This window comes from Zea mays, chromosome 9 (assembly GCF_902167145.1).
Source record: "Zea mays cultivar B73 chromosome 9, Zm-B73-REFERENCE-NAM-5.0, whole genome shotgun sequence".
Classification (NCBI taxonomy): Eukaryota; Viridiplantae; Streptophyta; class Magnoliopsida; order Poales; family Poaceae; genus Zea; species Zea mays.
The window spans coordinates 140,259,394-140,330,495 of record NC_050104.1 but is presented as its reverse complement, the minus strand read 5'-3'; the positions used below and the strand labels follow the sequence as shown (position 1 = coordinate 140,330,495).

The following is a 71,102-nucleotide window of genomic DNA, read 5'->3' as shown; positions in this document are numbered from 1 at the left end:
TCGACGAGATTATCCGCCATTTTAATTGCACTCTCATTATCACATAGCAAAGGGACTTTAGTTAATTTGTAACCGTAGTCCCGCAGGGTTTGCCTCATCCAAAGCAATTGCGCGCAACAATGGCCTGCGACAATGTACTCGGCTTCGGCGGTAGAAAGAGCGACCGAATTTTGCTTCTTTGAAGCCCAAGACACCAAGGACCTTCCCAAGAACTGGCAAGTCCCTGATGTGCTCTTTCTATTAATCTTACACCCTGCCCAATCGGCATCCGAATAACCAATCAAATCAAATGTGGATCCCCGAGGGTACATAGGCTAATAATATGCGAATTGACTCAAGCCTAGCTACGGGTGCATAGGTTTCACCGAAATCCAAACCTTCGACTTGGGAGTATCCCTTGGCCACAAGTCGAGCTTTGTTCCTTGTCACCACACCATGCTCGTCTTGCTTGTTGCGGAAGACCCATTTGGTTCCTACAACATTTTGATTAGGACGTGGAACTAAATGCCATACCTCATTCCTAGTGAAATTGTTGAGCTCCTCTTGCATCGCCACCACCCAATCCGAATCTTGAAGTGCTTCCTCTACCCTGTGTGGCTCAATAGAGGAAACAAAAGAGTAATGCTCACAAAAATGTGCAACACGAGATCTAGTAGTTACCCCCTTATGAATGTCGCCGAGGATGGTGTCGACGGGGTGATCTCGTTGGATTGCTTGGTGGACTCTTGGGTGTGGTGGCCTTTGTTCTTCATCCTCCTTGTCTTGATCATTTGCATCTCCCCCTTGATCATTGTCGTTATCTTGAGGTGGCTCATTTGCTTGATCTTCTATTTCATCAACTTGAGCTTCATCCTCATTTTGAGTCGGTGGAGATGCTTGCATGGAGGAGGATGGTTGATCTTGTGCATTTGGAGGCTCTTCGGATTCCTTAGGACACACATCCCCAATGGATATGTTCCTTAGCGCGATGCATGGAGCCTTTTCATTACCTATCTCATCAAGATCAACTTGCTCTACTTGAGAGCCGTTAGTCTCATCAAACACAACGTCACAAGAAACTTCAACTTGTCCAGTGGATTTGTTAAAGACTCTATATGCCCTTGTGTTTGAATCATATCCTAGTAAAGAGCCTTCTACAGTCTTAGGAGCAAATTTAGATTTTCTACCTCTTTTAACAAGAATAAAACATTTGCTACCAAAGACTCTAAAATATGAAATATTGGGCTTTTTACCGGCTAGGAGTTCATAAGATGTCTTCTTGAGGATTCGGTGTAGATATAACCGGTTGATGGCGTAGCAGGCGGTGTTGACCGCCTCGGCCCAAAACCGATCCGAAGTCTTGTACTCATCAAGCATGGTCCTTGCCATGTCCAGTAGAGTTCGATTCTTCCTCTCCACTACACCATTTTGTTGTGGTGTGTAGAGAGAAGAGAACTCATGCTTGATGCCCTGCTCCTCAAGGAAGCCTTCGATTTGAGAGTTCTTGAACTCCGTCCCGTTGTCGCTTCTTATTTTCTTGATCCTTAAGCCGAACTCATTTTGAGCCCGTCTCAAGAATCCCTTTAAGGTCTCTTGGGTTTGAGATTTTTCCTGCAAAAAGAATACCCAAGTGAAGCGAGAATAATCATCCACTATTACAAGACAATACTTACTCCCGTCGATGCTTATGTAAGCAATCGGGCCAAATAGATCCATGTGGAGTAGCTCAAGCGGCCTATCGGTCGTCATGATGTTCTTGTGTGGATGATGGGCACCAACTTGCTTTCCTGCTTGGCATGCGCTACAAACCCTGTCTTTCTCAAAATGAACATTGGTTAGTCCTAAAATGTGCTCTCCCTTTAGAAGCTTATGAAGATTCTTCATCCCAACATGGGCTAGTCGGCGGTGCCAGAGCCAACCCATGTTAGTCTTAGCAATTAAGCATGTGTCGAGTTCAGCTCTATCGAAATCTACTAAGTATAGCTGACCCTCTAACACACCCTTAAATGCGATTGAATCATCACTTCTTCTAAAAACAGTGACACCTACATCAGTAAAGAGACAGTTGTAGCCCATTTTGCATAATTGAGATATAGAAAGCAAGTTGTAATCTAATGAATCTACAAGAAAAACATTGGAAATGGAATGGTCAGGGGATATAGCTATTTTACCCAAACCTTTGACCAAACCTTGATTTCCATCCCCGAATGTGATAGCTCGTTGGGGATCCTGGTTTTTCTTGTAGGAGGAGAACATCTTCTTCTCCCTTGTCATATGGTTTGTGCACCCGCTGTCGAGTATCCAACTTGAGCCCCCGGATGCATAAACCTACAAAATAATTTTAGTTCTTGATTTTAGGTACCCAAACGGTTTTGGGTCCTTTGGCATTAGAAACAAGAACTTTGGGTACCCAAACACAAGTCTTGGAGCTCTTGTGCTTGCCCCCAACAAACTTGGCAACTACTTTGCCGGATTTGTTAGTCAAAACATAAGATGCATCAAAAGTCTTAAATGAAATGTCATGATCATTTGATGCATTAGGAGTTCTCTTCTTAGGCAACTTAGCACGGGTTGGTTGCCTAGAACTAGATGTCTCACCCTTATACATAAAAGCATGATTTGGGCCAGAGTGAGACTTCCTAGAGTGAATTCTCCTAATCTTGCTCTCAGAATAACCGGCAGGGTACAAAATGTAACCCTCGTTGTCCTGAGGCATGGGAGCCTTGCCCTTGACAAAATTTGTCAATCTTTTAGGAGGGGCACTAAGTTTGACATTGTCTCCCCTTTGGAAGCCAATGCCATCCTTGATGCCAGGGCGTCTCCCATTATAGAGCATACTTCTAGCAAATTTAAATTTTTCATTTTCTAAGTTATGCTCGGCAATTTTAGCATCTAATTTTGCTATATGATCATTTTGTTGTTTAATTAAGGACATGTGATCATGAATAACATTAATATCTACATCTCTACATCTAGTACAAATAGATACATGCTCAACAATAGATGTAGGGGGTTTGCAAGATTTTAATTCTACAACCTTAGCATGCAAAATATCATTCTTAGTTCTAAGGTCGGAAATAGTAGCATTGCAAATATCAAAATCTTTAGCCCTAGCAGTTAATTTCTCATTTTCAATCCTAAGGCTAGCAAGAGAAATGTTCAATTCTTCAATCCTAGCAAGTAAATCATCATTATCATCTCTAGAATTGGAAGTTGAAACATTACAAACATGAGAATCAACCTTAGCTAACAAATTATCATTTTCATTTCTAAGGTTGGCAATAGTGTCATGGCATGTGCTTAGCTCACTAGTTAATTTTTCACATTTTTCTACCTCAAGAGCATAAGCATTTTTAACCTTAACATGTTTCTTATTTTCCTTAATTAGGAAGTCCTCTTGGGAATCCAAAAGGTCATCCTTTTCATGGATAGCACTAATTAATTCATTTAATTTTTCCTTTTGTTCCATGTTAAGGTTGGCAAAAAGGGTACGCAAATTATCTTCCTCATCACTAGCATTATCATCACTAGAGGACTCGTATCTAGTGGAGGATTTAGATTTAACCTTCTTCCTTTTGTCGTCTTTTGCCATGAGGCACTTGTGGCCGACGTTGGGGAAGAGAAGTCCCTTGGTGACGTCGATGTTGGTGGCGTCCTCGTCGTCGGAGGAGTCGCTAGAGCTTTCGTCGGAGTCCCACTCTCGACAAACATGGGCATCGCCACCCTTCTTCTTGTAGTATCTCTTCTTCTCCTTTCTTCTCCCCTTCTTGTCATCGCCCCTGTCACTGTCACTAGAAATAAAACATTTAGCTATAAAGTGACCGGGCTTACCACACTTGTAGCAAACCTTCTTGGATCGGGGCTTGTAATCCTTTCCCCTCCTTTGCTTGAGGATTTGCCGAAAGCTTTTGATGACAAGCGCCATCTCCTCGTTGTCGAGCTTTGAGGCATCGATTGGTTGTCTACTCGATGTAGACTCCTCCTTCTTCTCCTCCGTCGCCTTAAATGCGACCGGTTGTGCCGCGGATGTGGAGGGATCATCTAGCTCGTTGATCTTCTTCGAGCCCTTGATCATATACTTAAAGCTCACAAAATTGCCGATTACTTCCTTGGGAGTCATTAGTGTGTATCTAGGATTACCACGAATTAATTGAACTTGAGTGGGGTTAAGGAAGATGAGTGATCTAAGAATAACCTTAACCACCTCGTGGTCATCCCATTTCTTGCTCCCGAGGTTGCGCACTTGGTTTACCAAGGTTTTGAGCCGGTTGTACAAATCTTGTGGCTCCTCCCCTTGGCGAAGACGGAAGCGACCGAGCTCCCCCTCGATCGTTTCCCGCTTGGTGATCTTGGTGAGTTCATCACCCTCGTGCGCGGTCTTGAGTAGATCCCAAATCTCCTTTGCATTCTTCAACCCTTGCACCTTGTTATATTCCTCTCTACTTAGAGAGGCGAGGAGTATGGTTGTGGCTTGGGAGTTGAAGTGCTCGATTTGGGCTACTTCATCCTCATCATAGTTTTCATCCCCTACGGATGGTACATGTGCACCAAACTCAACAACATCCCATATACTTTTGTGGAGCGAGGTTAGATGAAATCGCATTAAATCACTCCACCTAGCGTAATCTTCACCATCAAAAGTTGGTGGTTTGCCTAATGGGACGGAAAGTAAAGGTGTATGTTTAGAAATGCGAGGGTAGCATAGGGGAATCTTACTATACTTCTTACGCTCTTGGCGCTTATAAGTGACAGACGCCGCGTCGGAGCCGGAGGTGGATGCCGATGAAGAATCGGTCTCGCAGTAGACCACTTTCCTCATCCTCTTTTTCTTGTCCTCACTCCGATGCGGCTTGTGAGAAGAGGATTTCTCCTTCTTCTCTTTGTGGTGTGAAGAAGATCTCTTCTCCTTCCCTTTGGAGGAGTCCTTCTTCTTCTCCTTCCTCTTGGTGCGGGACTTTTCCGATGAAGTGCTCCCGTGGCTTGTAGTGGGCTTTTCGCCGGTCTCCATCTCCTTCTTGGCGTGATCTCCCGACATCACTTCGAGCGGTTAGGCTCTAATGAAGCACCAGGTTCTGATACCAACTGATAGTCGCCTAGAGGGGGGGTGAATAGGGCGAAACTGAAATTTACAAAATTAATCACAACTACAAGTTGGGTTAGCGTTAGAAATAATAACGAGTCCGAGAGAGAGGGCGCAAAACAAATCGCAAGCAAATGAAGAGTGTGACACGCGGATTTGTTTTACCGAGGTTCGGTTCTTGCAAACCTACTCCCCGTTGAGGTGGTCACAAAGACCGGGTCTCTTTCAACCCTTTCCCTCTCTCAAACGGTCCTTCCGACCGAGTGAGCTTCTCTTCTCAAATCAAAACCGGGAACAAAACTTCCCCGCAAGGGCCACCACACAATTGGTGCCTCTTGCCTTGATTACAATGGAGTTTTGACCACAAGAACAAGTGAGAAAGAAAAGAAGCAATCCAAGCGCAAGAGCTCAAAAGAACACGACAAATCTCTCTCTCTAATCACTAAAGCCTTGTGTGGAATTGGAGAGGATTTGATCTCTTTGGTGTGTCTAGAATTGAATGCCTAGCTCTTGTAAGTGGTTGAGAAGTGGAAAACTTGGATGCAATGAATGGTGGGTGGTTGGGGGTATTTATAGCCCCAACCACCAAACTAGCCGTTTGGTGGGGTTGTCTGTCGCATGGTGCACCGGACAGTCCGGTGCACACTGGACATGTCCGGTGCGCCAGCCACGTCACCAAAGCCGTTGGGTTCTGACCGTTGTAGTTCTGACTTCTGGGCCCGCCTGGATGTCCGGTGGCGCACCGGACATGTACTGTAGAGTGTCCGGTGCGCCAGTATGGGCGTGCCTGACTTCTGCGCGCGCTGGCGCGCATTTAATGCGTTGCAGGTAGCCGTTGGCGCTGAAATATCCGTTGCTCCGTTGTCACACCGGACAGTCCGGTGCACACCGGACATGTCCGGTGAATTATAGCGGACTAGCCGTTGCGAATTCCCGAAGCTAGCGAGTTCCTGAGGCCGCTCTTCCTTGGAGCACCGGACAGTCCGGTGAATTATAGCGGAGCGCCTTTGGATTTTCCCGAAGGTGACGAGTTTGACTTGGAGTCCTCTGGTGCACCAGACACTGTCCGGTGGTGCACCGGACAGTCCGGTGGTGCACCGGACAGTCCGGTGCGCCAGACCAGAGGTGCCTTCGGTTGTCCCTTTGCTCTTTTGTTGAACCCAATACTTGGTCTTTTTATTGGCTAAGTGTGAACCTTTGGCACCTGTATAACTTATACACTAGAGCAAACTAGTTAGTCCAATTATTTGTGTTGGGCAATTCAACCACCAAAATTCATTTAGGAAATAGGTGTAAGCCTAATTCCCTTTCAGTCAGGATAAGGTGTCAGGCCACCTTTGCATTAAATGCTCCTGCGATTCGGTCGGTCGGCGTGGCGACTTGGCCAAGGTTGCTTCTTGGTGAAGACTGGGCCTCGGGCGAGCCGAAGGTGTGTCCGTTGCTGGAGGGGGTCCTCAGGCGAGACGTAAATCCTCCGGGGTCGGCTGCCCTTGCCCGAGGCTGGGCTCGGGCGAGGCGAGATCGTGTCCCTTGAGTGGACCGATCCTTGACTTAATCGCACCCATCAGGCCTTTGCAGCTTTGTGCTGATGGGGGTTACCAGCTGAGATTAGGAGTCTTGAGGGTACCCCTAATTATGGTCCCTGACAGAGCTGAAGCACCCTGGTGCACCGGACACTGTCCGGTGGCACACCGGACAGTCCGGTGCGCCAGACCAGGACAGCCTTCGGTTCCCTTTTTGCTCCTTTCTTTTGAGACCTAACTTGTTCTTTTGATTCGTTTGTGTTGAACCTTTGGCACCTGTAGAATTTATAGGCTAGAGCAAACTAGTTAGTCCAATTATTTGTGTTGGGCAATTCAACCACCAAAATCAATTAGGAAAAAGGTTTGACCCTATTTCCCTTTCAATCCCCCCCCCTTTTTGGTGATTGATGCCAACACAAACCAAAGCAAATATATAAGTGCATAATTGAACTAGTTTGCATAATATATGTGCAAAGGTTGCTTGGAATTAAACCAATCCATTATTTCATAAGATTTGCATGAATGCATTGATTGTTTCTTTATATTTAACATTTTTGGATCACGCTTGCACCACTTGTTTTGTTTTTGCAAATTCTTTTGTAAATCCTTTTTAAAGTCCTTTTGCAAATAGTCAAAGGTAAATGAATAAGATTTTGCGAAGCATTTTCAAGATTTGAAATTTTTCTCCCCCTATTTCAAATGCTTTTCCTTTGACTTACGAAGCATTTTCAAGATTTGAAATTTTTCTCCCCCTATTTCAAATGCTTTTCCTTTGACTTAAACAAAACTCCCCCTTAATAAAATCCTCCTCTTAGTGTTCAAGAGGGTTTTAAGATATCACTTTTTGAAAATACTACTTTCTCCCTTTTGAACATAATAAGATACCAATTTGAAATTTACCAATTGAAATCATTAGTTTTAAAAACTAGGTGGTGGTGCGGTCCTTTTGCTTTGGGCTCATACTTTCTCCCCCTTTGGCATGAATCGCCAAAAATGGAAACTTTGAGTGAGATATAAGCCCTTATTCTTTCTCTCCCCCTTTGGCAAATGAAATATGAGTGAAGATCATACCGAATATGGAGGGCTGTTGGAATACCGGCAAGGAAGGATAATACCATTGGAGTTGAGTGGAAGCGATGTCTTTGTCGAATACTCCATTTCCCTTTCAATCTAAGACTTAATACATGAGATGCTCATGAAAACATATTAGTCTTAGCCTTGACATAGGTAGAGGTAAGAAATACGCAAATGTACCAAAGGAAAGAGACATGATTAAAAGAATATGTCAATTAAGCTTAAGCAATTCTATATAATATAGATTGCTCTCCCTAAATATGTGCTTTGAGAGGAATACAAATTTTTGGTCTTAAATGCCAAGTGCACATAATTAGGTTAATGAGATCACGTCTATATCATAGAGATTGTGAAGTGCATTGTGTCATAGTATAAGGGTGATGCTCATGACAATTTATGCACTTATGAAAGCATGTTATCTTAAGCATTTACCCTTAAGGATTTCAAAGAGGCTTAAGGACCATCCACCTTTGGAACAAAGACAGCTTATCCTCGTTACAAGGTTAAGCTTTAAGCTCTTTGACAATAAAATTACTTCACCCAGTTTAAACAAAGATGTAAGAATGAATGTTTGAGAAGTTAAACTAGGTATGAAGCAGGGTTAATGTATGATCATGCTTTCTCTTCCTTTTATACACGGTATGCAAGGAATGTAGGAAGATTTAGGTACATGTATGAATGAGATTGAGGAGTTTTACCCTTTTTGTACCTTTACTTAGTGATGCTCTCTTCATTGTGTTTGTCCTTAGTCTTATGAGTTTGCCTAAGACCTGTACTCAAGACAATGTATGGAAATATTTTGCACAAGAGAGAGAGTTCTACAACTAGTGATCCTTTTCTAAGTCATTGTTTTTAGATATCAAGTAGATCACAAATTGCATAAATGTTTCATGAATTCTCCTTAGTGCATATCAAGATAGATTTCGATTGAAATTACAGTTGAAATCAAATTGAAATTACATGAGGCACTAAGAAACATAAGTGGTAATTGAAGTTATTCAATGATCAAACAACAGATGCGATCAAAAGAACAACATAGGCATTAGATTTTCAATCAAGCTCAAAAATAGGAGAATCCAATAAATATGCTACTTTAACATAGAAAGCTACAATCCTTGATAAAGGTGACATTATTTTACCAAGTTGGATTGAAATGTAGTAGCATGCCTTATGAGAACCTTGTTCTCATACAAGAGACTATATGAGATTACTAATATATCGTGCTAGTCTCAATATAATCAAGATATAGAAATAGGCTCCCCCTAACGATATGCGTTAAGAATGAAAGAAATGCACTCATTTTTAAAGGCAAATAGGGAGAAGCACTATTAATCTTGGATCAAGGCTTATAAGATTTGTAATGAACAATTTATGCCTGGTATTTTCACAATGAAAAAGATTTAGAATGCTCACAACCACATCATTGATGTTTTGAAGATCTCGTTATCCAAGTAGATGTTGTTGTACTTGATGTCTTTCTCTTTCATGTGAGTGTCCTCCCTTTGTAGTCGTTTCTTTTTCCTTCCAAACTTATTGAAAATACTCAAGAAAGATATTAATAGCACAATGGAGTATATGATGAATGATGATTTCTATTAAAAAAATAAAAACAATTCATCATCCATAAGTCATATAGACATGAAGTAAACTTCTTAACATTAGTGCACATCAAAAGAGATATGCACTCTCTAAACATTTTGATCAATCACAGGAAATTTACTTCTTCATATTGAATTTGTTGATCATTATTTAGAAGCAAATCAATATGAGAGCAAATATAGCAAAGGCATGAAATGGATTCTAATGGACAAATGTATTTTATTAGAATGAGATTGAATGCACATCTATCTGACTTTGGTCCAATAAAGAATCTATTCATTACATATGTAGAATATGATATATTAGAGTAAACAACCATTGATGGGAACTATATTGATTAAGAAGATGAGTTCCCATACCTTTGCTTTTACCTTTCTTCCTTTGGGTGAAGATCAATCCTTAAAGGATTGTGGCATTAAACTTGCGCTTACTTTCTTGTAGATTTTCATAAGTAAACTCAAGAGAAATGTTAGTAGCAACACAAGCACTAGTTTCCCTTTTTGTAATCATTTTTTATAAGGAATGAAAAGTGGATTACTAAAGCATGGAAATTTTATAATATGAACTAGATTATTCCTAGAAGTATGCTCAGTTTTATCTTATGGAACAAGCATAGTTAGTTCTTTTAAGAATATGGGAATAAATCTAATTCATAACATGGAGAGCGATAGATGTAGAAGAATCATATCCAATATAAGTAAGAAGCAAAACAACATAAATCATTGGATTGACTCTTCCTTTTATGTTAAATTACGCATCTCCAAAGAGAAACATATTCTCTAATTGTGAGACTACATGAGTTACTTAGATAAAAGCATTAGTCTCACTTTTCTAGTTATAGAGAGAATCTTCCTTTTGTAGGTGTCGTAGGGATTTGAATTCCTTACATGACACCCTATTCTTTTAGAAACATGGAATACCTCTCTACATCTAGAATCATGGCAATAATAAGATAATAAGTGTAAAACATGCCATGAGTTGCTTAATAATTTAAAACATGTAGATTGCCATAGTATAGGAATGATGAATATACAATCTACCATATGGGAGGAATATCTTCAAAGAATGGTGACATAATTTTTAAGAACATTTTAAGTTCTTCCTTTTCCATGTAACTACACAAGACACATAAGAAATGATAATTTAAGATATTTGCACTTAAAAGCATAATTGTTACCATCCTTTGGCTTTCCTCCATGTTGTAGGTCTTGACTCTTCGGCATGGGATTAATTCTTTATTTCCTACAACATAAATATCTTCCCGAGATGATATGAGTTTTAGACATAATAATTTGAAATAACCTTGGGTCAATCTTGGATATCTAGATCATTGTAGATTGATAGCTTGAGTTAATAAAAATTGAATTGACTCTCTCAAGCACCCCAAGGCTTCATACCATCTCTTTTTCCTGCAAAGCTTGTCAAGCATATTTTGGTACCCATCTCTTGATGGGTTCATCAAGGTTAGTCAACAAAGATCTAGGAACCCAAGAGTCCTTTGTGTTAGCACTAGGTAAACTCATTACCTTTCTAGCACAAGTTGCAATTTTGGGTTGCCTAGTTACATGAGAATTAATTGACAAGCTAGGAGTGGGATTGTTACCAATGGGACAATCTTTGCATTGATGTCCCTTCTTTCGGCATATGTAGCAAAGGCGATCTTCAAGTCTTGAAGATTTCTTTCTTCCTCGTTTTTTGCTTGCTACATAGTTAGTAAATATTTTCTTTTCTAGCCCTATGCCCTTTTGTTTCAAATGGGGACAAGATTTAATAAAGTGTCCCTTCTTTGAACATTTAAAACAAAGTTTATCATCCTTGTTAATAATCAAGCCATTTTTAATATAGGGACATGATCTAATCAAGTGCCCCTTTTCAAAGCATTCACTACACTTCTTATTTCTATTTGTATGAAGTGTGACTTGATTGTTACCTTGAATGTTACCTTTTATGGAGGCATGGTTGAGGCTTTTGGAAGAGGTATTGATTTTCTTCTTTTGTTTCCTACTCTTGGCAATCCTCAAGTCCTTGACATTTTCTTCAAGGGATTTAGTACATGCCACGGTTGTTCCCGTCTCAAGCTTCTTCACCATGTGATCACGATTATCTTGAGAAGGTTGAGCAATGCATTTCCCTTTTAGTTGTGTCAAGCTCATTTTTAGCTTCTCATTTTCTTCTTTGAGCTTTTGATATGTATCATCGTTTGCTCCTGCAGATTCTAGCTCAAAGGAAGATTTGCTTGTCGACGGACAACAAGCATTAGCACATGGTAATATAGTTTCAATTTGAATACATGTGCAAAAGTGAGGTTGTTGGGATTTTAAGTTTTCTATCACAACCTCATGAGCAATATCTAATATGATATGATCATCCATAAGATTTTCATGAGAGCATAGGAGCATATCATATTTTTCTTGAAAAGCTAGATTTTCAACTTTTAGCTTTTCTACCTGGTCCTTAAGCAAGGTATTCTTATTTACTAATTGAGCTATACAACGTAAAGCGTTATCTTGCTCAATTGAAATAGTTTCATACCTTTGGACCAAATCAACATGAGAGCACTTTAGCTCCTCATGTTCTTTAGTCAACTCGTCAAAGTGTAGCATTTTCATGGAGAGAACATCTTCTATCCTTTGACGAGCTTCGCTTTGCTCTCTCGCTCTTTCTAGAAGTTTGAGCATGACCGCCTTATCCTTTTGGCTTAGGCGAGCGTAGAGTTGCATGAAGCTTCTTTCTTCCTCCTCATCCTTATTTGTGCTTCCGCTATCATTTTCATTAGCCACACAACACATGTGGGAATCGAAATGGGAAGACAAACCTTTTGGAGAGGTGGATTCATCGTTTGGTCTCCATCGTTCATTTTCTTCTTCTTCTTCCGAGTTGTGTTCTTGTTCTTTTGGGATCTTCTTTGAGCCATCACTTCGAGTTGTTAGACTCAATATGAAGTGCCTAGCTCTAATACCAATTGAAAGTCACCTAGAGGGGGGTGGATAGGCAAAACCTGAAATTTAAAACTTTATCCCCCAACTAGATCCCTTGATTAGTGGTTAGAACAAGATATACAATTATCGGAGTATAAAAACTAAGTCCTTGCTTGTAAAGAGTATTGCTTTCAAATAATGCGGAATTGATAAATCAATACTACTAATAAATCTTATGAGAATAAATCACAAGGGCTTAGATAAGAAGAGTAATGCCACGAGTTCTTTCTTGCAATGTGTTGCCTCACTAAATGAGAATTTAACTTAAGGCAACACCAAATAAGGTTAGCAAAGAATAGTGCAAGGAAAAACTTAGAGTGAGGAAAAACAAACAAATCACAAGCAATAAACACAATGGACACGGGTGATTTGTTTTCCCGAGGTTCGACCCTCGAAGGCCTAGTCCCCGTTGAGGAGTCCACTTAAGGACGGGTCTTTTTCAACCCTTTCCCTCTCTCCACCGATCACCCAAGGATCGGCGAGCTTTTCTTCTTCTCAAGGATCACTCTCAATCCCGCAAGGACCACCACACTCTTTGGTGTCTCTTGCTAGCTTTTACAAGGCCTCCAAAACTTCGGAGGAGGTTCAATGGGAGTCAATACTCCACGCACAAATGAACACAAAGATATAACACACACTATCTCTCAATGATTCTCACAAGGCACTAGTGCTAGACTCAAATGAGTAGCTCTCTTTTGCTTGCTCTCTCTTTCGTGGCACTTGCGTTGGTTGTAGTGGTCTAAATCTTGTGTATAGGATGGAGCAATGAATGTATATGGTTGGGAGGGCTTGAGTATGTCAACTAGATGACTTGGAATGTTGCTTGGGCTCCCACACATTGAAGTGGCCGGTTGGGGTGGTATTTATAGCCACCAACCAAATCTAGCCGTTGGTGAAGTCTGCTGGCGAAGGGTGCACCGGTTAGTCCGGTGCGCCACCGGACAGTGTCCGGTGCGCCGCCACGTCATCCTGCCGTTAGGGCTTGGAGCTGGTCGACCATTGGAGGCTTTGTCCTCTTGTGGCACCGGACAGTCCGGTGGCACACCAGACAGTCCGGTGCCCCTCTGACTCACTGCTCTGACATCTGAATTCCGCTGTTCACTTTCCAGAGTCGACCGTTGCGCGCAGATAGTCGTTGCTCCGCTGGTGCACCGGACACTGTCCGGTGAATTATAGCGGAGCTGCGCCTGAGAAACCCGAAGGTGAAGAGTTCGAGCTGAAGCACCCTGGTGCACCGGACACTGTTCGGTGGCACACCGGACAGTCCGGTGCGCCAGACCAGGGCAGCCTTCGGTTCCCTTTTTGCTCCTTTCTTTTGAGACCTAACTTGTTCTTTTGATTGGTTTGTGTTGAACCTTTGGCACCTGTAGAATTTATAGGTGTAACGCCCTGAATTTGGGGGTAAATTTTTTCTTCTTTTCTCTCACCAAATTCGGGCGTTACTCTCTTTTCTCTTTCCCCGTTTGCCCCTTCTTCCCAATTTCAAACCAGTATAGCGACAGGTGTCCGTGTTATGTATAAACCAAAACCTAAGTGTCATGGGTGTTGCATCATGCCGAAGCACATTTCTTTGTCTGATGTTGAATGTTCGTCTCGTTCCGTTCCGGATTTCGGTTCGCGATTTAATTCCGTTTAGTGGTCGCGCTCGTCGTGGGTTTTCGATCCGCGAGGTGGCCCGGCCCAACCTAGCCCAGCCTAGCCGGCCCGGCCCGCCTCGGCCTGCGCGCCCCCGGCGCCCAAACCCCCCCCCCCCCCATGCGCCCCCCATCCCCTCTCTCTCCCTCATTTGGATCTCCCGCGCAACAACCTCTCCTCTCCCTCTTCCACCTCTCTCTCCCCGTGGTGCCCTAGGATTTGGAGACGGCGATCACCGGATCTTGGACCCCGAGGTGAGCTCCCCTCCCCTTCTCTTCTCTCTCTCCCTCCCCCTCCTCTTCTTCCCCACGCGCGCCCTCCCTCTCCCCTGCTCGCGCGCGCCCCTGCCCGCCCCTGCTCGCCGGCGGCGCGGCGCCCCCCGCCCCTGCCCGGCCCCGCGCGGCGGCGCCCGCCCTCCCCCGGCCGCGGCGGCACTCGCCCGCCCCTCCCCCTCGCGCGCGGTGGCGGCGCCCGCCCTCCCCCGCCCGCGGCGGCGCCCGTCCCTGCCCCTGCTCGACGCGGCGGCGCCCGACCCCGTCCCCGCCCCTCGTCGGCGGCGCTTCCCCCCCACCCCGGCCCGCGCGGCGGCTCCCGCCCCCCTGCCCGCCCGTGCGGCGTCCCCGCCCCTCCCGGCGCGGCGGCGATCCCGCCCGCCCCCTGCCCGCCCCTCGGCGCGGTGGTGCCCCGGCCCCCAGCTCGGCCCCCCGACCCTGCCCCTCCCCGGCGGCGCCCGCCCGCTCGGCCTCCCCGGCGGCGCTCGGCCGCTCGGCCCTCGGCGCGGCGGCGCGGCTCCCCTCCCCCTCCCTCCCCGGCGGCGATCCCGCCCGCCCCCTGCCCGACCCCGGCCCCGGCGGCGCTCGGCCTCGCCCCCTGCCCCTCCCCGGCCCCGCCCCGGCTCGCCCCCTCGGCTCGCCCGCTCGGCCCCGGCCGGTTCAACCGCCCCCCTGGCCGGTTCAACCGCCCTGGCCCCAGCTCGCCCGCTCGTTTCCCCGTCCCGGCCTCGCCCGACCGTATTTTCGCTCGCCCGCGTTCGCGATGATTATTCGTTAATTAGCATGTTGCGTCGCGCGCTTCGCCGCGCGACGGATTTGTCTAAATTCAGATTCTATCTTGTGTTGCGTCGTGCGCTTCGTCGCGCGACGATCCATTTTTGTTTCAGGTCGTTTAAGGTGTAGCGCCGCGTGTGTATTCACGCGACGTTCCACTTTGGACTCAGTTTAGTCGACGTATGCCGTCGTGCGCTTCGTCGCGCGACGCTAAACGTCTCCTCGTAACTAAGGCGAAGTGTCTCGTTGCGTGCTCGATCGCGCGACGATTCGTTAACTTCTTAATTTGTTTTAGAGAGCTTTGTCGCGCGTCTCGCCGCGCGACCATCCTTTTATTTATCTCCACCTGCTTATAATAATTAGACATGAAACATGACTTTACTTTATGCTAAACATAGTGTCTACCTTAAATTCCTTCCATTAAGCGAGTGGCTAAATTTATAATCATGTAACGTTATCGTTTCTCGACTGTCTTTTCCTCTTTCTCTCTTAACCGTACTCGCGAGCCTGCGTAGAACGTCTGTTTACTTATTGCATTCTATTGTATGGTGTACTGTTCTTTTGTATTAAATATGTGGATGTATGTATGTTTGCACTCGCATAGAGAACGATCCAGTTGAAGAGCCCGAGGAACCCGCAGGAGAAGCCCCTGAGCAGCAGTCGTTTGGTGGAGGCAAGTGTCCCTTGACCTATCTCTGTCCTATTTATTCTTTAATTCACCTCCCGCTTTACATATTTATACCTAAGGTTTGACTAGCTTTTGTTATCCCTATCCTTGCTTACCTATTTGGGTTGGATTATTACTGTTTAGCTTTATGCTATTGCTCAACTCTAATCAATGAACATGATGAGATTATCTATGATACGCTGTTTTCCCTTCTCTTATGATGATGTTGTACTTGTGACCTTCAAGGGGGCTCGAGCGGTTTCTCGAGTGCCTCTCCGTAAGGACCTGTTCTATGGATGACCGCCCGGGAAAACAGTGCAACCATGAGGGTGGAATGGGATGCCCTTAGCTGAATAATTAGAGGATCCGGGGTGTAGTTCACTTAGCCGTCGTGCCGTCAATGGGGCTCGGTGTATGCGGCTCGCTCTGCCAAGGTTGATTTGTCCCTTGGGGAGGAGTGCGGTACATTTAGGAAACCTAACGGGTGGCTACAGCCTCAGGGAATCTTTGTAAAGGCTACGTAGTGATGCCCTGCTAGGCCACCTAGGTAGTGGTCAATGGGGAGTAGCTCTCTCCGGGCAGAATGGGAATCACGGCTTGTGGGTAAAGTGCACAACCTCTGCAGAGTGTTTGAAAAACTGATATATCAGCCGTGCTCACGGTTATGAGCGGCCAAGGGAGCTCCAATGATTAGTGGTACTTGATCAGAGATATTTTGGTACAGGTGGTTATGAGATTGATGGTTTTGGTTATGACTATGGTGCTGGTAAGTGGTATTCTTTCCGTTTGGAAAGGGTACATCGGGTTAATAACTTGGGTTAATGCTAAAACTTGGCTTTCTACTAGTAAGTAATAATCTGACCAACTAAAAGCAACTGCTTGACTTATCCCCACATAAAGCTAGTCCACTACAGCCAAACAGGATACTTGCTGAGTATGTTGATGTGTACTCACCCTTGCTCTACACACCAAACCCCCCCCCCAGGTTGTCAGCATTGCAACCACTGCTCAGGCGAAGATGAAGCTGTGGAAGGAGACTTCCAGGAGTTCCAAGACTACGACGAGTTCTAGGTGTGGGTTAGCGGCAACCCCCAGTCGGCTGCCTGTGAAGGCCGCGTTATCTACGTTTCTTTTCCGCACTTTGATTTATTGTAAGAACTATATGGACGTCTCAGACGTATGATGTAATCAACTATTATTCCCTTTTAATACTATTTTGAGCACTGTGTGATGATGTCCATATTATGTAACTGCTGTGTACGTGAATAACTGATCCTGGCACGTACATGGTTCGCATTCGGTTTGCCTTCAAAAAACCGGGTGTGACATAAGTGGTATCAGAGCCGTGCTGACTGTAGGACCGCTAACCTAGAGTAGAATGGTCGTTCTAAGGACTATAGACCTCTGTCTCTGCCTTGACTTTGATATCCCTTCAAAAGTTGGTCATACCGACCAAACCTATGTTCTACTATATATTATACCTTGCTGAAAATCATGTTTTATTCTAATCCTTCATTTACTTAGGATTCATTATTTGCTGGTCATATTAATTCTGTTCTCACCTTTTTGCTTGCGATGTCTTTTGTAGATGGCTCGACTTAGACACACTGCACGAAAGTCAGTCATCCCCTTCTTACCCTCCCGCCTTGCTGAGCGTCCGCTTCGCCGTCCCGTGGCCGGACAGTCCAGCCACTTGGAGAGACTACACCACCGCCTGCGTGAGGAGCAGGAACGTCGACGACAGGAGCAGCAGAGCTCTTCCTTCTCGCTCCACCAGGAGATAGAGTCTGTGAGGAGCTGCTCCCCTGTGCTTCCTCTGGAGCCGCCCCCTGCACCACCACTGGGCGCCCCGGCCTCTGGAGTAGCTGCTGGAGGAGACCCAGACGACGGAGATGGCGACGACAGCTCGAGCCACGACACCGACTTCTCTGCTAACCCTGAGCCGGAAGGATGGGTTGCTCGACCCATCACTCGCGACGCTGCTCGCGGGTGTCACTTCCACGATGCGCTCGACACCCTGCTACGTCGGGCATTCGACCGGCATACTTGGTCTGTCGAGTATCGCTGTGTGGTCTACCAGCATAGTCGCGGGGTCTACCCGGACCGCTGGGAGGCAACTTGCTTGGTGCGCTGCCCGGAGAACAGTCTCCAGGGTGCGGAGGCCTGTTCAGAGCACTATTCTATCTCTGAACGGGACTCAGCTGAGGCAGCCATGCAAGATGCTGCACGGCGTGCGCTTTCGCACTACTGCTCGGTTTTCGGTGGGGCAGCTGATGGTCTTAACCTGAAGTATTACCCCCGCCGTCCATCTGGCAGCACAGGAGGCGTGATTGTCTCACCTGTCGGTGAGGGCAATCCTAGGTTGAGCAGCACAGTCAACCTAGCCGCCGTGCTAAACACGGAGCTGGACCATGCATTAGATGAGCTGAGTAGGGCTCGTGCTGAGATCGCCCTGTTGCGGGCTGAGCGCGCGGAACGTCGTTATTTGGATGGTGGTTCCCCCGCCCCCGTTGGGACTCAGCACCCGTACCGCTCACCTCAGCGTGGACACCAGTCTTATGGCAATCCCGACTGCAAGACCAAGATAACTCTAGAGCCATAGATCGTTAGAGTTGGATCTTGTAATTAATACGAAATATATATATACATAGAAGCTTCAGTCTTAGCGTTAGTCTCGGTCTTAGTTAGTCTTAGTTAGACAGGGTAGTTTGCTATATCCTGTGCATTGATGTTTGTCATGATGAACTATGTTTGGTTTGGATCTTTGTAATGATTGTCACCAGGATGTGGGTATCCCCTGCATTTTGGTTTACATACTATGTTAATAAAGTTAGTTATATAGTTGGGAAACCCATTATTCTCCTTTCCTCTTCATCTGAGAAGCTGTGTGGTCTGTGTTGGAGATCAGTGAAGATGCTCACCTGCTCAGTGCTGTTGAAGAATTCTCTTCTCTTCTCTTATGCTGCAAGACTTGCCAGATCAGTTCTGATGTGTGGTTGCATTCTGCAGATGTCAGAGAACAGGCGCAGAGGAGGAAGGCGTGCTCAGCAGGAGCGAGCCGCTCAACAGGAGGAGGTGCCTCAGCAGCAGCACCTGCCGCCCCCGCCCCCGATGTCCATCGAGCAGATGTTTCTGATGCAGACTCAGGCAGTTCAAGCAATCGGTCAGACTTTGGCCGCCATTCAGCAGCAGCAGCAGCAGCAAGCACCACCTCAGCCTCAGATGCCTCAGATGCCCAGAGACAAGCGTGCTGAATTCATGAGAGGTCATCCACCAACGTTCGCTCATTCTTCTGACCCCATGGATGCTGAAGATTGGCTGCGCACTGTGGAGCGGGAGTTGCATACCGCTCAGTGCGATGACAGGGAGAAAGTTCTGTATGGTCCCCGTCTGTTAAGAGGAGCAGCCCAGTCATGGTGGGAGTCTTACCTCGCCACCCATGCCCACCCTGACGCCATCACCTGGGAAGAATTCAGAGGTAGCTTTCGTCAGTACCATGTCCCTGCAGGTCTAATGACAGTGAAGAAGGAGGAGTTCCTGGCCCTCAAGCAAGGGTCATTGTCTGTCAGTGAGTACCGAGACAGGTTTCTGCAATTGTCTCGCTATGCTCCTGAAGATGTCAACACCGACGCCAAGCGACAGTACCGTTTTCTGAGAGGCTTGGTTGACCCTCTGCAGTATCAGCTGATGAATCACACCTTCCCGACATTCCAGCACCTGATTGACAGAGCAATCATGACAGAGAGAAAGCGTAAGGAGATGGAGGATCGTAAGCGCAAGATCAGTGGACCGCAGTCTGGAAGCAGCAGTCGCCCTCGCTTTTCAGGCAATCAACCTCAGCAGTTCAGGCAGAATCAGCGTCCGCCTCAACAGCATCAGCAGTTTCAAAGGCAGTACCCTCAGAATCAGTACCAGAACCGTTAGAGCAATCAGTCAGGAGGTCAGTTTCAAAGGCAGAATCAGCAAGCACCTCGTCTTCCTGCCCCAGCAAATTAGCAGAACAGTCAGGCAGCACCAGCTCAGGTTGGAAACAGGGCGTGTTTCCACTGTGGAGAGCAAGGCCATTGGGTGATGCAATGTCCGAAGAAGGCAGCCCAGCAGCAGTCAGGCCCCAGTGCCCCAGCAAAGCAGAATGTGCCTCAGCCTGGAGCCGGCAATCGCTCTCAGCCGCGCTATAATCATGGAAGGCTGAACCACTTGGAAGCTGAAGCAGTTCAGGAGACCCCCGGCATGATAGTAGGTATGTTCCCAGTCGACTCCCATATTGCAGAAGTGTTATTTGATACTGGAGCAACGCATTCTTTCATTACTGCATCATGGGTAGAAGCACATAATCTTCCAATTACTACCATGTCAACCCCCATCCAAATTGACTCAGCCGGTGGTAGAATTCGAGCCGATAGCATTTGTTTGAATATAAGTGTGAAAATAAGGGGGATAGCGTTTCCCGCCAACCTTATAGTAATGGGTACTCAGGGAATAGATGTCATCCTAGGGATGAATTGGCTAGATAAGTATCAGGCAGTTATCAGTTGTGATAAAAGGACAATCAAGTTGGTGTCCCCACTAGGAGAGGAAGTGGTGACCGAGTTAGTCCCACCTGAGCCAAAGAAAGGAAGTTGTTATCAGATAGCTGTTAATAGCAGTGAAGTAGACCCAATTGAGAGTATCAAGGTTGTGTCTGAGTTCCCAGATGTGTTTCCAAAGGACTTACCGGGTATGCCACCAGAGCGGAAAGTTGAGTTTGCCATAGAGCTTCTTCCTGGAACCGCCCCCATCTTTAAGAGAGCTTACAGAATATCTGGACCAGAGTTGGTTGAGCTTAAGAAGCAGATTGATGAGCTGTCAGAGAAAGGTTACATTCGGCCAAGCACCTCGCCTTGGGCCGCCCCTGTCTTATTCGTGGAAAAGAAAGATGGCACCAAGAGGATGTGCATTGATTACCGAGCTTTGAATGAAGTCACGATCAAGAACAAGTATCCTTTGCCCAGAATAGAAGATCTGTTCGACCAGTTGAGAGGAGCCAGTGTGTTCTCCAAGATTGATCTGAGGTCAGGTTATCATCAGCTCAGGATCCGACCTTCGGACATTCCGAAGACGGCATTCATTTCCAAGTATGGTTTGTATGAGTTCACAGTGATGTCTTTTGGTTTGACCAATGCGCCAGCGTTCTTTATGAACTTGATGAACAGTGTATTCATGGATTATCTTGATAAGTTTGTGGTGGTATTCATTGATGACATTCTGGTTTATTCTCAAAGCGAAGAAGAGCACGCAGAACATTTGAGGATGGTATTGCAAAGATTGCGAGAGCACCAGCTGTATGCAAAGTTGAGCAAGTGTGAGTTCTGGATCAGTGAAGTCCTGTTCTTGGGTCATATAATCAACAAAGAAGGATTGGCTGTGGATCCGAAGAAAGTGGCAGACATTTTGAACTGGAAAGCGCCAACAGATGCTAGAGGAATCAAGAGTTTCATTGGAATGGCCGGATATTATCGGCGATTCATTGAAGGATTTTCGAAGATTGCGAAACCAATGACAGTGTTGCTAGGCAACAAAGTTGAGTTCAAGTGGACCCAGAAATGCCAAGAGGCCTTTGAAGCGCTGAAAGAGAAGTTGACTACAGCGCCTGTCCTAGTCTTGCCTGATGTGCACAAGCCCTTCTCGGTGTATTGTGATGCTTGTTACACAGGTTTGGGATGTGTGTTGATGCAAGAGGGAAGAGTTGTGGCTTACTCGTCCCGACAGCTGAAGGTTCATGAGAAGAATTACCCAATCCATGATCTAGAGTTGGCAGCAGTGGTTCACGCACTGAAGACATGGAGGCACTATCTGTATGGACAGAAATGCGATGTTTACACAGACCACAAGAGTCTGAAGTACATATTCACTCAGTCAGAGTTGAACATGAGGCAGCGAAGATGGTTAGAGTTGATCAAAGACTATGAGTTGGAGATTCATTACCATCCAGGCAAAGCAAACGTAGTGGCAGATGCTTTGAGCAGAAAGAGTCAAGTCAATCTGATGGTCGCTCGTCCGATGCCTTATGAGTTGGCCAAGGAGTTTGACAGGTTGAGTCTCGGATTTCTGAACAATTCGCGAGGAGTTACAGTTGAGTTGGAACCTACCTTGGAGCGCGAAATCAAAGAAGCGCAGAAGAATGATGAAAAGATCAGTGAGATTCGGCGACTGATTCTAGATGGCAGAGGCAAAGATTTTCGAGAAGATGCAGAAAGCGTGATATGGTTCAAAGACCGCTTGTGTGTTCCCAATGTCCAGTCCATTCGGGAGTTGATTCTTAAGGAAGCTCATGAGACAGCTTATTCGATTCACCCTGGCAGTGAGAAGATGTATCAGGATCTAAAGAAGAAATTCTGGTGGTACGGAATGAAAAGGGAAATCGCAGAGCATGTGGCTATGTGCGATAGTTGCCGAAGAATTAAGGCAGAGCACCAGAGACCTGCTGGATTGTTGCAACCGTTGCAGATCCCTCAGTGGAAATGGGATGAAATTGGTATGGATTTCATAGTCGGATTGCCTCGCACTCGAGCCGGCTACGATTCCATTTGGGTAGTGGTGGACCGTTTGACCAAGTCAGCCCACTTCATACCTGTCAAGACCAGCTACAGCAGTGCAGTATTGGCAGAATTGTATATGTCTCGGATCGTTTGTCTTCATGGTGTGCCAAAGAAGATAGTGTCAGACAGAGGAACGCAGTTCACCTCTCATTTCTGGCAGCAGTTGCATGAAGCTTTGGGCACGCATCTGAATTTCAGTTCAGCTTATCATCCGCAGACAGATGGCCAGACCGAAAGGACCAATCAAATTCTTGAAGACATGTTGAGAGCCTGTGCGTTGCAAGATCAGTCCGGATGGGATAAGAGATTGCCTTATGCAGAGTTTTCCTATAACAACAGTTATCAGGCCAGTTTGAAGATGTCACCGTTTCAGGCGCTCTATGGAAGGAGTTGTAGAACTCCGTTGCAATGGGATCAGCCTGGAGAGAAGCAAGTGTTTGGGCCAGACATTTTGCTTGAAGCCGAAGAGAACATCAAGATGGTTCGAGAGAATCTGAAGATAGCGCAATCGAGGCAGCGAAGCTATGCAGACACAAGAAGAAGAGAGCTGAGTTTCGAAGTCGGAGACTTTGTCTATCTGAAAGTGTCACCGATCAGAGGAGTCAGAAGATTCGGAGTGAAAGGCAAGCTAGCACCCCGCTACATTGGTCCGTATCAGATTCTTGCAAGACGAGGAGAAGTGGCCTATCAGCTCAGTTTGCCCGAGAATTTGTCTGCTGTGCATGATGTCTTTCATGTGTCTCAGTTGAAGAAGTGCTTGCGTGTGCCAGAAGAGCAGTTGCCAGTGGAAGGTCTTGAGGTCCAGGAGGATTTGACCTATGTTGAGAAGCCAGCTCAGATCCTTGAGGTTGCAGACAGAGTCACCCGAAGGAAGACCATCAGAATGTGCAAAGTCAAATGGAATCATCACTCTGAGGAAGAAGCAACCTGGGAGCGTGAAGATGATCTGATGGCTAAATACCCCGAGCTCTTTGCTAGCCAACCCTGAATCTCGAGGGCGAGATTCTTTTAAGGGGGATAGGTTTGTAACGCCCTGAATTTGGGGGTAAATTTTTTCTTCTTTTCTCTCACCAAATTCGGGCGTTACTCTCTTTTCTCTTTCCCCGTTTGCCCCTTCTTCCCAATTTCAAACCAGTATAGCGACAGGTGTCCGTGTTATGTATAAACCAAAACCTAAGTGTCATGGGTGTTGCATCATGCCGAAGCACATTTCTTTGTCTGATGTTGAATGTTCGTCTCGTTCCATTCCGGATTTCGGTTCGCGATTTAATTCCGTTTAGTGGTCGCGCTCGTCGTGGGTTTTCGATCCGCGAGGTGGCCCGGCCCAACCTAGCCCAGCCCAGCCGGCCCGGCCCGCCTCGGCCTGCGCGCCCCCGGCGCCCAAAACCCCCCCCATGCGCCCCCCATCCCCTCTCTCTCCCTCATTTGGATCTCCCGCGCAACAACCTCTCCTCTCCCTCTTCCACCTCTCTCTCCCCGTGGTGCCCTAGGATTTGGAGACGGCGATCACCGGATCTTGGACCCCGAGGTGAGCTCCCCTCCCCTTCTCTTCTCTCTCTCCCTCCCCCTCCTCTTCTTCCCCACGCGCGCCCTCCCTCTCCCCTGCTCGCGCGCGCCCCTGCCCGCCCCTGCTCGCCGGCGGCGCGGCGCCCCCCGCCCCTGCCCGGCCCCGCGCGGCGGCGCCCGCCCTCCCCCGGCCGCGGCGGCGCTCGCCCGCCCCTCCCCCTCGCGCGCGGTGGCGGCGCCCGCCCTCCCCCGCCCGCGGCGGCGCCCGTCCCCGCCCCTGCTCGGCGCGGCGGCGCCCGACCCCGTCCCCGCCCCTCGTCGGCGGCGCTTCCCCCCCACCCCGGCCCGCGCGGCGGCTCCCGCCCCCCCTGCCCGCCCGCGCGGCGTCCCCGCCCCTCCCGGCGCGGCGGCGATCCCGCCCGCCCCCTGCCCGCCCCTCGGCGCGGTGGTGCCCCGGCCCCCCGCTCGGCCCCCCGACCCTGCCCCTCCCCGGCGGCGCCCGCCCGCTCGGCCTCCCCGGCGGCGCTCGGCCGCTCGGCCCTCGGCGCGGCGGCGCGGCTCCCCTCCCCCTCCCTCCCCGGCGGCGATCCCGCCCGCCCCCTGCCCGACCCCGGCCCCGGCGGCGCTCGGCCTCGCCCCCTGCCCCTCCCCGGCCCCGCCCCGGCTCGCCCCCTCGGCTCGCCCGCTCGGCCCCGGCCGGTTCAACCGCCCCCCTGGCCGGTTCAACCGCCCTGGCCCCAGCTCGCCCGCTCGTTTCCCCGTCCCGGCCTCGCCCGACCGTATTTTCGCTCGCCCGCGTTCGCGATGATTATTCGTTAATTAGCATGTTGCGTCGCGCGCTTCGTCGCGCGACGGATTTGTCTAAATTCAGATTCTATCTTGTGTTGCGTCGTGCGCTTCGTCGCGCGACGATCCATTTTTGTTTCAGGTCGTTTAAGGTGTAGCGCCGCGTGTGTATTCACGCGACGTTCCACTTTGGACTCAGTTTAGTCGACGTATGCTGTCGTGCGCTTCGTCGCGCGACGCTTAACGTCTCCTCGTAACTAAGGCGAAGTGTCTCGTTGCGTGCTCGGTCGCGCGACGATTCGTTAACTTCTTAATTTGTTTTAGAGAGCTTTGTCGCGCGTCTCGCCGCGCGACCATCCTTTTATTTATCTCCACCTGCTTATAATAATTAGACATGAAACATGACTTTACTTTATGCTAAACATAGTGTCTACCTTAAATTCCTTCCATTAAGCGAGTGGCTAAATTTATAATCATGTAACGTTATCGTTTCTCGACTGTCTTTTCCTCTTTCTCTCTTAACCGTACTCGCGAGCCTGCGTAGAACGTCTGTTTACTTATTGCATTCTATTGTATGGTGTACTGTTCTTTTGTATTAAATATGTGGATGTATGTATGTTTGCGCTCGCATAGAGAACGATCCAGTTGAAGAGCCCGAGGAACCCGCAGGAGAAGCCCCTGAGCAGCAGTCGTTTGGTGGAGGCAAGTGTCCCTTGACCTATCTCTGTCCTATTTATTCTTTAATTCACCTCCCGCTTTACATATTTATACCTAAGGTTTGACTAGCTTTTGTTATCCCTATCCTTGCTTACCTATTTGGGTTGGATTATTACTGTTTAGCTTTATGCTATTGCTCAACTCTAATCAATGAACATGATGAGATTATCTATGATACGCTGTTTTCCCTTCTCTTATGATGATGTTGTACTTGTGACCTTCAAGGGGGCTCGAGCGGTTTCTCGAGTGCCTCTCCGTAAGGACCTGTTCTATGGATGACCGCCCGGGAAAACAGTGCAACCATGAGGGTGGAATGGGATGCCCTTAGCTGAATAATTAGAGGATCCGGGGTGTAGTTCACTTAGCCGTCGTGCCGTCAATGGGGCTCGGTGTATGCGGCTCGCTCTGCCAAGGTTGATTTGTCCCTTGGGGAGGAGTGCGGTACATTTAGGAAACCTAACGGGTGGCTACAGCCTCGGGGAATCTTTGTAAAGGCTACGTAGTGATGCCCTGCTAGGCCACCTAGGTAGTGGTCAATGGGGAGTAGCTCTCTCCGGGCAGAATGGGAATCACGGCTTGTGGGTAAAGTGCACAACCTCTGCAGAGTGTTTGAAAAACTGATATATCAGCCGTGCTCACGGTTATGAGCGGCCAAGGGAGCTCCAATGATTAGTGGTACTTGATCAGAGATATTTTGGTACAGGTGGTTATGAGATTGATGGTTTTGGTTATGACTATGGTGCTGGTAAGTGGTATTCTTTCCGTTTGGAAAGGGTACATCGGGTTAATAACTTGGGTTAATGCTAAAACTTGGCTTTCTACTAGTAAGTAATAATCTGACCAACTAAAAGCAACTGTTTGACTTATCCCCACATAAAGCTAGTCCACTACAGCCAAACAGGATACTTGCTGAGTATGTTGATGTGTACTCACCCTTGCTCTACACACCAAACCCCCCCTAGGTTGTCAGCATTGCAACCACTGCTCAGGCGAAGATGAAGCTGTGGAAGGAGACTTCCAGGAGTTCCAAGACTACGACGAGTTCTAGGTGTGGGTTAGCGGCAACCCCCAGTCGGCTGCCTGTGAAGGCCGCGTTATCTATGTTTCTTTTCCGCACTTTGATTTATTGTAAGAACTATATGGACGTCTCAGACGTATGATGTAATCAACTATTATTCCCTTTTAATACTATTTTGAGCACTGTGTGATGATGTCCATATTATGTAACTGCTGTGTACGTGAATAACTGATCCTGGCACGTACATGGTTCGCATTCGGTTTGCCTTCAAAAAACCGGGTGTGACAATAGGCTAGAGCAAACTAGTTAGTCCAATTATTTGTGTTGGGCAATTCAACCACCAAAATCAATTAGGAAAAAGGTTTGACCCTATTTCCCTTTCACCTTGTTTATTTGTTGTATTTAGAGGAGATTGCTAACAGTTTAAGAGTTACGCATGTTTCCATGTAGTATTTGGACGACTGATTTGTTTCGTTTCTTATATTGGACTGCTCAAGTCCTACTATGATGATATGTCACGAGTTATGGATCGACTCTTATAGCTGATCGTCACTTGTATATGCTTGTCCCACTTAAGCAGATCTAGAATAATCTGATGTATAAATGTGTATACTAGCCTTATGAAACTACTATTTGTATCATATTTGAGTCTGAAAGGATGGAGACGCTGCAATCTACATTGTTTTTCTCTCACATTATGTACAATATGGCTAATAAAACTCAAGAGAAAAGAATGCATGAGCCTGGAGTAGGGCAACATGTTAGTGGACGAGTATTGTGATTAGTTCACCCATTTATCATGATGTGCACCTTTGGATGCAGAGGATGATGTTTGAAAGGGAAATGTGATATGTGCCATTTCTATATTTGTTTTGGTGCTTGAGGACCAACACAACATTGTGAGCCAACTTCTTTGCTAAGTGTATGAGTACATGCTCATAAGAAAAAAAATCGATGGATTTAAAGCAATAATTGGCTTAAACTTAGGCTTGGAATGACAAACTTAGATAAGGTGAGCTATGTCTAGTTCATAAGTTTGGATATGTTCAAAATGCCCTTAGTCGAACCATTGAGCGCCTTAGAGAGTTCAGAAGTTCAGATTTTAAAAAAGCTGCACTTGGAGCATAATTTAAGCCGAAGGAGGAAATTGAGTTGGATGGTGCAAGAACTGAAGAAACTATGACTTAGTATAGTTGGACAGTCACTAGAAATATTTGTCTAAGTCATAAGAATGCTTTAAGAACAATCAAATCAAATTGAAGAAGATTTGTCAGTTTGGACTACAACTTAGTAGGTCACACAAACCTATACAAACAATACTCAATCAATCTGAAAGCTCCTCCTCGTACTTGAGCAACACATAAGCCTAAGCACACTAGCAGTATTCAACTTAGCAAAGATATACTGGTGAGATGAATCACTTAACCACACAAGTTAAGTAAAGCTAAGTCACACAAGATTACAATCACATGAGAACAACTATTGTACTACACAGATAAACTACCTACGAGAACAACACACCTGTATTTCAAATAAAATCATGTCAGACACAATAATAAAGTTGCACCGGAGGTCATTCTACATGGTCGGTCCATGCCATCACGATTTAAAAGCAGTAGATATTTTTTTTGCAAATTATACAGAACAATGAGAAATGTAGATTTAAAATAGATGATCCCGATTTAATATATGAAAAAAAATTCATGATATATTTTCATTAATTAAAAATCCCATCGCCCATCGCCTGGGTGGTCTGGCCTGCTATTTGTGTGGAGAATTTTGGAATTCTGCGAGCTTCACTACTTGGCCATCATTTTGAGAAGAAATTTAAAATTATGCCATTATTTTTTTTAACGAAGGGACGAAGCCCCCTATTTTATTAGGAAATAGGAAAGTTTAGTACAACGACATCCATCGCGATCAATCGATCCGACAGAATAGCAACTAGGTCAGATCTCTATCTAGACACCTTACACTATCACCCTAGATAAGTAAAAGGCCTAGGATAGAAGATAAAGTTCGACCTGCAACTAGAAACATAAGACTTCCTTATTTACAACCAGATCACAACAGATAGGCGCAAACAAAAGGCACTGATTCAAATCACCAACCAAAAGAAAGGCTAACACCAACACCAGAAACCACATTCCAGTTTTTGATCACCCAGAAATTCGCCTGTATCTCGGGCACCACCCAAACGCCCGGCCAAACGCTTCACTTGCTATCTTTCGGATTAGCTTGCTTCCTTGGACCACCATTTTTTGCTCCCTCTTTCTCTGTCGAATAGCCCAGGAATCCAGCCAGAAGCAGCAAAGAAAAATGATGTTAGAAGGATCAAGTATAGTTTTATTACCAAAGCACCAATAATTTCTAGTGCGCCAAATTGCCCAGAACACCGCTCCACAGCCAAACAAAATCATATTAGCAATCTTGTCTTTTGGTTTACTTAACCAGTTATCACAGAGGTTGCTAATACTTTTCAGAATCTCCACCAAATTCAAAGCCACTTGAATTACTCTCCACATATATCTCGCAATGGGACAGTGAAAAATAAATGATCAATGGATTCATCAACACCACAAAAACAACATTCCTGAGAACCATTCCAGTTCCTTTTCTTCAAATTATCTTTAGTAAGAATTTTATTTCTCACCACCAACCATATGAAAATCTTGATTTTCTGTGGCAACTTGGATTTCCACAAAAACTTGTAAGGAATAGAAACTTGAACCATCACTTTCTTTTTGTATAATGAGTTCACAGAGAAGCCTTTTTCTTCCCAGATTCCACACAATTCTGTCATCATGATCAGACAAGGAAACATGATTACAGCAAATCATCAACTCATCCAATAACACCCTCAGATTACCAACAATCCTTATTCTAAATGAGAGAGTCTCAAAATTGGAAACCAAGACAGTATTAACAGAAATGTCTTTGTCATACGCCAAGTCAAACAAGGCAGGGAACTGAATAGCCAGGGGCAGATTTTCTATCCAGATACTCTTCCAAAAGCTAGTATTCAAGCCATTTCCCACCAAGGATTTACAATATTTGTAAAAAATATCACGCAGACTCAGAATCTTTCCAGAAGTGAGAATCTCCTTGTTTTTGTTCGACCGAAATAAGGGGTTTTCCCTTAATATACTTACTGGCAATATTTTTTTGCCATAAACCATTTGCATTTTCAATATTCGAAAGCCATTTAGTAAGTAAGGCATCATTCATAAATTCAAGGTTCAAAACTCCCAAACCTCCCTGACTTTTGGGAGAACACACAGAACAGGGTAAATTGAAAGCATATACAACGGAACATTGGACAAACAACTATTTAAAAGAGTCAGCTTACCACCCAGACTAAAAAATCTACCCTGCCACCCAACAAGCCTTTTTTCCAATTTTTCAATCATGGGAACCCAGAGGCTTTTATTTATCTTTTTATTATCAATTGGCACACCAAGATATTTCATAGGGAGACTACCAATAGGACAGGTGAAGATATCAGCATACAAATAATCAATTTCCTTAGCTTTTCCAAAGCAAAAGATTTCACTTTTGTGGAAGTTTATTTTCAACCCCGACATACTTTCAAACATACACAAAATGGATTTAAGATTTCTGGCTCCTTCTAAACAATCTTGAATGAGGAAAATAGTATCATCAGCATATTGAAGGCAACTGCATCCGTTTTGGATGATATGGGGAATAAGACCCTCAATCAGACCCTCATCTTGGGCTTTATGAATCATACACACCAAGCCATCAGCAACCAAATTAAACAAGAGGAGAGAGAAAGGATCCCCTTGTCTAACCCCTTTATGAGTAGTGAAGTAAGGCCCCAACATATCATTAGTTTTTATGGCTACTTTGCCACCTCGCAAAGTTCTCATCACCCAATCACACCAAGTACTCCCAAAACCTTTTTTTCTCCATCATGACATAACGAAAATGCCAATTCACTTTGTCATAAGCTTTTTCAAAATCAATTTTAGGGACCACACCACTTTGTTTTTTCCTCTTAACCTCATGAAGAATTTCATTGAGAGAGACGACCCCATCCATTATGTATCTATTTTTAATAAAACCATACTGAGAGTCACTAATCACATTTGTGATGCAACTAGCCAGCCTGTTATTTAGAACTTTGGTGATAATTTATAACAAACATTCAAAAGACAGATAGGTCTAAAGTTCTTCATGTCAACTGCATTATCCATTTTTGGTAAAAGAGTAACCATCCCATAATTCAATCTTTCAATATCAATATTTCCATCATAAAAGTCTTTGAATAAGTTCCAAACATCCATATGAATCAGCTCCCAAAAATTTTGAAAAAAATCCGCAGGAAAACCATCCAGACCAGGAGCACTGTTATGCTTCATCTCAAACACCAATTTTTAATTTCATTAATGGTAAAAGGAGCCGTTAAAAGTGATCTATCAGTGTCAGACAACTGATTCATATTGAGATTAGAAACATTAATACTAGAATGAACAGAAGGGCCAAAAAGATCTTTATAATAGGAAGACGCAATCTTATTGATATTTTTAGAATCATTCACAGAGGCACCGTCATGAATCAAAAAAGGAATTTTAACACGACGTTTCCGACCTTTCGCAATAAGGTGAAAGAATTTAGTATTCTCATCCCCCTCATTAATGAATCTCTCTCTCGCAGTTTGCTTTTTTTTGCACCCTTCTTCTTCCATAATTTTTTTTCAAATTCCACTCCAACTCGAGCTTTTCAATTCTTTCAGCATCTGAAATGCCCAAAACTTCACATTTTTTTATCTAAAATGTCAATTTTACTCATCAAATCTCTTTTCAGTTTCAAATATCCACCTTCAACATTTATATTCCAACCTTTCAACATTTTCTTGAGACGCTTTGTTTTTTCTTTCCAAATCTCAATACTTTACCTCTGACAGGCAAAGACCAATTTTTTCAACTAGATTTCTAAAATCAGGTCTAAGCATCCAACACAACTCATATCTAAAATCTCTCACTAAAGGGGGAGCGAAATCAGTTTTGAGACATAACGACACATGATCAGAAAAAGATCTACTAAGACCAGAAATATTCACATTATTATAATGTAAATCCCACTCCGGGCTAACAAGAAATATGTCCAACTTTTCATACGTAGGGGGATTTCTATAATTAGACCAGGTATAAAGCCTACCACTAAGCTCCAATTCAATCAGATCATGCACATCAATAATAGAATTAAATAAAGAGCTCCACCTATTAGTGCCACCAGGTTTGTTTTTATCCGAATCCTTTCTAAGAATGTTAAAGTCACCACCAATCAACATGGGATGAGAGCACTTGGAGCAGAAAGCAGACAACTCACTCAGAAATTTCTGTTTTTGGTCATTTTGAGCAGCCCCATAAACGTTAATGAAATTCCAAATAAATTCTGATTTCTTGTGAATCACCAGAATACGAATCATAAAATCCCCAAGTCTTTTTCTCTCACATCAAAGATGTCAGCATCAAACCCTATGAGTAAGCCACCAGACTTCCCATTAGGGGGGGGACCAAACCCAAGCAAAATTCCTATTGCCACCAATGAAGTTCAACTAAGAGTCATCAAAGTTTTTCTTGTTGGTTTCTTGCAAACCAATAAAATCAATTCTATCTTTCCTAATAATATCTCTTAGGAAATCACTTTTTACATCTTTACCCAGGCCTCGACAATTCCAAATAAAGCCTATCATTATGAACAACTTTGGGTGAGCCCCTCATTCAAACCTCTCCAATTAATAGGAATATTCCAATTTTTGGGAGATTTGTTGTCCTTTTTTTTTCTTCCTCACAGATTTTTTTCTGTGGCGAATTTTACGACCTTTTCTGAGAACCATCACATTTTCAAGATCAGTCAAAGCATTATCCTCTCCTTCATTGTGGATATTATTATCCATATCAGAATCATGAATGACTGCCTTGGTATTATCAACAATACATTTAACAGATTGCACTACAAGATTCTTTCTAGAAAGCTCTAAAGATTTAATCAGGTTTAAATTTTCCACAGCATCATTACCAGAAGAACCTAATTCAACCCCTATTTTGTGCGTAACATCCATAAGAACAACATTATCAGTATTAAGAACATAAAATGGATTGTAAGACGTACCTTTGTTAATGAACGTATCTTTAGCCATTGCTCTTGTTGTAGCCTTATCTGCAATCTTCATTTCATCATTAGACTCCAACCTGCTGCTTCTCCGAACGCCTTCTGCAAGCTCCCCTTCCATGGACCCTCCTTTCTTAACTCCAGCTTCCTTGCCAGCATCTTCAGCATGAGAAGCATTTATATTCATTTTTCCTTTCTCTTGAGGAGGGGAAGGAATAAGTTCTTCATCTTTGATGAATTCCTCCAGATCTTGGGAATCCAACAGATCATCCTCACTTTCATTGTAATCATCATCCTCATTTCCTTGACTGTCTAGATATCCTTTGACACCTTTCAGAAATTTTCCCAGACTTCATACCATCTGAATGTCCAGACTGAAAACCAGCTTCATTACCATGTATTGAGGGATCCTCTAAGGGAGATTTTCCCTTATCATCTATACCAGACTTTTCACCACCACTTTTGGCTTTTTTAACAGATTTCTCAAAAGAGGGGTCACCAAAACCCTGTCTATCAATCGAAGCCCTCTTGTCCAGATTTATGGAGTCATCATTCCACCCTTCATCAGTTATGTTGTCAATTTTAAAGTAGATGTCGTACAGAAAAGGTTTGACACCAACTTCAATGATTGGGGGAATCATGGCAACACTTTTGACATAAACTTTGAATCTCACAATATCTTTAGAATCTAAAGACAAAAATGTCCACTTCTTCAACAGCCCCAATTTTGTGGAGCCCAACTCACAGATAGCCTGGTAGTTCTGAAGTTCTTCAGGCACATTTTTAGCAACAATCCAAACAGAGTGGAGTTTGGATTTTGGCTTAGCCTGTGAACTCCAAGACGAAACATAGATTTTTGCACCAGACAATTTCATTTTCAATTCAGGGAAATTGATCATTTCGTCCAGCCTCTCTTGAGAAGGAAATTGCATCAGGAAACCAGAGTGACACTTGGTGGCTTTCCAAGTACGACCCTAGGGGAAATGCAATCCAAAATCCTTCTCAAGATCCTCAGCCGAGATCAAGCCCTCAACAACTTTAACCAAACCAATAAAACTACGCTTAGGTTTTTTCGACAGAGGTTTGGAAAAGTGGGAAGAGTAAAACCCTAACCCATCCGCCGCCATCCCAACAATAGGCATGCAGGGCTTGTTTTGTTTGGGGAGAACGCACCGCGCGGTGTTGTGAGTTTCCTTGCGACAGATCTCGCACCATAAAGATTTGAAACATTACCTAGCATGATGCCCATCTGTACCGCATTTTTGGCAGAAAAAACGACACACCATTTCATTCTCTTTTTTCAGAATGGGGAGAGGGGGGTTTTGAGAATACCTGACTGACCACCATCACCAGAAGAAGAGGTAAGGATGTCATCCTTGTTCTCGGGTTTTTCGGTACCCGGCTTCAAGCGCCAGCTAAGACTCTGATTCTTTCCCCAAGATTGCGACCCCTGAGGGGCATCTTTTGGACCCCATCGGTCCCAGTTAGGGTTACGATTCTTCGGATCCATCCGCTACGCAGCAGAAGAGCGACCCAGGAGGGGCCACTCCTCGACAACTTTAGGCGGACGAAACGAAGAAGAAAACCAACCACCGCTGAAGCTAGAACGCGTCGAGAACGGGAGAGACCAGAGACGAGAGAGACGCGACGCGAAATGGGGAAATGAATGCGAACCAACGAAATCGGGCGGAAACCCTAGACTCTTACCAGGAGACGACCCTTCACGCGCCGGCTCGTCGTGCGCGTCGCACTGGGCCTCGTCAGAAGGTGACCTCCCAGAGGACCAATCTGTGCGGGGGGAGAGCGAGGGAGGCGGCCCATGGACCACGGGCACAGCGGCGTGGGCCGAGGATGAACAGGAGGAAGACGCCTTTGGAGCCAGCCAACGCCCTTTCTTTTTTGTCCTCCTCATCTCCTCTACGCACCCCCGAAATTATGCCATTATTAGAAACGAGCTTTGCCACTTTGCCTTTATTTTTACAAGCTTCGTCCGAATGCCATTATCAAACATGCCGCATACGTTATAATGCCATTTTATCATTTAATAAAAGAAAAAAGGATCAAAATACATGTTTACCCTGCTTTTATGTAGGCCCCACTAGTCATATGCTTCTCCTACCTTCTTCCCACTCGTTCTGTTCTTGGCCGCACGGCCAGTGAACTCATCTCTTGCTCGTGCCCACAGGTAGTGAAGACACGCCTGTGCTCGCGTGGCTCACGACTAGCGTGGCTTTGAACGACGACCACTGGAGCTCGCCGATCTGCTCCGCCAGGCCGAGCCTTTCATCGCTGCCACTAGCATCTGCACAACGCCAACCTATTTCATCTCTTCCCCGCCCTCGCTCCACTCCTCCACCATCAGTGTCCACCAGCACGCCGCCCGTGGGAAAGCAGACGCCGAGCCCACTGTCGCCCCCTGTCAATGGCGCAAGGCACCATGCATCTGCCGATGACGGCACTGTAAAATGGCGCTGTCGTACGCAGGTACCTGGTGATTGTATTTAATCTTCTTTTTCGTTTTATTAAATGGTAAAATGACATTACAGAGTATGCGACTTGTTTGATAATGGCATTATGAGTTATGACCAAGCCGTTCAAAACGATGGCAAAGCAGCAAATCCCACTTCTGATAATGACAAAATTCAAAATTTCTCCATTTTAAGATCCGAATGCCATTTGATCATTAATAAAACAAAAAAGTTTGAATACGATTTTATACGCTTGCTCAGCGATATAACATGCTCATGCTCCCTCCCTTGCATGCTCGTGGTGGACATGGTGTGCAGATCCCGACGAGGACTATGAGTCACACACTCGGGGCATGGCCGAGACGAGATAGAACGGTCCGCATGGAGCAAAGGCCGCACGTCATGTCATGTATGCCGACGGAGGAGGGAACAAGGGCGCACCCACGCACGCCAGGTGCCAGTTTGCAGGGAGCGAACGCCTGTAGCCGATCGCCTGATTGATATGTTGTTCTCCCGAGTCCCGACGCAAGGCAGCCAGACGACGAGGAGCAGAGGACACGACGTCACGTCAGGAGAGAAGGGCCAGCAGGAACCAATGACGCCACCATACGTGGGTGCTGCAACAGCATCAGGCGGCGCAAGACAGTGCAAAAGGCAGGACACAGACAAATGCTGTTGGGCCTCGAATAGGGATGTTCCTAAAACATCCGACTTGTAACACAAATCTAATATTTTAGCATAGATATACATAGAATTTAAAACTAATTTTTGGCACTGTTATTAAAAATATTATGTAGTATTTAAATAAATTTTTATATATTTTTTAATGTACATTATTTTCTCCCTACAATAAAAAAAATTGAAAAAACATCCGAATCCGTATTCGAATAGACATCCGAATTTTATATCAACTATTTAAAAAGATATATAATGAATTTAATGTTCATTTTTTTGAAGATTAACAGTCTCAATGCTAAAAACAATAATATAAATTTACATAGCAAATTCTATATGTTATTTGTTCGTAATCGAAGAAACAAGACCAAAAATTTGACATCCGAATAAATATCCGGATCCATCCCTAGCCTCGAACAGACGATAAAAAATGGTACAAAATTGTATTCAATCTTTTTTAAAATTTATTAAATGGGGCTGAAAACGGATGAGTAAAATCTTGTTCTGACCTGTACCGTTTTCTACGTTTTCTGTATTTGATCTGACCTTTTACATATTTACGAAAAAATATAGAAATGAGATGGAAACAAGAGAAGGTTATTCCGTCTGTTTTTGCGGAATCCCTTTTTTATCCGAATTGAACCCGTATTTGATAAATATGAGATGAACCTAATATATATTAGTATATAGACTAAAGTCTCACGTCTTTATGTGACAAATTATAGCACAAATGGTCATTATAATCGTTGGCTCTTTTCAATGATACTTAGTCTAATGTCTTAAACAACCTGCCATTAGCATCCAAACAACAATAAAATATTGTTTCTCTGTATTTATTTGTTTTATGTTATTGTCATGTCAATCAATTACCAATCAACCATCAATACCACTTTTATTTGTATTAAATTACGAGTTTTCGTAAGTATTTCCGTTTCCGTTCGTTTATCCTGCTCTAGTTTTTGGTCCTAAATATTCTGGATCTGATCCCGTTTTCGATGATAAAATGAAACAGGATAGAGGTTTTTCCGTATGTTTTCGTTCCTAATAATTATAGCATGTGGGACGTGTTTGACTCTCAAAATGACGTGTTTTACTCTCAAAATGATGTTCGAAATCGAACTCTCGTAATAACGAAATTCTAAATTTCTCAATTTGATCTATGCAAAACCCCCAAATATAGATCGAGCGGACCCTCCAGGCCTCCACAACAAAGCTAGGGTTTGCCTCCCCCACCCTCCTGGCCTCCTCCCGCTTTCCCTCATCCTCGTGCGAACCTCGCGAGCCAAGGACCGCTCGTCGTCTCTTGTCTCGCCGTCGCCATGGGTACGGAGCGGAAGCGGAAGGTGAGTCTTTTCGACGTGGTCGACGAGACCTCCGTCTCCGGCAAGCTGGGCCGCGCCGCCTCCAACGGCGCCGCCGCCACTGCGGCGGGGACCAATCCGTCTGTCAACCGGTGGAACGGCCGGCCCTACACGGCACGGTACTTCGAGATCCTCGAGAAGCGCCGCACACTGCCCGTGTGGCAGCAGAAGGAGGAGTTCCTCCGCCGCCTCCGCGACAACCAGACCCTCATCCTCGTCGGCGAAACGGGAAGCGGAAAGACAACTCAGGTACCGAAACGGTACAATACCTGTACGCCGTCTCTTATGCGCGGATATTTGATTTTCTTATTTGTACCGTTTCTAGGCAACAACTAATATTTAATCAAGTCTTATGTGTAAACGTGCAATCGTGGTTCCTGGTCCGTTAGATCATAATCCAATTGTAGATATAATCGGGGCTTGTTAGGGGTTTTTATAAATCTACATGAGCTGGTGGTGGAAATGAGCTGGTGGTGGAAGAGTTTGTGTTAAATGTGATATATGGTTGGATTATAATGATCTAACGGACCGAGAGCCTCGCTTGCACGCTTGCACATAAGATCTGATTGTAAACTGTTCGGACATATGTATTCGCTTCTTTGCATAACTGAGGAGGCCTTGTTATTGTTGGGTTTGTACGTGAAGTGCTGATGGCTTTGTTATTATATGCTCAACACCAGCCCAATTAGGTCAAGCTACAAAATAGTTTGATTTTCTTAGTTCTATCTATAATTTATGGCCAAGGTTAGGAGATAGATGTTTTAGGGGTCACCCACGTTGGTCAAGGAAAATTGGTCTAGTTTATTTGTGTAACAAAGGAAAAGTTACAATTATTATGATCTTTTTAGATTCTATATAGATTGATTTGAACGTGTTTGTGATTCTCGTATGTCATTATTGCTCAATTAAGTTGCGATGATTGATCTGCATTATGTTGAACAGATTCCACAATTTGTTCTTGAGACTGAAGGCTTGGGTAACCGTTCCATGGTTGCCTGCACTCAGCCTCGGAGGGTCGCGGCAATGTCAGTCTCCAGGCGTGTGGCAGAGGAGATGGATGTTACTATTGGGGAAGAAGTGGGTTACAGTATTCGGTTTGAAGATTGCAGCAGCCACAAAACTGTTCTCAAGTAAGCCTTTTACAAGTGTTTATGTTTCATTGAAGAACATGATTAGATGCACTATCCTTTTGGCAGATTGATATGGAGTGTATGTTTCTTTTCTTTTTAGGTATTCTGATCTAATCCTGTTGTGTTGAACACTATTGCTTCCTATCAGATATTTGACAGATGGTATGCTTCTGAGAGAAGCAATGGCAGACCCACTTTTAGAGAAGTACAAGGTGATTGTTCTTGATGAGGCTCATGAGAGGACTTTGGCAACAGATGTTTTGTTTGGGCTTCTGAAGGAGGTTCTAAAAAATAGACCGGATTTGAAGCTTGTTGTTATGAGTGCTACTCTCGAAGCAGAGAAATTCCAGGGTTACTTTAGTGATGCACCGTTGATGAAGGTGCCTGGGAGACTTCATCCAGTTGAGATATTTTACACCCAAGAACCAGAGAGGGACTATCTAGAGGCTGCTATCAGGACAGTTGTGCAAATACATATGTGTGAACCTGCTGGTGATATCCTTGTATTCCTTACTGGAGAAGAGGAGATTGAGGACGCATGTCGGAAAATCAATAAGGAAATCAATAATATGGGAGATCAGGTTGGCCCAGTTAAAGTCGTGCCTTTATACTCTACACTGCCCCCAGCCATGCAGCAGAAGATTTTTGAACCTGCTCCTGCCCCATTGAAGGAACGAGGTCCTCCTGGAAGGAAAATTGTTGTGTCCACCAACATTGCTGAAACATCCTTAACTATAGATGGCATAGTTTATGTGATAGACCCGGGGTTTTCTAAACAGAAAGTTTACAACCCAAGAATAAGGGTGGAATCCCTCCTGGTGTCACCAATTTCTAAGGCAAGTGCTCATCAGAGAGCTGGTCGTGCTGGACGAACGCAACCTGGGAAGTGCTTTAGGCTATACACAGAGAAGAGCTTTAATGAGGATTTGCAACCACAGACATACCCAGAAATTCTTCGGTCGAACCTGGCAAATACAGTTCTTACCTTGAAGAAACTTGGAATTGATGATTTAGTGCATTTTGACTTTATGGATCCTCCAGCACCAGAAACTCTAATGAGGGCCTTAGAAGTTTTGAACTATTTGGCTGCACTAGATGATGAAGGTAATCTAACACAGTTAGGTGAGATGATGAGTGAGTTTCCCCTGGATCCACAAATGTCAAAGATGCTTGTCATCAGTCCAAAGTACAACTGTTCGAATGAGATCTTATCAATATCTGCCATGCTGTCAGGTATGTTAATTATCACTAAAGGTTAATAAATTGCATTTCTACAAGTTATCTTCTCTATATTTTTGTCTGGAGTACTCCCTCCATCCCAAAATGTGTCATTCTCACTTGTCATGCCACTTTAGCTTTGATCAAATATATATAAGAAAGTATTAAGATTTATGGTGCATAATTAGTATCATCAGATGAATCCTTGATTATATATTTATGATAAACTTGTTTGGAGATATTAATGTTGCTAATTTTTTCTACAAATATAGTTAAACTCAAGTAACTTCGACCAGCACGCATCCCGTAGTGACACTTGTTTTGAGATAGAGTACTTTCCTTGTCAGTTCTGTTCAAGCGAAATACCACATTTGTAATATAGCATGTGAGCTTGCATGCATACTACTGCATGTGCGCTTGGCATCATTTATTCATTTTCTTGTGCATTTCTTTAATGTGCTGTCATCAGCAACTGTCATTCACCTGGCTTCTTGAGCTATTGGTCGAAATGATCATACAGTTTAGGCTGATGCAGATAATTGCTGTTTGTTGAGTTATTCTGACAAAGCAAATGGTACAGTCTCGCCTCTTTGCATCTGCTGACTACCGTGGACTTCGTCTGTTATTACCATATTCTTTCTCTAGCACCCAATTGCTTCCTCCGGCCTAGGGAAGCTCAAAAGGCTGCTGATGAGGCCAAGGCTCGATTTGGCCATATTGATGGGGACCATCTGACGCTTCTGAATGTATACCATGCATACAAGCAAAACAGTAAGTCCATAAGCCTCATTCAATTAGGGATGCATGTGGCTATGGGTTGGGCTTATGGACCCATCCTTGTCGAACCACCTGTTTGAAGTGAACCACTAATTTCAGTGGAGGCCTTGGGTTGGCTCAGTTGCATCCGTCTTTTCCCTTCCTAACAGTTATTTTATTGGCGGTGCAGATGAAGATCCCCAGTGGTGTTATGAGAACTTTATCAATTCCAGAGCACTCAAGTCTGCAGACAATGTCAGACAACAGCTTGTTCGCATCATGACTAGATTCAACCTCAAGATGTGCAGCACGGATTTCAATAGCCGTGAGTACTACGTCAATATCAGGAAAACCCTGCTTGCAGGGTATTTCATGCAGGTCGCTCACCTGGAACGAACTGGACATTACCTGACTGTAAAAGATAACCAGGTTTCTATTTTCCATGTTCAAAGAAAATCTTGATTTTTCTTGTTTAGGGTGTGATGTTGAAGTCTTTTAACTCTTCCTTCATTACTAGGTCGTCCATCTTCATCCCTCCAATTGCATGGACCATAAGCCAGAGTGGGTCATCTACAATGAATACGTCTTGACTACCAGGAATTTCATCCGCACAGTCACCGATATCCGTGGGGAATGGTGAGTTGCTACTACCTGAACAAAGCTGATCACTTGTTTAGTTTGACCATCCGAAGATGGATATGTTGATATTTTCTGTGTGACTTATGTGCAGGCTAATTGATATTGCGCCGCATTACTATGACCTGAGCAATTTCCCGTCATGTGAGGCCAAGCGTGTTCTTGAGAGGCTGTATAACAAGCGGGAGAGGGAAAGAGCTGCAAATAGAGGCTGAAGTTGATACTTCCACAAACCTGGTGCTTCATAATTCCACAGCAGGTTATCACAGATGGCGGACCCGTTTGTCATATGCATGATGTCTTCCACAGCCTGTTGCCTAGTGTTTCATCAGCATGATCATTATGCAGACAGCCTCGAGAAATCCCTTGGCAGCTCAATTAGTTATGATGCAGATTAATTTTGTGCCATTCTCCTTATTTTTGTATGCGTAAGATATTTATATTTTGCGTTTCTATGTGATTAACTGGTTATCCTTCGGTTGGAATGAAATTCCACTGATTTTGGTTTATTAGCTTAGCTGGGGTTATGTATGCCTATAATATGCTTACTTCCGGTTGCAGGAGGAAGGGTTGAACGAGGTTGGCACCGAAGAAAATTTGGTGTCCCTTTTTATTTATAGATAGATAGTTTCTGTGTGGTACGCCAAGGATAAGGCGATCTGAAATTGGATTGCGTCTATCTAATGTGTAACAAAATGGAAACTTTTTTGGTGGGTGCAATGTAGCACTTGCCTATCTGACACTTGTGCACGTTCGATCTCCAGCTAAACAGCTATGTGAGCCGGTGTGGCAGTTTTTAGCTTCGCCGAGGTGTTGCGTGATGGTGAACCAAAGCATATGTCGCCACAGGTCTGGCTCTGGCGGCCGTTTTTGGCCGGGCGCCAGTGCGCCACAAGTGTCGCAACGCCACTGCGCATTTCCGGCGGGTTCTAACACAAAACCAAACATGCGGTGCGTTATTTACTTAGGGCTAGTTTAGAAATTTAAATCCAAACTTCAAGATTCTCGACGATTGAGTGGAAAATAAGCTAATTTTTATCTCAATTTCTAGGAATTCCAGAAAGGATTTAAATGACACGGCTTATTTTTAAAATATCTGATGTTTTTTTGGCTTTGATATAAGTTAAACATTTTCAAGCTTTTCTGTCCATTTCAAATTGTCGTTATGGCTTTTTTGTACACTTAGAATAGCCGGGGTAACTTATAATTTAGAATAAAGTACTCACTCCGTTTCAAAATATAGTTCGTTATATCCTAGTTTTTTCGTCCATATTCATTTAAATGACAATAAACATAGATATACATGCAAACTACACTCGTATGTATGATTAGTATGAAACGAATTATATTTTAGGACGAAGTGAGTACCAATGTTTATAACAATAAAAGGTATTTTTAGATTATATCTATTTGATGACGTAAATATTGATTTAATAGATTTAGTCAAAGTAAGTTTGTTTGACTTAAAATATCTCTACTATACATATAAAGCAAACAAGTAAAGGTCTGAACCTTTGTTATTGACTTCATATTCACAGTCAACCAACAAAACATATATAATTTTGTGTTTTATATTATATACTCAAGCATAATACTCCCTCCGTTTCAAAACAGTAGTCGTTTTAGCTCTAAATTTTTATGTCTATATTCATACGGATGATAACACATACATTAATTATTATATAAATCTACTAAAAGGGTAATATGAATCTACTAAAAGGGTAAAATGAATTTTAATTTGGGACAGAGGGAGTATATAATAAAGTCTAGTTATGTGATATATAAAAGCAACCAACAAAACATATAAATTCTTGTGTTTGATATTCTATACTCAAGCATAATATAAAAACAAAGTCTATATGTGATATATAAAAACCACGGCAATACATGATCTAATTAGTATAAATTTAAAACGTCGCTATTTTAGGAGAGTATCATGCTTCTGCATTCACAAATTAAAATTACATGAAATGACTTTCAAGGACATGTCAGCCATGAGCGCTTTCAGAGTTCCAGAAATATAAGCAGCCATTTGCAGGATTATTCCCTAGTAATGGTCTGTTTGTTTTAATCTAAATTTATATAGATTGAACGAGATTGAGGAGATTTAGATCCCTAGTAAGTTGTTACTCGGTTATTTCTATCTTATATGAATTAGAATTGAAAAAATTAGAAGAGCTCGCTATGGATTTAAACCCACCAAAACAACTCCAATCTACATGGATTATGATTAAACGAACAGAGCCTAAGTTTTTAAGTTTTTTTTCTTCATATTTTCTTTCAATCTCATCCAATCCACCACATGGAACAGGAATAATCGAACAAAGACCTTCAATCTAACAGAAGGAAACGCATGAGACCATTATGTCTATTTTACGCTTTAAACAAAAAAAAGGAACAATTCTGTCTATTTCAAGCTTTTAAACAAAACAAGGAACAAAATCTGATTTTCACAGACGACGTGACCACTCGGTAAGTCGGTATGTGTTCCAACGCCTATACAGAGATATTTTTATCATATCCCCTCTTGGGATTGGGGTTCACTCATATGTTACACTCTTCGAGATCTTCTGCCTTGCACAGCAATTTTTTTTCTTCACCATGAAACCCAGATAAAACCTGACTCCAGTGAATGAAATTGCAGGTTCCTTAGCAGTGCGTGGCTGCGTGCTGTGTCGCCTTAAATTTGATCAGTAGATCAGGCCTTGTTGTAACTAATCGAACAAAGAAAAAGGCAATAACTAGACTTCCTAGTATCCTGCAATGCCAATTAGAACAAACGATACAAAGTACAGGGCAGCAGAAATGGCTGTTCCTGCCACAAAATTGTATGAGAGGCGCTTGTTGTCACGATTTGGTACAAATACCATCTTCAAGGTATTAGTCAATTCGAAGAGCCTATGGGAAACCTGCGGTGGTAATACATGACAACGTGTAAGTTGCTGCAGACTATCGTCTTTGGTATCTTACATAGGGGAGATCTACATACCGCAACATATATAGCAGTAGTCAGCATGAAATTGAGCAGTGGATAATTTGGGATTATTGACAATAGCCATTTTGGTTGGCCATTGGGCACACTTGATCTGCAGGAGTTAACAAAACAAATGAGACAATATCAGTTGTTGACAATCTGAAAGTTGGCAATGATGCACATGGAAGGACGAACAACAAAGAGAAACATCGGATGGTTACCTGAGCCAGATATGGAACTGAGATATGTATGTTTCTAGTGTAATCTTTCCAAGCCAGCTGGAACAACCAAATGAACAAATACAGGAGTCACATATTCGCACAACAATGACAGGAAGGTTAAAGATAAAAGGTACAGTGCAATACACAACCAAAACTTACGCAAATAGTGTGAGGGAGAAGCCCCTGAATTCTTGAGTGAAGTTGCGTAGACATATGTAGACACTTTTGAGTACAGACACAACCATGCAGCAAATCAGATTTTGCAACTTACAGACCCCCCAAAAAATGTATCAGAAAGGTAGGGTACATACGTTATGGGGATCCAGGATGTATATGGATGCAACTTGTTGTAAGTAATCTTATCCAGCTTATAAATGTATTCATACCACAAATAACCAGCCTGCGATCAACACACAGCATGTGTTATTGAAAAGTAAGGTGTTTAAAAAATGGTCAGGTGTTTTGATAATTACCATCATTGACACTGTAACTATTGAGGTCTTAATATAGAGTTTGGTTCTCATTTCAGTTTCTTCCAGCTTCTCCAACCACTTCTCAACCTGAGACAGGATATTTCATCAATGCCAAAATACAACTTCCTTACGCTCTTTGAAACAATCATGTGGTTGCCTCCAAGGGGTCTATGAATCTAAAGAAACAGAACAACTACAATAAAAAATATATGGTCAAAAACATACAGTTGGATGGTAATATGCATATATCATCCCCACGATCCAAATGTAGCGATCCAGTCCAGATCGAAATTGCCATTCATGCAACCGGGGAAGATCTGGTTTAGAAGGATCGGTATAGCCTGCATACAAAGGAAAATAGCATTGGTCATCTTTTGGAAGGAAAAATGCAAGTGATATCCATAGCACAAAAGGTTTGGGAAGGAAACTTGCCTAGAAGGAATGTGAATGGGCTCCATACTATGTCAAAGACACCTGGAACTTCCCAAACCAGGACAACTACCAAGAAGCAAGCAACAAATTTCATTGCCATCACTGATCTAATCTCGTTGTATTTGTTTAGAATTCCAAGAGCACCATAAACCATGAGGGTGAAAAGGGTGTGCATAGGACAAATATAATAGAGTGTATAATCATTGTTCAGGACAATGCAGCAGAATATAACAAAGAAATTGAGGCGCCACATCATCTGTTGAAGGTGAAACCATGTTAGAAAAACTCTAGTGTAGAGAATCAGGAACAGTGGGGTGTAAAGATGCACCTGAGCAAATCTTCCAAGACTGAAATCCTTCCTCACATAATAATAAGAGAAATTGCCAAATCCAGTCATCCAGACATATGCAGCGATGAACACACGGATTGCATTGTAGATTTCTTTAGCATTGAAGTAATGGTACATCAAGAATAGCACCTGGAAATTAGATAAAGTAATACTGAAGACTGTTGCAGGCTGCTAGTAGGAGGACAGAAGTTGAACCCAGTATATTACAGTCTATAAAAGGAAATTCTCCAGCAAATTAAAATTACACGCAACTTAGACCTAGTTTGGATACTCTAGTATTGACCCCAATCCACATGTGTTGAGGTGGATTGGGGTGTAACTCAAACTAAATTACACCCCAATCCACCTCAACACATGTGGATTGGGGTCAATACTAGAGTACCCAAACAAAGCCTTAGGGTGGAGAAATGAATCTTCAGTTCTTCACAAGGCAGTGTGGTGAGTCAGCATGGCAAAACTTTGGTGCTAAGACAGGTGAAACCCCATATTTGTCAATTAATAGGTGTGACTTATAATTAGCTTTTTTGCAACCCAAGAGAGATGCATAACCATGAATGGACCAGCAAGAGGTGATAAATCATACATGCTACTATGGTAGCTGTGCCAGATGAGAGCAGATGCTTATAACTGCACACACCAACTTCTATAGTTCTGATGTATCAATGCTCATACACGAACTGTAGCTACTCACTAAACTATGTTTATGGGCAATTATTAAAAAAATCGTTTCTGAGACCCAGGAAACACTGCAGGAGGAAGATAAAAGTATGATAAGTACCTGCATCCAACCCTTCCATTCTTCAGTTTGATGCCTATTCAAGTACAGTACAGATTTTCCTGTGAATGATGACTTGTCTTGATGGACCTTAAAGGAAGTCATAGCTGCTACAATGATAAGAAGAAAGTAGAGGAAAAGGAACAGATCTCGGCTGTAATTCTGCAGATGAAGCATACCAATAAAAAGGTTAGTGGATTAAAGTGTTACACTATATATAATGGCACATGAAGAATGCACTGGGATATTTTTTCATCAATCTGAATACTTCAGAAAATTTGAAAGGTTCTAATAAATGGCAATTTTACACAAAGGCATATGACCAGACTCTGTAACAATATCTGCACAACAGTACCTTGGCAGACTCTCCAAGCAAGTTTGTACGATCACATATGTAAAAATAAAGTAGATAACCTCCAAATTCAGATCTGAAAACATAATTGCAACCCAGTTAGCAGAATAGTGCAACTAGGAAGCTTGAATGATTGGAGGAGAGCAACTGTAGCTTACAATGCCCTCAGTGTTAAACGATTCTCCAGAAGAAGCAACTGGTCCATGAATATAAGTCTGTTGAACCCAACATTTTCTTTTTGTTAGAGACACAATGCCTTCGGATACTGATATTGAGAAATTGTAAATTTATAATTTATAGAGAACCTGAGTATTTGTGATGTGAGGGAAGTATAAGCTGGCTTTGCAGCCATTGCTTGACCACCCTCCTCCAATAACATTGTCTGGTCTTCTGCTTTGACTGAACTGTCATCCATCACTGCTAGATTGACATCTGAATGTCTACTGACAAAGATGAAGAGCCAGAAACTCAAATAAGACTCTTATAGTTATAATATGATTATTGTGATGTTACTATATATACTGCAGTCTCCGTCAAAGCAATATGCAAGAGTGCATTGCAATAGGCATCCCAGGACTTAAGCACTGCAAGAGTAGGACATCTAGATATAAGGTTGTTTTTACACCAGCAATTTTTCTCTCGCAGCAAACCTTAGAAATAATATAAACTACCTCCTGTCAGTATTACTTAATGTTTCAGGGAGCCAAATTAACTTGTAGTCTGTTGCGTTTGGTTGTAAGAAACAAGTAATGCTGGCAGGAGGGAGTACCATTATAGCACTTAGAATCCTTACAAAAACAGCAGATTCCTAGGATCAAACTAACATTTACTTACGTTTTAATAGAAGCAGTATTCTTCCTATGGAAGAGAACCTCAGCATACGCCCATGCTGCGAAAACCCACAGAAAGCCCAGAATAGCAGAAACCTGCACGGAAAGCAAAACAAAGCTCACTTAGTTCCAGAGATGGAGGATCCAAATAAAATAAACATCGTGTTGTTAGAACTTAATGGCAGCCTTAAGGTTATATCCAGATCCACAAACTACATAGTGATTTACAAATTCTATAACCCTTAAACCCTAAACCCACGAAAATAACAGTTTTCGAGCAGCACTACTGAGCAAAACCGCTATCCTATATTTGGAAGCTGACATCAACCTGACCAGCCCTACCTGATCCGCAACAAGACCACAACACAAGAAAGAAGAAAAAACTAGCCACAAACAAACCAATCCACATTAGAACCTGTTTGGATGCACTCGTATCCACCACAATCCAAGTGCATAGGAGTGGATTACAATGGAAAATAAACTAAGTTCCACCCCAATCCACTCTAACGCACATGGATTGGATTGAGGTGGATATGAGTGCATCCAAACAAAACCTTAGCATATGCAAACTTAACACCTGCATTGGCTTTAAGTTGCACCAACCGACCAATGGGACACGTGCACCCAACAACATTCGACGACCCACAGCACCCCTCAAATGTGGCAAATTACTGTGACAAGCCCGCAGCATATGATCCAATCGCTCAACCCGCGCGAGAAACTCCAGACGCCTCGCATCTCTAGCGCTTCTCCGCGATCACCAAAGGTTCATAAACCAGCGCGTGATTCAGCATCGCAACCGCGCACGAACCCACACCCAGCCGTTCCATCCCCCCGCTGGCCGCTCCCCGTGCCCCCAAATCGAGCCACCCATGTCACTAACCCCGCTCCAACAGTCTCGAAACCACGGGAACCCCCCAAGGGGTGCCGCACAGCGGAGAGCAGCAAATTCCGGGCCACGCCCGGCGGAACGGATCGAGGAGGCGCGAGTTAGGGCTCGGCTCACCTGGCCGGGCGAGACGGAGGTCGAAGAGTCCATGGCGAGCCTGCCCGCAGACGCGACAGCCTCCGCCATTCCTCTACAGCATCCGCCGGGCCGAGCCCTCGATCGGATCCAAACCCAAGCGAGCAGCGCCAACACACGAGGACGGGAATTAGGTGAGAGAAAAAGGAATGAGCGCGGGTTTATGTGAGAGGAAAAATGGACTCGCCGTTTTAAAGCGTCTGGCGGACGACGACGACCGGATGTCCGCGTAGTGGTACGTGTGTGAGTGGGAGCCTCTCTGAGACTGCCATGTGGGACTAGAAACAAGTACTTTTGGTACTACTTCCACTGACTGTGGGACCGGGAGAAACTCCCTGAGCCGCGGGACCCGCAGACGGTGGGTCTCGCTAGTGACGGTGTAACTAAAAAGAGACCTCGGTCCCACAGTTAGGTAGATTTAGGTGAGACGTGAGATGATAACTCGGGGGAAAATATTTCTAGTTCTCTTTTGAAATACAAACGGAGTGTGATACTTACCATTGCCAGTAGAGTGAGTAGTAGTGCAGAAAAGATCTCTACGAAATGGCATCCCTGCCCTTGTCGGTGGTCTGGAACTCTGGATCGTCCTGGTGCGTTTTGCATCTTGCCGCGGTCCGCGTTTACTTGTGTTTTGGCGTTCTCGATGATTAGTATATACTACCGTTTTTCAGATTTCGATGCTCTGCAAGCAGTTAACACCTTGCCCAGCGGAGTCAGCTCGTCAAAGCATCAGATTCTACAGAAAGATCTCTCTTCCGTCAGTGTCAGTACGTACTGCAGGTAAGAGAGCCTTTGGGATGACTTTAGGTTACAGCTCCAGTGTAGAGTTATAGTTTATAATATCAATTTAAATATTTTAAAAATATTTTAATATAAATAATAAATAAAATAATTTATCTAAATGTCTTTAAAAGACTTACAGCTTTAGCTCTATGATTTTCTAGAGCACTCAATGCTCCACCAACTCTACTAATTTTTTGAGCTCGACCAATCCCAAACAGGTCCTATTGATGATTGGTATAAATGTAAATAAATAAAGTGCGTGGTGACTTGGAACTCAGCGCTGTACGTGCGGTGCCTCACATAATTTTTACATACTCCCTCCAGTGCAGTAAAGGTAGTCGTTTAGGACATGATTGTGCATAGCAAGGAGTGATTAATTATCATAGAGTTTTCCCTGTTTGCCCCTATTAAATAGGGATATGGGTGCATTAACGTAACTAAAACAATCAAGCTTGATTGGTTGCTGCAGCAGCTTCAAGGCATTCTAGACTGGAGGTCTTAAGTTCGATTCCTCTTAAATGCATCTTTTTTTGTGCAATTACTAGGGGCAACAACGTCCAAATCTCAGACCCACGCGCGCTATGACTTCTTTTTGTGCACGCTCGGTCACGCGCAGGATGACTTCTTTTACTGCACCGGAGGAAGTACTTTACACAGGACACCATGGCCGGTGCCAATAGTTTAAACTTGAAGTCAAAATACGCAGCGTAGGCTTGTCCAGAGATTCCAGCCCAATGTCGGAGTTGCGACTTTTACCCTGGTGAGTGCCAAACTGGCAGCGCAGTGACGAGGTAAATCAGTTTGTCACTGAATCGGAGTAGTATGTCGACATCATTACAGCAACAGCCTTCTTTTTTTTTTTTTTGCGTGGGAAGTGCGGTGCCTAACCCAGCAGCACGATGAGGATGAGGTCCAAAATCCCATTAACATCACGCAGGACGGCAGTCGGGCAGCAGCTTACGTTTGCCCCGCCGTCCGTAACCGGTCTCTGGGATAACCAGTAAGCACGGCCATGTTTCAGACCCTAAAACCATTTTAGGTCTTGTTCGATTTTCCCAATACACATGTATTGAATAGGATTAGAAAAAATTCTTAAGAAGTTTGACTTGTTTGGGATTTAAACCCATCCAATCTTACTCAATCCACATGAATTGAGAGCTAACCGAACAATCCCTTAAGATACCCTGGTAAGGATTCATTTCCAAGATGTTTCTATTAACTTTAATGTAAAAAAACTTGTAATACTATTACTATATAATTTTAGGAGCCATCTCGATATATAATAAATGGTCGTAGGCCTTCAGAAAAGTCTGCACCTCCAAAAATCATTCAGGGAAGCAGGCCGCCTAACATAGTGGTGAAATTAGAGCGAATAAAAGAAGGACGCATATGCCTTAAAAGTTGCATAGTAGTATTTTTTAGGTGAAAATTGATCTAACAGGTTTTGTAAGTTTTCGTGGGTGTATGTACATCCACGGTGTTCTACCTAGCTGCGCACCTGTGCCCTGGTCAAACATGACCGTCTCTGAAAATCATCAGTTAGTAAAAGACGATCGTTTTAGGACACACATCTCTGTAAAATCAACTCTTGAAGACAAACATTTTAAGACATCCGTATCAACTATTCACTATACAGAGGCATACATTTTAAGTGTCATTCTATATGATTAGATGTAATGAGGCAGATTTTGAGTGTTGATATAGTTAATACCAAAGTTGCTGATCCAATCTATGTTTTTTTGTTAATATTATTTAATGTCTCAATATTTATTTTAGATTGACATTTTTTGAGATTCGTTTTAAATTTTTATGCCAAAAAAATGCATTACTTGCCAAGATTTAAACTTTGTAGTCAATTTTTTTGTTTGACTTTTTTAGTAGGTTAAATACTTAATACAATATTACATAACGTTTATACACAAGGTCGAATCCTATATATACTCACAGGCAATTTATTGGTGTATCGGCAAGGTAAGGTAAGGTGACGTAATCTGATATAGAATCCTAACCTGTTCAGGAGGTCATTTAACTTTGAGAGTTTTTCAGTTTTAAAATTCAAGAACGAAATATAAACTACGACGATATAGTTAGGAGATAAAATGGTTTTTTTATTTACATTCCATGCTGATGAAAATCTCTGCAAATTTGCTGGAATTTGGCCTGTTAAGGGCCCACAAGTTCCCAGTTGTTCGGGCCAATTAGATCGGGTCATGACAGCGGGCCAAGCTACCCAGTACCCACCAACCCCATGTAGTTCGGTTGTAACCCGTTACCCATCCGGCAGCCCACGTAGGCACGTAGCCTGCAACCTGCTTTGAGCCGCTCGCTCTCCCGCCGGCAAGTCCGCCGCCGCAGCGCGCTGAGCCAGCTGATCATGCTCACGGTGTCCATTCTGGACGCTCAACTCTCCCGCTGCTGCTCCGCGCGCCATCTCCTTCAAATCCACGCGCAGTTCCTCGCGTCGGGCCTCCTTGCTGACGCCTACGCCGCCAGCCGTCTCCTCCTCTTCACCACCTCCGCGACCGCCGCGCGTCTCCTGCCGCATCCGCTCCACCACTCCCTCCAACTCTTCGGGCTCGTGCGCAGCCCCAATGCCTTCACCTGCAACACTCTCCTCAAGGCGGCTCTGCGCCAGGGCTTTCCCCACCTCTGCTTCCCGCTCTACGCCTCCATGCCCGCGGCGCCCGACACCTACACGCACCCGCTCCTCGCCGCCGCCTGTGCCGCCAGAGGGGACGTGAGGGAAGGCCTGCAGGTCCACTCCCACTCCGTCAAGCACGGATTCAGCGACAACCTGTACCTCAGGAATGCGCTGATGCACATGTACTCTGCGTGCGGCTGCGTCGCGAGCGCGCGCAGGGTGTTCGACGCGGGACCCGTGTGGGACGCCGTTTCTTGGAACACGATCCTCGCCACGTACGTGCGGGACGGGGACGTCGAGCAGGCTGTCAAGGTGTTTACGAGGATGCCAGAGAGGAGCGCCGCGGCAGTGAGCGCGATGGTGGCGTTGTTCGCGAGGAGAGGGATGGTAGAGGAGGCGAGGGGGGTGTTTGACGGAGCGGAGCATAGGGATGCGTTCACGTGGACAGCTATGGTCTCTTGCTTCGAGCGGAATGATCTGTTCATGGAAGCACTAGCTGTATTTTCAGATATGCGTGAAGAGGGGTGGCCTGTGGACGAGGCAGTGATGGTCAGTGTGGTCGCTGCTTGCGCTAAGTCAGGGGTGATTCAGAACGGTGAGGTGTGCCATGGGCTGGTTGTCAGAGCAGGCCTTGGTTCTCGGGTGAATGTCCAGAATGTGCTGATCCACATGTACTCAAGTTGTCAGGATGTTGTTGCAGCACGGAGATTGTTTGATAATGGTGAGAGTCTGGACCACTTCTCCTGGAACTCGATGATTTCTGGCTATCTAAAGAATGGCCGTGTCGAAGATGCAAAAGCGTTATTTGATGTGATGCCTGACAAGGACAACGTTTCCTGGAGTGCAATGATAGCTGGTTGTGTGCACAATAACCAGTCATCTGAGGCACTTAATGTTTTTGACAGCATGAGAGCCCATGAAATCAAACCAGATGATGTTACGCTCGTGAGTGTCATCTCTGCATGTAGTAATTTGTCTGCTCTGGAGCAAGGAAAGTTAGTGCATGAGTACATTAGGAAATACCAATATAACATCACTATCGTACTTGGGACTAGCCTCATTGACATGTACATGAAGTGTGGATGCATGGAGGCTGCACTAGAAGTCTTTGACATGTTGGAAGAAAAAGGAACACCTTGCTGGAATGCTGTCATTGTGGGACTGGCCATGAATGGTCTTGTTACAAGATCCCTTGACATGTTCTCCGAGATGGAAGCCACTGGCACTGCTGTCCCCAATGAGATAACTTTCACTGGAGTTCTGAGTGCTTGCAGACATGGTGGCCTAGTTGAGGAGGGCCGTCAATTCTTCAAGTTGATGCAGAATAAGTACCAGATTGTACCAAATATCAGACACTATGGATGTATGGTTGATCTCCTTGGACGTGCTGGGTATGTCAGAGAGGCTGAAGACATGATTCAGAGCATGCCGATGTCACCTGATGTCCCAGCATGGGGTGCGTTGCTTGGTGCCTGTTGGAAGCATGGCGATAGTGAGGTTGGGGAAAGGGTTGGTAAGAAACTTGTCAAGCTGGATCCTGACCATGATGGGTTCCAAACTATGTTATCTAACATATATGCTTCAGAGGGGATGTGGCAGTGTGTAAAGGACCTAAGGGGTTCCATGAAGCAACAACATGTAGCAAAAGTTGCAGGCTGTAGTATGGTTGAACCATCACATTCTTCATGAGATTCTAGAATGTGATTGTATTAGAATGTAGAATGCATAGAGTGTGGTTTAAGTTGAAGTATATATGGTCATAATCCAATGCTTATCTGCTTAGCCTGTGTTCTAACTATTTTCTTTGTTCTAACTTCTAAGGTTTTGTCACCCAGTTCATGATTCATCTATCCGCTTTCGTGGATACAACCAAAACTATTTCCCCTATTGTCATAATTGCAGCCTTCATTCTTTGAACATGTTCAGATAAAGCTTACATCACTGCTTTTTCTTCCAAAAAACATAATAAGCATTCATCTAACAATGAGCAAGGAGCAACAGCGCAACACAATTTGTTAAGGTGATTTTCTGTCGCAAAAAAAGAGAGACATGCACAGACTAATTACTTTTCTGTCTAAGGTATGTACTTGTTACAAAAACAACAATATAAAGATTAATAATGGGCAAGAATAAAAAAGGATTTTGGTATGTAGATTGTGGTTGGTTCATACATACTTACGCAAAAGTAGAAATATTTTGGTCTAACTTTAAGGAAATTATATATTTCAGTTGGAACTTCACACAAAATTTTTCCCCTCCCGGCCATTTCTTCAATCATACTCCATCCATTCTAAAATGGTTTTTTATTGCTTTTCGAAGAGTCAACTATATATATATATATATATATATATATATATATATATATATATATATATATATAATGTTAATATTTATAAAACATAATTAGTATCATTAGATAGATATTTGAATATATATTTTTATAAAATTATTTGAAGACACAAATGCTGCTAATATTTTATATAAATCAGTTAAATTTAAGAAAGTTTGACCAATACGAATAATATAGCAACAAACATTTTAGTATTTAGGGAGTAAATGTATAGACACAGTGATCAAAGACTCAGCGTCCAATTGTAGTATTGAGCGCTGGTTTGGGCCGTTCGTTTCCTATGCGGCAACTCTCCTTTTTAGGAAGCCCAACTAATTTGGGCCCGTCTGACCGACGGCCCATTTTCTCCCTGGCATTCCAGTAGTGTAAACAGCCGTGTGAGTGACACCGACGCACTAGGGTTTTCGGAGGCCGTGCAGTCGTACTCGTACCCCCTCCGCCTCCTACGGAATAGTACGTGGCATCCTAAAGTAATTGGATGAGCGAGCGCCATCCCAGGACGTCGACACGCGTCTGCTGCTCCTTCCATTTCTGAAAACTTGCCTAGACCTAGACGGTGAAGCATGGGCACTGGGCAGCGAACCGATAGATGGTCGTGCAATGCTCGTGCCTCCGGTCGGTTCCGTTCCGGCTTTGGACTTCGGCCGCCGCAGCGCCGAGCCGGCAGCGGCAGGTCAGGTCAACCAGGGATTTCGCCTGCTTCTGCTTGTGGTGTGCGGACGGGCCGCCGGGCCGAGCAAGCGGCACGCAGCGCACGTGAAGTTCCATACGCCCGCGCAGCAAAATATTTCGTGGGAACGGCGCCCGGATCCGCCGCTCGTCTACGCCTCGCCTCTACGGGCTACGGCGCGCGCGAGGCGGCCGCTTTCATTGTTTGAGTCGTGGAAGGGCGCGACGGCATCGGCACGGCATGTGCGGGGTCGTACGTGCTGGGTTTTTACGGCGGTCACAATAGTTTGGACTCCTCCCCATCAAAATCGGTCAGACAGAATATTTCGATCGCCTGAAGCGCATCGCATGAGCGGACGTGACGCCGCGAGTTTTTAGCTCTTTGTTTCCCTAATCAATGCTTCAGCACATGCTTCCGAAACAAAATTAAGCGTTCTCTCCTTCCAAGCACCAACTTTTGTGTCTAAGAAATTGATTTGTTTTTTTTTGCATGTAGCTGTGGAGACCGGAGACACGATCCATCGTTAAGTTTACATAAACCTACTTAAGTACTTTTATCGTGTCACCGGTAAGTTACACAGGGATGGATATCTCGCTCGGTTTTCACTTCCCGGTACTGAACCGGGAGTGAAAACTGGTCCGGTTTCCAGTGTATCTCAGTTTAGAATTTGAAAGTATAAAAATCAAATTTTAGTAAACAAAACGGTTTTCGAAAAGGGAACATATCATGCGCACATGAACATTTAGTATACATGTGGTACCCAGGAACTAACAAAGTTCAAAAAAAAATTTTGAAAAAAATTCATACATATTTTCCCGCCCTACTCCAATTACATATAAAATTTCAAATTCAAATCCGTTATTCGTTATTCTTTAGCTGTAATAAAAAGAGAAGATTTTAGACTATTTTCTATTTTAAATTTGTCACAAATTTTGTCTTTTTATTACTCTTTATGTAATACGAATATATATGAATTTTGTCTTTGGAAAGAATATGTATATTTTTTTGTGAACTTTATTAATTCATGTATACTAAATGTTCATGTGCATGAGATATGTTTTCTTTCGAAAAATCAAAACAAAAAAATGTAATCCCGGGGTATATATACATGCACAACTGCGTCATCGTGATACGTCATTCCATGACTTGTTTGCATTCTCAAGATCGATGAGGCTGTCTCGGAAAAGCAAAATGACTCCTTTGCTACAGTGATAAACAGTAGTATCACCACTAAACAGAAGGAGGAGTCGAAGTAGACATCTAGACAAGCTGCATTGCTTCTCTCCCAATCTCCCCGGACGCTGACCGCCTGGCGCAAGCTCACTCGCTATATACCCTAGAGCACTAGACCCAAGCCAGCTAGCTATAGCGCATCGATCTCTTGAAAAAGCCTGAAGAGATTTATCTCCTTTTAACTCCCCCAAAAGATTTCCTGACCCCAAATCTCCATCTGCTGCAGCTTCTGCATACACACACTGCCAAGTCTCCATGTCCGGCGCCACCTGAGTCCTGAGCCTGCTATCTCCGTCTCTCTCTCCCTCCCCTCCGTTTCCTTGGCCTTTTTATTCACCGCAGCCGCAGCACCCGTGCACTACCACACAAACAGACACAGAGGTGACCTACACTTTTGGGAGAAGCTGGGCGGTTTCGTTCTCCTTCCTGCCGCTGGCCGGCCGGCTGGTGGCAAGCTCGATCGGTGTGTGTGCGGTCTCTCTTCCTCGTTCCGAGCTTCACAGCCTACTATACTTTCTTCCAGTTTGTGTGTGCCGGCCGCACTGCTAATGTTTGATGCCGCTTTCTCGCGGTGTTATCTCGCGCAGAGCTAGGAGTCAGATGGAAGGCACGATGAAGCACAGCAACGTTGTGGTAAGCTCAAGAGGTTCCTTTCATGAATGGCAGCCTTCTTCTCGCACTCATGGTATACGCATCCTGTTCTCTCATCAGACGGAGAGGAGCTCTGTGACCAAGCCCCGTGAACAGGAGGTGTCCGCTTGGCATGATGAGGCTGGAGAGCGTCTGGTTTGGACGCCGAGAGCAGCAGTTCAGCTGATGCTTCATGCCTAGCATCAGCACGGCGTTATCCTAATTGAGCTTTTCAGCCACCATCTTTATCCTTCCTCATATTCTCCATATCGTGATGCTTGTGGTTTCGCAAGATCAGGTCTTCTTGACCTTGCAAGACCTTTTCTTGACCTTGTAAGACCCAACTCTACGATACATCTTTTCTTTGACCTAATCTTCTCTACCTCACACCTTTCTATCTGTTCTTACTTCTGTTCTATGTCTATCCCTTCTGAGCTGTGTTGAGCTACTTTGATAAAGCTAGGTACTATAGATTAAGTGTTTTAGGAGGTGTTTCTCACATGTGTAATGTTGTGAGCTTGCCGTGTGGGAAAAAAAAAATCCATTTTGATGGTAGCTATATAGAGTGAGGCATGAGACAAACAAAAGTATGTTCCTGTTGCGCCATGAGCACATGATGCTCGGCCATGTGAAGTAGGCGCCTACATGCAAGCTAAGCTAGCTAGCTCCGTATGTATCGCCTCGATGGAATAAGCTGCTGCTCGAAACATTTTGGATCGTCCAACATGTGTTCTTTGTAGTTACTATTGACAACTGGTCATTTGACACTGCAGACGCAAATGCATGACTGATGCGTCGTCGTTTCGTTTTGTTACGCTTCTACAGAAGTAGTACTCATTAAGCTGTCTCACCGTCGCTACGAACACACAGCTAGCCCAATTCGAGGATTCCTCGACGATCCCTTCTCTGGTGCAGTTCATCTCGGTACTTGATGCAAGTGATTCAAATCATGCCGACAGACGCCACGAGTCGGTGAGGCCAATTAGGTTTTGGCATTTCTTGTTCAACTAGCTTAGGCCTTTTATAGTGGGACAGTTCAGTTTCGAAACAGGTAGAGCTCGTGACGAGTGTAATATCCATGGCCGGGAAAGAACTGAGTAGATAGCTCCAAGATAGTAGTACAATCCTGACCTAGCAGAACAGTCTTGAGAGATGAAGAGCTATCATTTTCAGTTAGAGTCCAGGATAGAAATCATTACAAGTGTCAGTCGTGTAGATCGATCCGGTCGAGCTGACAGAATGAGTAAATAGAGTATCTATTGCACTCATCAGAAAGTGTTAGTAGAGAAGGTTAAACGCTATTAGCTCTAAAGCATGACCATCCTTGCTTGCCTCACGTGTCAGGCATGTCAACCTGAGTATATATTATATAGTAATACAGATACTGACCTGACCGCCTGATCAGACGATCTACAGTTTAAATCTCGAGCTAAGCTGTAAATGCTGACAGATGAGGACTAGAGGTGAACATTTTGTTCCGAGACTAATTAAGAAAATGGAAATATATATAGCTGAAATGTGTAGCTTAATTAAGCAATAACAAGAGACTCGAGGAGCGTTACTGAGACCGGCAATTATGGATGACAAACACCAGACACTAACTGGACAGATCGTCTTTAGGTAGAGGCCGGGGCAAAAATAATAAAAGGTTGTCGTGACTAGCTAGCTAGGTTGCTCGCTCCAAAAGACACAGGGAGTCCATTCATAAATCATTGACACCGCCACTGGCCTTTACAGGCCAGGAACGGGAACGTGGACCTAAAAAAAATATTCTTGAATTCATCCAAATTCATGGAAGTAAATCATACCATACCAACTTGTAACAGCAGTATATGTGTACAGTAAGTACAGGTCCATAGTGGCAGGCCATGCCATGCATGTAATGTAGGTACGTACGTACGTCGTCGTCGTCGTCGATTTGGCAGGCACTTGCACACAATCCACTGTGTACAGTAAATGAGCCATTGAAAGACATCAAATGAAGCAACCTACTACACCCTTCTCGCACACACACACACAACACAAGCACCACGAAATGTAAGCATGCATGCATGCATGAACGGATCTGTAGGCGCAGGATTTTGGGACGAGGCAGAGCAGCAGAACGCGCTAACGCTAACCAGGCTTTATGGCCTGCATGCGTGTGGACTGCTGTCTGCTGCTACTGCTAGTACGTACTAGCTGGTTTTGTTGTTGGTGCTCTCCACATGGGCTAGCTGAGATCGCATAGGACAGTGGATTGTGGATATGAGCTAGCTCAAAGGCTATACGGGGATATCATTGCCTTAGGCCTCGCTTTCCTTTGTGGAAGCCACCAAGCGCTGTCCACACGAGAATTCAGGCAAAAAATCTGGTGAAAAAAGAATGGAGATCGAGCGGAACAAAAAGGAGATATATAGGAAGGCCGGCCGGCGTTCCCCATGCCACACAGCAAACGCGACAAGCCAAAAAAAAAAGCCGGGGGCTCCGCTCAGCGGCGCGCGCTCCATTCTAAATGGATGGATATCGCTTCAGAAATTTTAAGATGTGGATGAAAAGCTCAAGCGCATAATATATACTTCCTCTGGAACTGGAAGGGGATGATGATTTTTACATTGGTTGATTGATTGACAGCAAGAGTGGGTGTCTTAATAGACAATCAGGATGAATAATCTGTCTGCGAGGACACATTGCACAACTCGGTCCGCCGATAGCTAGCGTAGATATTTCAAAATAAAATGACATGTAGCTAGAAAGCAAGAATGCACTACGCCAAAATACATAATCACTCTTAGACCTTTACTGCTGGTTAGAATAAAGCCGGCAGTACGTGGTAGGTATACCACTGTCCGTTGCTTCATTCAACTGGTAATGGTATCACATCCGACTGCGCCGGTTCGTGCTTCCAACAGGATAAAGCTATATATGAACTGTGGCAGTGCTAGTATGTTTTGGCCAAAAAAAAATCATAATTTTTCATAGAACGTCGGATTAAGATAAACTATATTTTAAAACTATAGAGTTTAAAGAGATTTCAGATTTATAGTTGATAACTTTTAAATATGAGATGGTTTACAAGCCCAAATATGTAATATAAGTTGTTAGGTCAAGCTAAGATAGTTAGACTATCTCGAGCAGACTTCTATTTCACTCCCTATTTTAAACTCTATTCTACAAATAGTATAATATACAGTGTAAAACAATACTTTACACGACCGTTTACACGACTTACTAGAGATGCCCTTAATAGTGTTAAGGCCTTGTATATTTACCCTCTAGATTATATAATATAACTTAAATAAGTTGAGAAGTAAACAAACAACATAAATTCTTAGGTGGATTATGTAATCTAGATATCTAGAATTCTAGATTATGATAATCCATAAGCAGATCAATATGTGCTTATATAATCATGTAAGAAAACAAACTGACCATAGACGAAGTCAACATCAAAATTGTAGCGACAAGATCTATAATTTTACGGTTAACAATTTTTTATTTAAAACCGTTTTTAAGTGTTCAGTATACAATATAAGATTCAAAATTTGTACAATTAAAAGAATAATGCTAGTTATATAATCATGTGTTGTGCAGTCAGTTCTTACACACGCTTGAGGGGACGTTTATATTGAGGTGTTGATTTCAAATTCTGAAAGATACATTTTTTAAAAAATTTTCTTACAATTTATTCTTTGTATTTCCGCTTGTAAAATCCCAACCGTCCACAAATGCCTTTGGGATAGACATTTATGAGGCGCCCACCACCTCCGTCTGTCCCCTGCAGAAGAAAAGAGAGAAATAAAAAAAAATCCCTCAATGTGTGCCCTTGTCACAATTGGACAACTGCTTCGGGGGTGTTTGGGAACAAAGTTTTTCTGCTGTTTTGGAAGAATACTGCAGTATTCTCAAATACTGCAGTATTATATACATAATGGTGTTTGGCAAGCTGGGTAAAATCTCTGTTTTCAAAACTGAAGTATTGCAAATACTATAGTTGTTTTAAGGCATTCTAAACTTAGCTCTGGACCTCAGTTTTCAAAACTGCGGTATTATAAACTACGGTATTGTCATAACTAAAGTATAGTATAGTATTTCAAAAACTGTGGTTTTCAAAAACTTTGTTCCCAAACAGAGCCTTCACAGTTCACACCGGGGAGGTATAGTTTTGTTCTTAAATGCTTCCCCTCTGTATCTCTCTACAAAATGTAGCATTTGTGCCTGAACACAGTCTCATGGCTGTCATGCATGCGTGCTTGCAAAGACTCTAGTCATTTCTATTTTTTCAGCTCAGAAGTTAGTGGTGAGTGGACAAAATGGATTCAATTCTTCCAAGTAGTCAAGCGAAACGGCGACTGTGCAGGAAGGATTCCATGCCGAAACAGTTGCGACAACATCACATTTCACAACAGAAGTGGCGAAAAGCAAAGAAAAAACAGCATTACCATTTGCACAACAGGGCGCCTCGGCTCAGAACAACACACAGGGCATTGATGAAGCATGCAAGGCTGTGCTGCGTGTTACTGCTGCAGCAACCCGACTATGCGTATGTGGATGCGAGCGGTTCGGGAGTTTAATGGCTGCATATCTCTTTGCATCTTCCTTGAAGAAAGAAACTTTACTTGCCAGTTGCCACACCAGTTCTTTCAGAGAGGATGGGTAGTAGGAGTAGTAGCCTTTCTCTTGTCAGTAGAAATCAATAAGGCAGGTACACACCACACAGCATGCGTTGCTTGGACTGGGATGGAATGGAACACGATGCATTTCGAGAAATTTGGTAAATGTGTACTCACTCTTCTAAAAAAAAAATACTGAGTCATCCTAGAGATCATGATTTTTTTTCAGTATAATGCTAGAAGAAAAATACTCCTATCTTTTACTTCTTTTTTCTTAAAAAGGATTTATAGCTTGCACAAGTTAGCTCTTGGATGAATAAAATGGCTGTTGTTACTTGCGAGTTTCCATTTGATCTGCTTCCGAAACGCTAACCTTGTGTGTTGTGTATCTCCTTGTTTCTCAAGCGATGGCAGGGCAGGTTGGCAGCTAGCAAGAGTTTCTTTTTACTGAATCCATTCTCCTAGGATAGTGAATGTAGAATCCATTCTCCGAGTTGTTGTTTTTGCATAGAAACTATCTGCCGATAGTAAGATTTGAATAGAAAGTAGGACAAAAATCTCGATCTAAATAAAATCCGAACGTTTGAATCTCGTTCTTATTTCTCTACCTCACCCTTAAAGTGCAGCTTCAGAAATTTGAACTGTATATTGTTTTTTTTTTGGCCAGAAAGAGTTCTGATGACCCTCAGTTTTTCTTGAAGGCTCGTTTGCTCTGGACCACTGAATTTAGCTGAACTCTGCAGGACAAGCCAGCGTGACACATCATAGAATGACCATAAATGGTAGCTTATGGCCATAAAATTGCACCATAAATATTGCAGTTCCTAGAGCTGCTGTCATTCAATCAAATTGACCGGTTGTCAAGCCAAAGATCTCCCCTGGATCTCATTCGTCCTGCGTGGGAGACCTCGCAGCTCCAGGGGACGGGCCTGCCTGGCTCACCAGTGATGTTTTTTTTTATATATACAAGACACAAAGGCTGCAGGCTAGGGATGCAGTCAAGCAGGGCAGCAGCTGAGCCGCCCAGTGCATGTAGACGGGGGGCAGTGAAAACCCTATCGCTAGTAGGCAGAAGGCGCATGGATGCATGATTGTGTTCTGAACTTCTGATCAATGACAAACAGTAACATAACACCTAACAGTAGTACGCAACAAGCAAAACTGTGCAACTGAAGCGCATTAAAAGGTGGCCAGGCAGACCCAGTGGTGGTCACCATTGTCAAGTCAGTTTCTCCCAGAAGTTAAATGCGCTCTCTATGTGCAACAGAGCAGAAATTAAAACCCATTACGCAGATACATAAAGAGTTACGGCAGCAATTAGAACCAATGCAAGGACCGCAGCGATGATGGCTATTTCACCTGTTCTTGCAGGCGACAGAGGATCCATGGATGGACCAATCAGCAGACTGTTGAAGATGGTGCATTAGTGCAAAATCAATTTCAGATCTTGACTGCTCAGAGTTTGGCTCATGAGTCATGACTTCGGTGCTGGACATTGCCGGGGATCTACAGAGTATGTCTTCGTTCTGTTACGTACATAGGTCTAGTACTAGCAGTAGGAAAAAACGGTTATGCTATACGTTAGCATTTCTATCACATTCAATTAAAATAACATTCCAATAAGAGATCATAGATCGGTACTAGACACGGAAAACACTATAAAAGGAGCGTGACAATACAATAAAAATAACCATAAGTTCTCTTGTACAAGTAATACCCACGTTCGCTCGTACTTCTCACGTTCGTTGCTATCAACATCCAGTACAACATTGTGGGCCATTTTGGCAGCCAGAGGCCGTCGAAAATAGATAATTGTCATAAAAAATATGGCTAGGCTGAGGCTACTGAAAATTACTATGGCCGTCGAAAATGATACGAAATCATGTTGTCGGAGAATTACACACATGCGGAGAAAATGTTGTGACGTCGGTTTGCTAGTATCATGTGTGTCCTAGTTTTGAATTCACGACAAGTAAATTTGTAGGTCCGGAGGAGAATCACACAAGCTACTGTCTCGATGGTTTTGCTCTAAGACTAGCTCCAACAAGGAGCTCTAAAGAGTTCTGTACCCAAAATTTAGAGGACATACTCTCTCCAGCAGCGTCCTCTAAACGGTTCTCTAAATTTAGAGAACGATGCTGGATCATCTATATATAGAGTTTCTCTAAACGGTTCTCTATCTATTTGAATACTTTAAACAACCGGTTTAGTAAAACTAAAATATGTAAATATACATTTAAGAGTATGACAAATACATATGTACAAAAAAAATAAAAAATAAAAATGTCTTTAATATAGTGTCGGGGACCATAATTAGGGGTACCCTCAAGACTCCTAAATCTCAGCTGGTAACCCCCATCAGCACAAAGCTGCAAAGGCCTGATGGGTGCGATTAAGTCAAGGATCGGTCCATTCGAGGGACGCGATCACGCCTCGCCCGAGCCCAGCCTCGGGCAAGGGCAGCCGACCCCGGAGGATTTACGTCTCGCCCGAGGATCCCCTCCGGCAACGGACACACCTTCGACTCGCCCGAGGCCCAGTCTTCACCAAGAAGCAACCTTGGCCAAGTCGCCACGCCAACCGACCGAATCGCAGGGGCATTTAATGCAAAGGTGGCCTGACACCTTTATCCTGACGCACGCCCTCCAGTCGACAGAGCCGAAGTGACCGTAGTCACTTCGCCGCTCCACTGACCGGCCTGACAAGAGGACAGCGCGCTTGCGCCGCTCCGACTGCTGTGCCACATGACAGAGTGAGGCTGACAGCAGCCAAGTCCGGCCTCAGGCGCCATAGGAAACTCTGCATCGACCGACCCCAGGGCTCGGACTCGGGTTCAATCCCGGAAGACGACGAACTCCGCTTCGCCCGACCCCAGGGCTCGGACTCGGGCTCAGCCCCGGAAGACGACGAACTCCGCATCGCCCGACCCCAGGGCTCGGACTCGGTCTCCCGGAAGACGACGAACTCCGCTTCGCCCGACCCCAGGGCTCGGACTCGGGCTCAGCCCCGGAAGACGACGAACTCCGCATCGCCCGACCCCAAGGCTCGGACTCGGTCTCAGCCCCGGAAGACGACGAACTCCGCTTCGCCCGACCCCAGGGCTCGGACTCGGGCTCAGCCCCGGAAGACGACGAACTCCGCATCGCCCGACCCCAGGGCTCGGACTCGGTCTCCCGGAAGACGACGAACTCCGCTTCGCCCGACCCCAGGGCTCGGACTCGGGCTCAGCCCCGGAAGACGACGAACTCCGCATCGCCCGACCCCAGGGCTCGGACTCGGTCTCAGCCCCGGAAGACGATGAACTCCGCTTCGCCCGACCCCAGGGCTCAGACTCGGGCTCAGCCCCGGAAGACGACGAACTCCGCTTCGCCCGACCCCAGGGCTCGGACTCGGGCTCAGCCCCGGAAGACGACGAACTCCGCATCGCCCGACCCCAGGGCTCGGACTCGGGCTCAGCCCCGGAAGACGACGAACTTCGCTTCGCCCGACCCCAGGGCTCGGACCCGGGCTCAGCCCCGGAGGACGACGAACTCCGCTTCGCCCGACCCCAGGGCTCGGACTCAGCCCTGGCCTCAGCCGATGGTCTCCGCCTCGCCCGACCCAGGGGCTCGGACTCGACCTCGGCCTTGGAAGACAGACTCGACCTCGACCTCGGAGGAGCCTCCACCTCGCCCAACCCAGGGCTCGTACCGACCACGTCACAGGAGGCGCCATCATTACCCTACCCCAAGCTGACTCAGGCTACGGGGAACAAGACCGGCGTCCCATCTGGCTCGCTCCGCCAAACAAGTAATGATGGCGCCCCGCACGCTCTATGACGACGGCGGCTCTCAGCCCCCTTACGGAAGCAAGAGGACGTCAGCAAGGACCCGACAGCCCCGACAGCTGTCCTTCCGCCAGGCTCCAGCGCTCCTCCGACGGCCACGACACCACACGAACCGGGTGCCAAAACCTCTCCGGCTGCCACGATGGCATGTACTTAGGGCACTAGCTCTCCTCCGCTAGACACGTTAGCACACTGCTACACCCCCCATTGTACACCTGGATCCTTTCCTTACGCCTATAAAAGGAAGGTCCAGGGCCTTCTTACAGAAGGTTGGTCGCGCGGGGAAGGACGGGACGGCGCTCGCGTGAGGCCGCTCGCTCCCTCCCGCGTGGACGCTTGTAACCCCCTACTGCAAGCGCACCCGACCTGGGCGCGGGACAAACACGAAGGCCGCGGGTTTCCCCTTTGTACGCCTGTCTCCCTCCGGCTTCTCTTCCCCCCCCCCATCGCGCTCCGTCCCGCGCCGACCCATCTGGGCTGGGGCACGCGGCGACAATTTACTCGTCGGTCCAAGGACCCCTCGGGTTCGAAACGCCGATAGTTGGCGCGCCAGGTTGGGGCCTGCTGCATGTTGACGAACAGCTTCCCGTCAAGCTCCAGATGGGCAGTCTCCAGCAACCTTTCCAGCCCTGGACGGTGCTCCGTTTCGGGAGTCTTGAGTTCATGTCCCTCGACGGCAGCTACGACATGATACTCCTTCCCCCGCCACGCGACAGCGATAATGGCGGCCGACAACCCGCCCGCCGGTGGCGGAATCGACGACATCTTCCCCACGTGGTGGAAGAACAACATTCTGGCTTGTCCCGTCCCCTCCCCCACCGACGGAGGAGGAGGCGGGGCAACCAAGGCCAAGCAGGAGGCGGCACCTCGTCGGCTGTCGAGCGAGTCGACGGCGTCGGCGCCCCAACGGGGGGTACGTCGAGCATCGACCTCGCGTCTGAGACGAAGACGAGCGCCGTCTCCCCGCAACACGCCAACCCCAAGCAAATGGACGATGCCAGCACGCTCGCAAAGGACTTGCTGGGCGTCACCCTCGTACCTGAGACGACGATGCAGTCAGCCCCTGACGTGACTTCGTCATCGCCCGTCGACCAAGAGGTACCGACGGATTCCCATCTCGTGCCTTTTGGATTCAGCCTCGACCCACCAAGCGACTTCGCTTCGATGGACGCTCTCATAGAGGCGAGTCCAAACCCTCTGGGGTATCGTATGCGGTCACCCTGGGACCGGCTGACGGCCGTCTCGACCTACGGGCCCTCGGGGTCCGAGGAAGATGACGAGCCCGACTTCTGTTGGGATTTCTCCGGACTTGGTAACCCCAGTGCCATGCGGGACTTCATGACCACATGCGACTATTGCCTTTCCGACTGTTCCGACGGTAGCCACAGCCTCGGCGACGAGGGTTGTGGCCCAAGTCGTGAATGTTTCCACGTCGATCTAGGGGGTCCCGGCGAAGGCAACCATCTTGGTATGCCGGAGAACGGCGATCCCCCTAGGCATGTGCCTCGCGTTGACATCCTTCGGGAGCTAGTTGCGGTCCCCGTCCCGGCGGGGGGTCATGACCCACAGCTCGAGCAAATCCGCGAGATGCAGGCCAGGCTCGACGAGGGAGCAGGAACACTTGAGCCGATCCGCCGGGACATCGTGCAGGAATGGGCAGGCCAACCTCCGGCCGGAGAAGTGCGTCATCTCCCCCAGGGCTTCCAGCACCGCATCGCCGACGATGTCAGGGTAAGGCCGCCACCGACTTCCAGTGGAGTCGGCCAGAACCTGGCTGCAGCGGCAATACTTCTCTGCACGTTGCCGGAGCCATCAACCACCGAGTGGCGGCGTATCCAGGGAGAGCTCAAGAATCTCCTGGAGGATGCCGCGGTCCGACGGGCCGAAAGCTCCGCCTCCCGAAGGCAGGGGTACCCCTCGGAACATCGCGCCGCGACTTCCCGATTCATGCGGGAAGCCTCGGCCCACACCGGGCGCACGCGCAACACAGCGCCTACGGCCCCGGGTCGCCTCGGCAACGAGCACCATCACCACAACCGTCGGGCCCACCTCGACGAGAGGGTGCACCGAGGCTACCACCCCAGGCGTGGGGGACGCTACGACAGCGGGGAGGATCGGAGTCCCTCGCCCGAACCACCCGATCCGCAGGCTTTCAGCCGCGCCATACGACGGGCGCCGTTCCCGACCTGGTTCCGAACCCCGACTACTATCACAAAGTACTCGGGGGAGACGAGACCGGAACTGTGGCTCGTGGACTATCGGCTGGCCTGCCACCTGGGTGGAACAGACGATGATAACCTCATCACCCGCAACCTCCCCCTGTTCCTCTCCGATACCGCTCGAGCCTAGCTGGAGCACCTGCCTCCGGGGCAGATCTCCAACTGGACGACCTGGTCCAAGCCTTCGCCGGCAATTTCCAGGGCACGTACGTGCGCCCTGGAAACTCCTGGGATCTCCGAAGCTGCCGACAGCAGCCGGGAGAGTCTCTCCGGGACTACATCCGGCGATTCTCGAAACAGCGCACCGAGCTGCCCAACATCACCGATTCGGATGTCATCGGCGCGTTCCTCGTCGGCACCACCTGCCGCGACCTGGTGAGCAAGCTGGGTCGCAAGACCCCCACCAGGGCGAGCGAGCTGATGGACATCGCCACCAAGTTCGCCTCTGGCCAGGAGGCGGTTGAGGCCATCTTCCAGAAGGACAAGCAGCCCTAGGGCCGCCCACCGGAAGATGTCCCCGAGGCGTCAACTCAGCGCGGCGCCAAGAAGAAAGGCAAGAAGAAGTCGCAAGCGAAACGCGACGCCGCCGACGCGGACCTTGTCGCCGCCGCCGAGTACAAGAACCCTCGGAAACCTCCCGGAGGTGTCAACCTCTTCGACAAGATGCTCAAGGAGCTGTGCCCCTATCATCAGGGGCCCGTCAAGCACACCCTTGAGGAGTGCGCCATGCTTCGGCGCCACTTTCACAAGGCTGGGCCACCCACGGAGGGTGGTAGGGCTCGCGACGACGATAAGAAGGAAGATCACAAGGCAGGAGAGTTCCCCGAGGTCCACGACTGCTACATGATCTATGGTGGGCGAGTGGCGAACGCCTCGGCTCGGCACCGCAAGCAAGAACGTCAGGAGGTCTGCTCGGTAAAGGTGGCGGCGCCAGTCTACCTAGACTGGTCCGAAAAGCCCATCACCTTCGACCAGGGCGACCATCCCGACCGCGTGCCGAGCCCGGGGAAATACCCGCTCGTTGTCGACCCCGTCATCGGCAACGTCAGGCTCACCAAGGTCCTCATGGACGGAGGCAGCGGCCTCAACATCATCTACGCCGAGACCCTCAGGCTCCTGCGTATCGATCTGTCCTCGGTCCGGACGGGCGCTGCACCTTTTCACGGGATCATCCCCGGGAAGCGCGTCCAACCCCTCGGACAACTCGATCTACCCGTCTGCTTCGGGACACCCTCCAACTTCCGAAGGGAGACCCTCACGTTCGAAGTGGTTGGGTTTCGAGGAACCTACCACGCAGTGCTGGGGAGGCCATGCTACGCCAAGTTCATGGCCGTCCCCAACTACACCTACCTCAAGCTCAAGATGCCGGGCCCCAACGGGGTCATCACCGTCGGCCCCACGTACCGACACGCGTACGAATGCGACGTGGAGTGCGTGGAGTACGCCGAGGCCCTTGCCGAATCCGAGGCCCTCATTGTCGACCTGGAGAGCCTCTCTAAGGAGGCGCCAGACGTGAAGCGCCACACCGACAACTTCGAGCCAGCGGAGACGGTTAAAACCGTCTCTCTCGACCCCAGCAACGACGCCTCCAAGCTGATCCGGATCGGCTCCGAACTCGATCCCAAATAGGAAGCAGTGCTCGTCGACTTTCTCCGCGCAAACGCCGACGTTTTCGTGTGGAGTCCCTCGGACATGCCCGGCATACCGAGGGATGTCGCCGAGCACTCGCTGGATATCCGAGCTGGAGCCCGACCCGTGAAGCAGCCTCTGCGCCGATTCGACGAAGAAAAGCGCAGAGCCATAGGCGAGGAGATCCACAAGCTAATGGCGGCAGGGTTCATCAAAGAGGTATTCCATCCTGAATGGCTTGCCAACCCTGTGCTTGTGAGAAAGAAAGGAGGGAAATGGCGGATGTGTGTAGACTACACTGGTCTAAACAAAGCATGTTCGAAAGTTCCCTACCCTCTGCCTCGCATCGATCAAATCGTGGATTCCACTGCTGGGTGCGAAACCCTGTCTTTCCTTGATGCCTACTCGGGGTATCACCAGATCAGGATGAAAGAGTCCGACCAGCTCACGACTTCTTTCATCACACCCTTCGGCATGTACTGCTATGTTACCATGCCGTTTGGTTTGAGGAATGCGGGTGCAACGTACCAACGGTGCATGAACCACGTGTTCGGCGAACACATTGGCCGAACGGTCGAGGCCTACGTCGATGACATCGTAGTCAAGACGAGGAAAGCCTCCGACCTCCTTTCCGACCTTGAAGCGACATTCCGATGTCTCAAGGCGAAAGGCATGAAGCTCAATCCTGAGAAGTGTGTCTTCGGGGTTCCCCGAGGCATGCTCTTGGGGTTCATCGTCTCCGAGCGGGGCATCGAGGCCAACCCGGAGAAGATCGCGGCCATCACCAGCATGGGGCCCATCAAGGACTTGAAAGGCGTACAGAGAGTCACGGGATGCCTTGCGGCTCTCAGCCGTTTCATCTCGCGCCTCGGCGAAAGAGGCCTGCCTCTGTACCGCCTCTTAAGGAAGGCCGAGTGCTTCACTTGGACCCCTGAGGCCGAGGAGGCCCTCGGGAACCTGAAGGCGCTCCTCACGAACGCGCCCATCCTGGTGCCCCCCGCTGCCGGAGAAGCCCTCTTGATCTACGTCGCCGCAACCACTCAGGTGGTTAGCGCCGCGATCGTGGTTGAGAGACGAGAAGAGGGGCATGCATTGCCCGTCCAGAGGCCAGTCTACTTCATCAGTGTGGTACTGTCCGAGACCAAGATCCGCTACCCACAAATTCAGAAGCTGCTGTACACGATGATCCTAACGCGGCGGAAGTTGCGACACTACTTCGAGTCTCATCCGGTAACTGTGGTGTCATCCTTCCCCCTGGGGGAGATCATCCAGTGCCGAGAGGCCTCAGGTAGAATTGCAAAGTGGGCGGTGGAAATCATGGGCGAGACGATCTCGTTCGCCCCTCGGAAGGCCATCAAGTCCCAGGTCTTGGCGGACTTTATGGCTGAATGGGTCGACACCTAGCTCCCAACAGTTCCGATCCAACCGGAACTCTGGACCATGTTCTTCGACGGGTCACTGATGAAGACAGGAGCAGGCGCAGGCCTGCTCTTCATCTCGCCCCTCGGGAAGCACCTACGCTACGTGCTGCGCCTCCATTTCCCGGCGTCCAACAATGTGGCCGAGTACGAGGCTCTGGTCAACGGGTTGCGCATCGCCATCGAGCTAGGGGTCCGACGCCTCGACGCTCGTGGTGACCCACAGCTCGTCATCGACCAAGTCATGAAGAACTCCCACTGCCGCGACCCGAAGATGGAAGCCTACTGCGACGAGGTTCGGCGCCTGGAAGACAAGTTCTACGGGCTCGAGCTCAACCACATCGCCCGACGCTACAACGAGACTGCAGACGAGCTGGCTAAAATAGCCTCGGGGCGAACAATGGTTCCCCCGGACGTCTTCTCCCGAGACTTGCATCAACCCTCCGTCAAGACCGACGACACGCCCGAGCCCGAGAAGGCCTCGGCCCAGCCCGAGGCACCCTCGGCTCGGTCCGAGGCACCCTCGGCTCGGCCCGAGGCACCCTCGGCCCCCGAGGGTGAGGCACTGCGCATCGAGGAGGAGCGGAGCAGGGTCACGCCTAATCGAAACAGGCAAACCCCGTACCTGCAATATCTCCACCGAGGAGAGCTACCCCTCGACCGAGCCGAAGCTCGGCGGGTGGCGCGGCGCGCCAAGTCGTTCGTCTTGTTGGGAGATGGGAAGGAGCTCTACCACCGCAGCCCCTCGGGCATCCTCCAGCGATGCATTTCCATCGCCGAAGGCCAGGAGCTCCTACAAGAGATACTCTCGAGGGCTTGCGGCCATCACGCAGCACCTCGAGCCCTTGTTGGAAACGCCTTCCGACAAGGTTTTTACTGGCCGACGGCGGTGACCGACGCCACTAGAATTGTCCGCACCTGCGAAGGGTGTCAGTTCTACGCAAGGCAGACCCACCTGCCCGCTCAGGCCCTGTAGACCATACCCATCACCTGCCCGTTTGCTGTGTGGGGTCTGGACCTAGTCGGCCCCTTGCAGAAGGCACCCGGGGCTACACGCACCTGTTGGTCGCCATCGACAAATTCTCCAAGTGGATCGAGGTCCGACCCCTAAAC

The 71,102-nt window shown here is 46.1% G+C and overlaps 4 protein-coding genes across 7 annotated transcripts; 3 read left to right on the top strand and 1 right to left on the bottom strand.

The window, feature by feature from the left end:
* The first annotated feature begins 36,662 nt into the window (after positions 1-36,662).
* On the top strand, positions 36,663-41,028 carry LOC100282531 (pre-mRNA-splicing factor ATP-dependent RNA helicase). The gene is made up of 7 exons (NM_001155439.1): positions 36,663-37,077; positions 37,771-37,958; positions 38,107-39,191; positions 39,822-39,947; positions 40,123-40,361; positions 40,450-40,568; positions 40,663-41,028. Exons 1-7 carry the CDS (start codon positions 36,787-36,789, stop codon positions 40,781-40,783), a joined length of 2,169 nt encoding a protein of 722 aa, NP_001148911.1. The 5' UTR covers positions 36,663-36,786; the 3' UTR covers positions 40,784-41,028.
* Positions 41,029-42,905: 1,877 nt separating this feature from the next.
* Positions 42,906-48,222, bottom strand: LOC100384114 (uncharacterized). 3 transcript variants are annotated; one of them, XM_008660694.3, is made up of 15 exons: positions 47,981-48,222; positions 46,979-47,070; positions 46,450-46,587; positions 46,303-46,359; positions 46,148-46,220; positions 45,796-45,954; positions 44,997-45,146; positions 44,669-44,924; positions 44,462-44,577; positions 44,237-44,323; positions 44,075-44,163; positions 43,923-43,985; positions 43,764-43,820; positions 43,558-43,654; positions 42,906-43,477 (listed from the first exon to the last, which is right to left on the bottom strand). In XM_008660694.3, the coding sequence occupies exons 1-15, from the start codon at positions 48,047-48,049 to the stop codon at positions 43,319-43,321; spliced, it is 1,662 nt and encodes a 553-aa protein (XP_008658916.1). In that variant the 5' UTR covers positions 48,050-48,222; the 3' UTR covers positions 42,906-43,318.
* Positions 48,223-51,130: 2,908 nt separating this feature from the next.
* On the top strand, positions 51,131-53,255 carry LOC100382149 (Pentatricopeptide repeat-containing protein mitochondrial). Its single transcript, NM_001174909.1, has one exon. It carries the CDS (start codon positions 51,156-51,158, stop codon positions 53,109-53,111), a length of 1,956 nt encoding a protein of 651 aa, NP_001168380.1. The 5' UTR covers positions 51,131-51,155; the 3' UTR covers positions 53,112-53,255.
* Positions 53,256-55,828: 2,573 nt separating this feature from the next.
* On the top strand, positions 55,829-57,029 carry LOC103639206 (uncharacterized). 2 transcript variants are annotated; one of them, XM_035962401.1, is made up of 3 exons: positions 55,829-56,140; positions 56,263-56,308; positions 56,387-57,029. In XM_035962401.1, exons 2-3 carry the CDS (start codon positions 56,276-56,278, stop codon positions 56,504-56,506), a joined length of 153 nt encoding a protein of 50 aa, XP_035818294.1. In that variant the 5' UTR covers positions 55,829-56,140; positions 56,263-56,275; the 3' UTR covers positions 56,507-57,029. The 2 variants fall into 2 exon arrangements, with proteins under 2 accessions (XP_035818294.1, NP_001315512.1); NM_001328583.1 differs by having other exon boundaries at positions 55,959-56,138; positions 56,387-56,844.
* Positions 57,030-71,102: the final 14,073 nt, after the last annotated feature.

Coding starts and splice junctions, on each gene's coding strand:
- LOC100282531 (NM_001155439.1), top strand. CDS start 36,787: ATGGGTACGGAGCGGAAGCGGAAGGTGAGTCTTTTCGACGTGGTCGAC. Junction 37,078..37,770: donor GAAGCGGAAAGACAACTCAG/GTACCGAAACGG, acceptor TATGTTGAACAG/ATTCCACAATTTGTTCTTGA. Junction 39,948..40,122: donor CCATGCATACAAGCAAAACA/GTAAGTCCATAA, acceptor TTGGCGGTGCAG/ATGAAGATCCCCAGTGGTGT.
- LOC100384114 (XM_008660694.3), bottom strand. CDS start 48,049: ATGGCGGAGGCTGTCGCGTCTGCGGGCAGGCTCGCCATGGACTCTTCG. Junction 46,221..46,302: donor CGTTTAACACTGAGGGCATT/GTAAGCTACAGT, acceptor TTATGTTTTCAG/ATCTGAATTTGGAGGTTATC. Junction 45,955..46,147: donor TGCTTGGAGAGTCTGCCAAG/GTACTGTTGTGC, acceptor CTTCATCTGCAG/AATTACAGCCGAGATCTGTT.
- LOC100382149 (NM_001174909.1), top strand. CDS start 51,156: ATGCTCACGGTGTCCATTCTGGACGCTCAACTCTCCCGCTGCTGCTCC.
- LOC103639206 (XM_035962401.1), top strand. CDS start 56,276: ATGGAAGGCACGATGAAGCACAGCAACGTTGTG. Junction 56,309..56,386: donor TGAAGCACAGCAACGTTGTG/GTAAGCTCAAGA, acceptor TTCTCTCATCAG/ACGGAGAGGAGCTCTGTGAC.